The sequence below is a fragment of the Salmo trutta genome, chromosome 4, assembly GCF_901001165.1.
Source record: "Salmo trutta chromosome 4, fSalTru1.1, whole genome shotgun sequence".
Taxonomy (NCBI): domain Eukaryota; kingdom Metazoa; phylum Chordata; class Actinopteri; order Salmoniformes; family Salmonidae; genus Salmo; species Salmo trutta.
In genome coordinates this window covers 66,685,374-66,757,462 of record NC_042960.1, presented here as the reverse complement: position 1 = coordinate 66,757,462, position 72,089 = coordinate 66,685,374, and the positions used below count along the sequence as shown (strand labels likewise).

The window sequence follows — 72,089 nt, the reverse complement described above, 5'->3', positions numbered from 1 at the left end:
ATCACAGTGCCTTTAGGAATGTTACCTGTCCTTTAGGAGATCACAGACAGAGGAGTCTGGCTTGCATGGCTTCTGTGTGGGTTCAGGGAGAGGAGAGTGGTGGGGATTCCAGGTGGCACATGGCAGTCAGGCTGGTAGAGGTCCTTGGCTGGCCAGTAGTCTGCCATCACAGCACAGTTCTCCACCAGCTGACCTCCAGGCAACATGCAGTCATCAGCCTGGTTGTTGCTACATGTTCCTGAAAGAGATGCATACAGTTCAGGTTCAAGTCGTTTATTTTGCCATTTGCAGCTATTAAAAGTAATACATACATTTGAAATCTTTGTTGGAGCTTTCTCACATTTAGTACAGCACATACAGTAAAAATATCAGACACAGACATCAGACAGGAAAGCCCAAACCATTGTTTGCTAGCCTGGTCCCTGATCAGTTGTGTTGTCTTGCCAAACCCTATGGTTCGATATCTGACAACAACCATAGGATTTTGGTAAAAAAAAGAACCCAAACAGATCTGGGACCAGGCTAGTTGTTCACCTCCAACCTTGGATAAATGATTCCATCAATTCAAAGACCGCTGCATTACGCTTTCTCACACCATGCTCAGAATACCAGTGACCGTTCTCTGTTTAAGTTAAGTGATTCACAATAATTTCTCAGCTCTTATAGCTGTTTGTTTAAATGCACACGATACATAGTTTGAGGACAACAAATGAATGAAACTAAGTCCTTACCACAATGACCCTGTGTATTGTTTGCCGAAGTGTTGCCAAGGGAAGGTTGACGCTGAAGCCAGTGACACCAAAGGTAACTACCACCTGGAGTTGTGCTATCTCCAAGACAATGTTGATACCAGAGTTCATCACCTTCACACCGTGCCGTGTGAAGGGTAGTCTCAGGGAAACTCCACCAATAAGAGCCTGAAGGACAGATGGCAGGGAGGAGAGGGATGAAAGAGAGACGGACGGATGGGGGATAGAAAGGATAGGAAAAAGGGATGGAAGAGAGTAGAGAGATCAATCCATCTTCAGGATCTCTTAAAGAAAGACAAGGTGACTTACTAATATCATGACACTACAGGTTGAATTAAGTTGATGGAGAACATCAAACTCTTATTTTGTATCAATGAAAGCTACGGATGTTGAGAACTAATGCACAATTCAGTTCAGAGAATGAAATAATGGAAAATAATTGTCTTTCATTTTCAAATTTTCTAAGAAATCATTTTTCAGTCCTTCAGGCCCCAAATCCAGCCATTCAACGTATTTATGGTTTTAATTGCTTATATTGATTTCTGAGCCAGTTTATCCACTGACGTTACCTCCAACTGAGCAGCTCCAATGAGGTGTGATTCTTCAGTGTTATAACTGTTGAGCGGTTAGGACACGATGATGCTCGAGGACAAGACACATCCTCGGTGGGATCACAGTTGACGTTGTCGATGTAGATCTTAAAGTGGTGACGTGGCCACATCTCCTCCATCAGCACATAGGTACAGTTCCCTTGGAAGCTGTAGAAGAGCCCGTCGAAGGTGATATAATGGGGGTCTCCCCAACCCTCACAGACGCCTGTCATGAAAATATACACTTTTATATAGCAGACAGACATTACGATCCTCTGTCAAAAAAAATGTATGAAGTAATATTTATATTGAGTATTATTCCAAATGTTAGTGATAAGGACGTGTATGTTATTAGTTACAGAACTGGACATGGCCATCTACCTTCCTGACCAGGTCAGAGGAGAAGAAGAAGAAGCTTTCACAACTCACAGTCACACACGTAGTGTTGGCAGCAGTAGAACTCATCCCACTGTAGCACTGGTGTCTTGCCATTGGTACATGTGATTGGCTCAGGCTCTGGGCATTCATATGGAATGATCTCAATGGTGTTGTTTTCAATACATCTGGCCAAAGTGCAGTTGCAGAGCCAGAAAGTCTCATTTTGCTGATGTTTCGAGAGAAAGAAAATTACAAGTCATCAGAGTTCTTTCACAATACACACAGGAATCAATTGCTAAGTCTCTGAAAGGACTTTTCCACCTCATTGACTTCAAATGTTGGCTATGTGTAATCGAAGTTAAGGGAGCCCAGTTGATTATGTGATGGTTATATTGAGGTACTTACCACTTTGTCCCACTCAGGACAAGTGATTGGTGGTGGGTTGGTGTCCCAGTTGTGGTTGGTATTGAACTGACTACACCTCCTACTGTCGGACCAGTTATTGTAGGACCAGTGACAACTGATTCATGGGTTGTTGGTGATATGGATGTCATTGGAGTTGTGGATTCTGTTGTAGTTGGTGGTTTAGGTGTTGTTGTAGGAGCTTTAGTGGTTGTGGTGTCTATAGAGGTGGTTGTGGTTGGTTTTTCAGTAGTCCTGGGGGTTGTGGTTGATTCTTCTGTTGTCGTTGGGGTTGTTGTGGTTGGTTTTTCAGTTGTCCTGGGGGTTGTGGTTGATTCTTCTGTTGTCCTGGGGGTTGTGGTTGATTCTTCTGTTGTCGTTGGGGTTGTGGTTAGAGTTATGGCTTCCGTTGTAGTTGGTGGTTTAGGTGTGGTTGTTGTTGGTGGTATTGGTGTTGTTGTTGTTGGTGTTGTTGTTGTGTGGTTGTTGTTGTTGGTGTTGTTGTTGTTAGTGGTATTGGTGTGGTAGTTGTTGGTGGTATTGGTGTTGTGTTGTTGGTTTTGTTGTTGTGGGTGGTGTTGGTGGTGGTGTTGTTGTTGGTGGTATTGGTGTTGTTGTTGGTGGTGGTGGTGGTGTTGGTGTTGTTGTGGTATTGGTGTTGTTGTTGGTGTTGTTATTGGTGTTGTTGTTGTCGGTGGTATTGGTGTTGTTGTTGGTGTTGTTGTTGGTGGTGGTGGTGTTGGTGTTGTTTGTTGGTATTGGTGTTGTTGTTGGTGTTGTTATTGGTGTTTGATGTTGGTGGAATTGTTGTTGTTGTTGTTGTTGTTGGTGGTGGTGTTGGTGGTGTTGTTGGTGGTATTGGTGTTGGTGTTGTTGTTGTTGGTGGAACTGGTGTGGTTGTTGTTTTGTTGGTGGTGTTGGTGTTGTTGGTGTTGGTGTATTGGTGTGGTTGTTGTTGGCATTGTGTGGTTGTTGTGGTTGTTGCTGGGTTGTGTTGTTGGTGTATTGGTGTGGTAGTTGTTGGTGGTGTTGTTGTTGTTGGTGGTGGTATTGGTGTTGTTGTTGTTGGTGTGTGTTGTGGTTGGTGGTGGTATTGGTGTTGGTGTTGGTGGTGTTGGTGTTGTTGTTGTCGGTTTTGGTGTGGTTGTTGTTGTTGGCATTGGTGTGGTTGTTGTTGTTGTTGGTGGTGTTGGTGTTGTTGTTGTTGTTGGTGGAATTGGTGGTGTTGTTGTTGGTGGTATTGGTGTGGTTGTTGATGGTGGTGTTGGTGTGGTTGTTGTTGTCATTGGTGTTGTTGTTGTTGGTGGTGGTGGTGTTGTTGTTGTTGGTGTTGGTGGTATTTGTGTGGTTGTTGTGGCATTTGTGTGGTTGTTGTGGTTGTTGCTGGGGTTGTTGTTGGTGGTATTGGTGTGGTAGTTGTTGGTGGTGTTGTTGTTGTTGGTGGTGGTATTGGTGTTGTTGTTGTTGGTGGTGTTGTTGTTGGTGTGGTATTGGTGTTGTTGTTGGTGGTGTTGGTGTGGTTGTTGGTGGTGTTGGTGTGGTTGTTGTTGGCATTGGTGTGGTTGTTGTTGTTGTTGGTGGTGTTGGTGGTATTGATGTTGTTGTTGTTGGTGGAATTGGTGTGGTTGTTGTTGGTGGTATTGGTGTGGTTGTTGATGGTGGTGTTGGTGTGGTTGTTGTTGTCATTGGTGTTGTTGTTGTTGGTGGTGGTGGTATTGGTGTGGTTGTTGTTGGTGGTAGTGGTGTTGTAGTTGTTGGTGGTGTTGGTGTTGTAGTTGTTGGTTGTGTTGGTGGTGGTAATTGGTGTGGTTGTGTGTGGTATTGGTGTGGTATCTGTTGGTGGTGTTGGTGTTGTTGTTGTTGTTATTGGTGTGGGTTGTTGTTGGTGTATTGGGTGTTGTTGTTGTTGTTGGTGGTATTGGTGTTGTAGTTGTTGGTGGTAATGGTGTTGTTGTTGTTGGTTGGTATTGGTGTTGTAGTTGTTGTTGGTATTGGTGTTGTGTTGTTGTTGTTATTGGTGTGGTTGTTGTTGGTGTATTGGTGTGCTTGTTGGTGGTGGTATTCGGTGTGGTTGTTGTTGGTGGTATTGTGTGGTTGTTGTTGTTGTGTGGTGGTTGGTGGTTGTTGTTGGTGGTGGTGTGGTGTGGTTGTTGTTGGTATTGGTGTGGTTGTTGTTGGTGGTATTGGTGTTGTTGTTGTTGTTGGTGGTATTGGTGTTGTTGTTGTTGGTGGTATTGGTGTTGTAGTTGTTGTTGGTATTGGTGTTGTTGTTGTTGTTGGTGGTATTGTTGTGGTTGTTGTTGGTGGTATTGGTGTGGGTGTTGTTGGTGGTATTGGTGTCGTTGTTGTTGGTGGTATTGGTGTTGTAGTTGTTGGTGGTGTTGGTGTTGTAGTTGTTGGTGTTGTTGTTGTTGTGTATGTTGTTGTTGGTGTTATTGGTGTTGTAGTTGTTGGTGTTGTTGTTGTTGTGTATGTTGTTGTTGGCAGTGGTGTGGTTGTTGTTGGTGGTATTGGTGTTGTAGTTGTTGGTGGTATTGTTGTTGTTGTTGTTGGTATTGGTGTGGTTGTTGTTGGTATTGGTGTTGTTGTTGTTGGTATTGGTGTGGTTGTTGTTGTTGTTGTTGTTGGTATTGGTGTGGTTGTTGTTGGTGGTATTAGTGTTGTTGTTGTTGGAGGTATTGGTGTGGTTGTTGTTGGTATTGGTGTAGTTGTTGTTGTTGGTGGTATTGGTGTGGTTGTTGTTGTTGTTATTGGTGTGGTTGTTGGTGGTATTGGTGTGGTTGTTGTTGTTGGTGGTGGTGTTGCTGCTGTTGTTGGTTTTGGTGATGTTGTTGATAAACATTCAACGCAACAGAGGACTCTAATCTTATAGTTCTTGCACTTAAATGGTCTCTGAGTCTGTTTATTTTCTTCACATATTAAACCGAAGTCAACATCGCACTCCACAACTTGTCCTGTCGAAGCTACATAGTCCTCTAAGCTCGTATCAGGGTAGTCTGTAGCTACACATTCAATATCCTGTGGATCTTCACACACTTCTTTCCACTCTGTGTGATATTCCAATACGTTTCCCAGTCACTCTTGTCTTTATCATCATCTTCATCATACCATTCTGACCACTCACAGGTAGGAATACAAGGAGTAGTTGTTGGCTCTGTTGTCTGGGGGGTAGTTGTTGGTGGTATTGGTTGTTGTAGTTGTTGGTGGTATTGGTGTTGTTGGTTGTTGGTGCTGTTTTGGTTGTTGTTATTGGTGTGGTTGTTGTTGGTGGTGTTGGTGTTGTTGTGGTGGGGTATTGGTGTTGTTGTTGGTGGTGGGTTGGTGTGTAGTTGTTGGTGGTATTGGTGTTGTAGTTGTTGGTGGTATTGGTGTTGTAGTTGTTGGTGTTGTTGTTGTTGTTGGTATTGGTGTGGTTGTTGTTGGCATTGTGTTGTTGTTGTTGATGGTGGTGGTGGTTTTGGTGTTGTTGTTGGTGGTGTTGGTGTGGTTGTTGTTGGTGGTGTTGTTGTTGTTGGTGTTGGTGTGGTGGTGTTGTTGTTGTTGTTGGTGGTATTGGTGTGGTGTTGTTGGTTGTGTTGTTGTTGTTGTTGTTGTTGTTGTTGGTGTTGTTGTTGTTGTTGTTGGTGGTGGTGTTGGTGTGGTTGATGTTGGCATTGGTGTGGTGGTTGTTGTTGTTGGGTGGTGTTGGTGGTGTGGTGGTTGTTGTTGGTGGTATTGGTGTGGTTGATGTTGGCATTGGTGTGGTGGTTGTTGTTGTTGGGGGTGTTGGTGTTGGTGTTGTTGTTGGTGGTGGTATTGGTGTTGTTGTTGTTGGTATTGGTGTGGTTGTTGTTGGTGGTGTTGGTGTGGTTGTTGTTGGCATTGGTGTGGTTGTTGTTGTTGGTGGTGTTGGTGGTATTGGTGTGGTTGTTGTTGGTGGTATTGGTGTTGTAGTTGTTGGTGGTTGTTGGTGTTGTTGTTGTTGGTGGGTGTTGGTGTTGTTGTTGTTGGTATTGGTGTTGTAGTTGTTTGTGTTGTTGTTGTTGTAGTTGTTGGTGGTATTGGTGTTGTTGTTGTGGTATTGGTGTGGGTGTTGTTGGTACTGGTGTTGTTGTTGTTGATGTTGGTATTAGTGTTGTTGTTGTTGGTGGTATTGGTGTTGTTGTTGTTGTTATTGGTGTGGTTGTTGTGGTGGTATTAGTGTTGTTGTTGTTGGAGGTATGGTGTGGTTGTTGTTGGTGTTGGTGTTGTAGTTGTTGGTGTTGTTGTTGTTGTAGTTGTTGGTGGTGTTGGTGTTGTTGTCGTTGGTATTGGTGTGGTAGTTGTTGGTGTTGTTGTTGTTGTAGTTGTTGGTGGTGTTGGTGTTGTTGTCGTTGGTATTGGTGTGGTTGTTGTTGGTATTGGTGTTGTTGTTGGTGGTATTGGTGTGGTTGTTGTTGTTGTTGGTATTGGTGTTGTGGTTGTTGTTGTTGTTATTGGTGTGGTTGTTGTTGTTGGTATTGGTGTTGTTGTTGTTGGAGGTATTGGTGTGGTTGTTGTTGGTATTGGTGTGGTTGTTGTTGTTGGTATTGGTGTGGTTGTTGTTGTTGGTATTGGTGTGGTTGTTGTTGGTGGTATTGGTGTGGTTGTTGTTGTTGTTGTTGGTGGTAATTGTGTTGTTGTTGGTGGTGGTGTTGCTGTTGTTGTTGGTTTTGGTGATGTTGTTGATAAACATTCAACGCAACAGAGGACTCTAATCTTATAGTTCTTGCACTTAAATGGTCTCTGAGTCTGTTTATTTTCTTCACATATTAAACCGAAGTCAACATCGCACTCCACAACTTGTCCTGTCGAAGCTACAAAGTCCTCTAAGCTCATATCAGGGTAGTCTGTAGCTACACATTCAATATCCTGTGGATCTTCACACACTTCTTTCCACTCTGTGTGATATTCCAATACGTTTCCCAGTCACTCTTGTCTTTATCATCATCTTCATCATACCATTCTGACCACTCACAGGTAGGAATACAAGGAGTAGTTGTTGGCTCTGTTGTCTGGGGGGTAGTTGTTGGTGGTATTGGTGTTGTAGTTGTTGGTGGTATTGGTGTTGTTGTTGTTGGTGTTGTTGTTGTTGTTGGTATTGTGTTGTAGTTGTTGGTGGTATTGGTGTTGTTGTTGTTGGTGGTATTGGTGTTGTAGTTGTTGTTGGTATTGGTGTTGTTGTTGTTGTTGTTGTTGTTGTTGGTTGGTATTGGTGTTGGGTGTTGTTGTGTTGTTGTTGTTGGCATTGTGTTGTGTGTTGGTGGTATTGGTGTTGTTGTTGGTATTTTGGGTTGTTGTTGTTGGTGTTGGTGTGGTTGTTGTTGGTGTCGGTGTGGTTGTGTTGGTGGTGGTATTGGTTGTGGTGGTTGTTGTTGGTGGTATTGGTGTTGTGTTGTTGTGTTGTTATTGGTGTGGTTGTTGTTGGTGGTATTGGTGTTGTTTGTTGTTGGTGGTATTGGTGGTGATGTGTGGTTGTTTGTTGTGGCATGTTGTGGTGGTTGTTGTTGGTATTGGTGTTGTTGGTGGTGGTGGTATTGTGTGGTTGTTGGAGGTTCTGTGTCAATGTGGGTAGTTGTTGGTGTCCACGGTGTTGTGGTTGGTGTTGGTGTGGTTGTCTGGGGGGTTTGTTGTTGTGGTGTTGGGTGGTTGTCTGGGGGGTTGTGTTGGTGGTGGTGTTGTTGTTTTATTACATGTCTCAACACACTCCCGGTCTCTTCATCAAATATAGGCGTTTCTGGAGGGCATTGTGGGTAACAACCTATAAAGAAGACAGTGTGATTTAGTTGTTTTGATTTAGTTATTACATTAATAAAGTTGAGGTCAAAAAACATATCAATACTTTGTTTAAGAAGGGCATGTGCATATGGAACAACATACAGGTGGTGCCAATCAAATCAATAGTATGCTGCCTCACCTTCCAGATTTGGAAGAGGGTTGTTACAGGTCCCATTTGGATTCAGACAGGTCTTGTAGCAAGGTGTGTGGCAAGGGCTGTAATGCCATTCACATTCACCTGGATCGTTGTAGTAGTCACAGAACACAGCTACAAGAGGGAAACGTACAGGTTCATACACTGAATACACATTGCCTGCCCTCAGCAAATGGCACCCTATCCATTTGAAAGTGCATTACTTTTTATCAGAACCCTAGGTACCCTGGTCAAAAGTGATCCACTATAACGTTACACATTAAGATATCTGTTTAAACCAACAAGCTAAAATATACTTTAGATCCACATCCTCACATTGTCTCCAAGTTTGGGTTCTTTCAACAACTTATTCATTTACTTAGCATTGTAATTCTAATCAGTGAAATTACATCAGACATGTCAACTCATTTCAATGCCAAGCCTGACAGTCAAACAGTGGAAGTGTGTGACCTTTGGAACACAAGCATAATGAACCCCAAAAATATTTGTTGTACTACGACAAATTTCTGGTGTTCTCCATGCAACACAGACTCCAGCTTCAGTGCAGGCCTGGGCGTAGGCTGCTACAGCTGTACAGAAACACTCACAGTCTCCACCAGTATCACAGGCACAGGAGTCTTTCACACAGTTCTCAAGAACAGAGTAGGATCTACCTGTAAAACACATACAGAGAGAACACACAAGATGCACTAATATTGTATTTTTTAGTTTTGTTTGTTTCTTAGAGCATTTTTTCAAAACACATATATCAACAGACATGTTCATGATAAAAACCTCATTGAGGATGACAAGAAAGTCAATGTTTTAAACGATTTGGTGTATTTTTTGGTTCAGAAGTTTGACTGTCCACCAGTCTTTCAGTGTTCTGTCTGATACTTTCACTAGGTTTATAATTGTATGGTATATTCATAGCAATCCGCTTGCAGCATTGTACCTTCTTGTGGACCGGTTGGAAAGTCTGTCCTGTGATGATGCTGCACTGCATCTTAGCCAGTGTGACGGTTGGGTCTGGCTCCACATGGGTCGACGTTGCTTTCCTTCGCGTCGGGGCAAGTGCTTGAACTTTCCAGCTGTTAGCAAAATCCACAGGGCTGCTGACTATCAGCTGACCCTTGCGTGGTGAAGTCATCTCTGCCGTCTCCATTATAGTTCCCCACAGCCGCACACTGCTCCCTATAGACACATAGAAACGATAAGGCATACACAGTGGAACTGTATCAAATCAATCACTGTTAGCAATACACAATAATGTCTGATGTCTTGTTCATCTATTTCAGTCTGTTTCATCACAGGTTCTGCTCTCTATGAGTTAACTCTTCAACACTAAACGTACACTATGCTGTGGCTCCAGGATGATGCGGACAGTAGTTTTGCGGTCCCACAGCACTGCGATCCCGATGTCTGACTCAACAATCAGGTACAGACCGACGGTCCCTCACTCGGTACTGGATCTGAGAGCCCACTCCTAGGTCCACCACTTCATAGATTCCCGTTGATAGTTTCAGCTCTGTTCTCGTAAGGATAAGGATTTAGCACTTCCTGTTCACAGACAATCAGGGTTGAAAAAATTCTGGTATAACTTTCCCCAAAATCCCAGGTTTTCCAGTAAGGATTTCAAGGAATTCCTCTTATTCCTTCGTAATTTCAGAAAAATTGCAATTATGATTTGTGGAAAAACAGGGAATTTGGGGAAAGTTACCGGAATTTTGCAAAACTATGACAGACATACACTTTCTAAAGCTTTTTATGAAGAAAAAAAATGCTTGAATTTCGTACTGATTTGCAGTTAGTGGCTATTTGGAAAGAAAGTTTTACTTGCACTGATTGTGATGGTGATTTTACCTACTTTAGTTGAATTCACTAATTTGTCCTGTCACTCTGAATAAGTCGCTCTGAATAAGAGCATTTTGCTAAATAATGCAAAATTATGTATTTTTTGTGTGTTTGAATGTCAAATGATCTCTCATTATGATTCAACCGGTATAGAAGGAGATGGCTCATTATAAAGCCTAGAGTGGAGTAAATGGAATGGTATCAAACACAACAAAACCAGTCATAGCATTTGATGCCCTTCCATTCCTTCTGTTCCAGCCATTACTATGAGCCCATCCTTCCCATTGAAGTGCCACCAGCCGCATGTTCGATGTGTGTTTTTTGTCCAGTCTTACCCCCCAGTTGAACCCTGACCGACTTGGAGCAAGTGGTGCCTGTGGTTCCACACGGTATGTTCTCTGGTGATCACCATGAACTTTTCCTGGCCAGGCTGGTTCCCACATTTGTTCTTAAAGAGAGACATAGGGAGAGAGGTACTTTAGAAACAAATTATACTTTTGCAATTTAAATGATTAGTTGGTAATATAGAATACAACAGCAAGTACTATTATACAACATTTTTGTATAAAAACTACATCACCACTTAATTGAAATAAATTGCAATGTATTGAGATGTCCTGATAAGCATTGATTACCTGGACAGCCACATAGCCACTTTTCCTTGAAGCCATACGTGCGCTCATCAAAGTTTTGTAATGGCCACTGCCGTAAATGGTACAGGTTCCTGGGCCTTCTTATCTGTTGCAGTCCCATTTCCACTCTTAACATGTTGCTACATGTGTACAGTATGAGAGACACTAAGTCAAATTCCTCTTCAAAAAACAATCATGATCACATTAGCTAGAAAGGATGATGGAAGCCCTCATTTTGTGTCATGAAATCTCAATTCCATTTTATTTTTAGTCTAGAATTTCTATTATTTATGGTGCCGTATAATATAACGTCATATCATTACCGCATTAAACCTTGCACAGGTATCGTTTTGATCAGATAATAACATATAACCATAAAACCTCAATAACTCAACCAAGTGTTTACATCCGTTTGGGATCTGTTTTCCTGGGGCGTAGAGGAATCCATCATGGCTGCATGGGCATTCATGTTTTTTTCACACACATACCTTTCCCATCCTCCCACAGACTCATGGGACACTTGCACCCAGACTCACACTCTGCGGAGAACTGTGGTCAAGGAGAGAGACGGAATTAAATAAAGATCACAGCCCTTAGGTCAGGTTACTAATGGAAGTCAGCAAGTCAACTCACACAGTCCATGAAATCCGGGTTCCTACAGCTCCGTGAACACTGTACTCCCAGGTCATTGGAGCAGTTCAAGAATACCTTCGGCGACTGGCAGGCTGTAACAGAAGAAGTTTAATTATTATTACACAACAAGTTGTCAAATTAGATCTGGGTTCAAATACTATCTTTCAAATACTTCTAGTGGCCGGTTTAAAACAGATTAAGCCAAGTCCTGGACTCAAGTAATTGAAATTATCTCTCATATAGTATTTGAGGCCAAGTCTAGGTCAATCCTGTATACATCAAAGGGATAATGGATATGAATAGCAAATGGGACACAGAAAGGCTACTTACTACTCTCTGAACGCATTTTCCAGCGAACGGCAGTGAAGCTTCCCATTGTTGCAGACACTAGAAGAACACACATGATATTAAGAGCTATTTTAATATTGGAATAACATTGCAGGATTGTGTAATTTTTTATACTAGCAGGTAATAGGACATATTTGCTGCTTTGGTAGGTAGGTAAGTTAGGTAAATAAGTAGGTGGGCGGTGGGCGGGGTAGGTAGGTAGGTCGGTAAGTAGTGTCATGACGTTGGCCTGTGGGTAAGGTTTATGACCCCCCCCCATAAATACCTTTCTCCCTTTCCCCTCTCATTCTGACCCTACTGAAGGACTGTTGAATAGCCTTTGTTAAATATAGAGAGTCTGGAAACATCAAACAAATGGGGAAAAGGAACCACATTTCAGTAATAGAACCAATTGGAAATATGGGTTGGAACTTAATGAGTATGGATGTCAGTTCGGTTGTCATCTGAGACATTATGACTGATGACAGGATGACATAAACTGTACCTGGGAAAGTCCACACATTCTAGTTATCAAATTCACATGGAATTGTTGTGCCATTTAAATGTTTGATATTGAGATTGTTTGTTAGGAGATCAAATGTAATTTTAGCTTCCAAATGAGAGAATTGGGTTTTCATAAGGAAAGTGCCCTGCTTAATCAGTGGCCCGCCCCTGTGAAGAGACAGGGGTTATAAACGATGAAACACACCCTTCTCCCCTCGCCACTATATAAGACAATGACACAATGTACCAGGGTTCCACTATGGAGGTCTGCAGCCTCTGCTTTAAAAGGACACACATGTCAAGTACAGAACTAAGCCAACCTCCGGCGTGAGCTTTGGTGGCAAATGGTATGAACTTTGAGCTTATTCACTACAGAGATTGATACTTCCTAGCCGTTGAGTTAGCAGCGGCCGCTGTAGACGTGGGCTAGGAAAGGACGGACGACAGAGTCCAGTCTAACACACGACGAAGATACCACAATGTATCCAATTTACCACCAGAGACATTCTTCCGAGGACAGGAAGATCTCTGTTGGCCAACACGCCAGCATCTACGACCAACCCTACTGAAGCGCAGCTCAGAGTAAATATTTATTGCATTTTCCTTTTCCAAATGGGCGGTAATTTAGACTGCATACGATAATGTATTTACGATAGCATAGCTGCTGTTTCTTTGTTCCTCAGTCTCCCGCTCTTTCATTCAAGCCCAACCCCCTTTCTTTGTGTAACAAGCCGCCATGTCGGCTCCGTCCACCAGGGCCATTTCTGTATGACATAATTTGCATTCTGTGTACATGTAATTCTGTGTGATTCGTTTAGGTATTTGGTATATAAATAATTAAACCCATTTTTGATTGCTGATTCAACTTGTTAGCCAGGGTTCGTGAAGATAACCCAGAATTTACAACTTTCATTATGAGACTGAAAATAAAATGAGCATTAATATTGATGGCTATCGATGTGAAAAATTACTACGTTTTTAAGAGTTTATTCGGAAGATAACGGCTCTATAAACACTCTTCCGTGGTGTCCCGACTTTCTAGTTAATTGCATTTACATGATTAGCTAATCAGGTGATATTAATTACAGAGAAAGGATTTTATAGGATAGCATGTCATATCACTTAATCCGGCATAGCCAAAGACACAACAGTAGTCAGTTAAATAGGTTAGCTAGATACTTTATTAGATGGAAACAGTCTCTTACCAGTGTTCCTCCTGAATGTTGATGGACTTCCCAGGCTTGATGTGGACCCCGTTGTGGAAGCAGGGGCATTTGTCCATGGGTACACAGGTGCCCCTGTCATCCATGTAGAGTCCGTCCGGGGCAGGAGCAAACCATCCACGGGGAGGAAGTCGTTGGTACAACCCTGCCGTTTGCTGGCCAGGGAGCTACAGGTCAGCTGACATCTCTGGAGCTGGTCAGAGTAGGTCTGAGACGCTGGGCAGTTACCAGTGTATTTGTCTGGTTGCAGGGAATATGGAAGTGTTGGATAAAGTTAAGATTGGCAGTGTTGGAAAACTTTACTAAAGGCTCTATTTTACTCCAGGAAGGAAGAGGATTAAGTAAGTAAGTGTTGTTAAAGTTGACAAGACACGGTACTTTATTTTTTAGCTCTGGTCAAGGTATTCATTTATTCCCCAAGAGGAAATGAAAAATGTGTTTGTCATACAAACAAGATGCCACAATAAAACTTTTAGAAACATCCACAGACGGTCAACTGGTTAACGCAATTTCCCCTGAGTAGGGGAATTTGTCAGGGTTACCCCTGTCTCCTCTACTTTTTGCAATGACAGTTGAATCTGCCATGGTTGTCCCCTGTCTCCCCTACTTTTTGCAATGGCAGTGAAATTTGCCAGGGTTGTCCCCTGTCTCATACTTTTAGCGATGGCAGTAGAACCATTTGCAGAATGCGTATATTCTAATCAGAATATTAGTGAACCTTTCATTGGTAGCGCAGGAGAGGCCTACACTGTCATCTCCTTTCACTAATATACGACAAGACATAAATATGAGAATGTAAATCACTTACCACACACGTTCTCTCTCCAGCCCGACAGGACCACTCCCTTGGTAGCACAGTCTCGCACATAGGATGAGAAGACTGCACACAGGCAGTCCTTCACTCTTCTCACAGTTGCAGCTAGCGTACGTGCATCGCTGCAGAAAATATCAAGTTTAAGTAAATGTTCCATATGTATAAATATATAACAAATCTCATTGCCAGAGCTTTGCATGACAAACAGTATTACAAACAGCATTAAAAAACAGTAAGAAAGTTCAGGACAAATATGTACAAGTGTACATATACCACAAACCAGCCAAGATATAATTGTGAGCATTCCAAACAAGATGTAACTCAATGTAATGTTACAGTTCCAGTTATACAAAAAATGTATTACCTTGTAGTAAAGCTCGGGGTCCACCATGGCATGGCACTTGGCAAAAGTGCTGTCAGAACTTCTTAGCATGGAGCACCAATGTTTAGCATAGTTCTCTGAGTAAACAGGTGGTAAGAGTTCAAATACGTCTGATACTGTATAAACTGCTGCTTGCTGCATCGCTTTGGATCCAATGACATGATACTGCGGTTGTTGACATAAACATTTATGAAATGCTTGTGTTCTGCTTTTTATTGTGTTATGTAAGGGTTATCCTTCAATTAATAAAGAGTTAGTGAAGAGGGCTTACCATTCTCCACACTGAGGGAGCAGGGGTCGTCCAGCCTCTCCTCTCTGTCTTTGCAGGTAGGATTAGCCTTCCAGGAGTTCCCAAATGAAGAGGCTGTTCCCTCCACCATACCCTGAGGGTCTTCATGTCATCAGACAGAACCTTGTTGAAGTTCCCACACAGACCTAGAAGAAATAGAAACAAAAATCAACCCATATAAACCTACACCAAACAGAAATCAACACCATATGAACCTACACCATACAGAAATCAACACCATATAAACCCCATTTGCATAAAGTAGAATTTAAACTCCATATATAACTGATATCTGTTCACCTTCAGAGGTATATGCCTACAACTTGGGAGTTAACTTACCTTGTGTCTTGGTCTTGTAGCTCTCATCCAGGGTGACATAGACCTGCATGATAGGGACCAGCTGGATCTGAACCTGCAGCCCAAAGCTTGTCTGGAGCATTATGTGGAACGATGACGGCTTGAACACACTGATGCCAGCTATGGGAAGAAAAACAATAGACTAATGTCAGCTGGGAACAAGACTGAAAGAGCTCCTGCTGAGACTGAGGTAGTCCTAATATAGACACCATACACTAATGTCAACTGGGAACAAGACTGAAAGAGCTCCTGCTGAGACTGAGGTTGTCCTAATATGGACACCGTACACTATGTCAGCTGGGAACAGAAAGGACGGGTGGGGGGAGTGGGGTGGGGGATTACCAAAATTAATATTATTCATTTTTTATTTAAAAAATGTCTATTTAATAACACTAAACATTACTGTACTTAATGCTGTGTAAATAGCTTTGGAAGTATAGTGTAATAATACATAGAATTAGGTAGTTGATATTTATACAGGCGAATGTTTCATTCTATGTTTCATTATATGTTACTGGTTGCACTTTCAGAACATAGAAGGGTGTGCATAATCTTTATTATAAACTGGGGTGGTTCGAGCCCTCAATGCTGATTGGCTGACAGATGTGTTATATCAGACCGTATGACAAAACGTTTTATTTTTACTGCTCTAATTACGTTGGTAACCAGTTTATAATAGCAATAAAGCACATTGGGGGATTGTAGTATGTGACCAATGTACCATTGGTAAGAGATGTTGCGTCGTGCCCAAGAACAGCCTTTAGCCATGGTATATTGGCCATATATCACACCCTCTCGGGCATTATTGCTTAATAACTTCTGTGGGATCAGTGTCCCTTGGGACGTTGAGTTAACATAGGCTAATGCGACTAGCATTAGGTTATAAGTATCAAGAACATTTACCAGGACATAAGACATATCTGATATTGGCAAAAAGCTTAAATTCTTGTTAATCTAACTGCATTGTCCAATTTACAGTAGCTATTACAGTGAAAGAATACCATGCTATTGTTTGAGGAGAGTGCACAATTTTGAACATGAAAAGTTATTAATAAAGAAATTTGGCACATTTGGGCAGTCTTGATAAACATTTTCAACAGAAATGCAATGGTTCATTGGATCAGTCTAAAACTTTGAACATACACTGCTGCCATCTAGTGGCCAAAATCTAAATTGCACCTGAGGGCTGGAATAATACATTATGGCCTTTCTCTTGCATTTCAAAGATGATGGAACAAACAAATACAATAGGACAGTTGTTTTTTTCTTTGTATTATCTTTAACCAGATCTATTGTGTTATATTCTCCGACATTCCTTTCACATTTCCACAAACTTCAAAGTGTTTCCTTTCAAATGGCACCAAGAATAGGCATATCCTTGCTTCAGGGCCTGAGCTACAGGCAGTTAGATTTGGGTATGTCATTTTAGGCGTAACCACCTTAAGAGGTTAATTATTCAATTTCCCACCTGTATTGTAAGGCAGAGTGATCTGTGCATTGTGGCTGACTTTCCCATCGGCGGTAATCACCAATGCCTGGAAAAGAAAACAATAGCCATGATCAACTAATCCTATTCAACACAAGACTAGATGTGCAGTATATACATTTTACATACATATACGTACTTATACAGTCAGATCCAAAATGATTGGCACCCCTGTTTCATTATTTTTCAATACCTCACCCTGCGAGGATAACAATACTGAGCCTTTCTCTAGAAGATTTTAGGAGAATGGAGAACACATTGGGAAGGATCTTAGAACCATTCCTCAATACAGACCAGTGGAAGCATAACAGCCCCATAACATCAAAGATCCACCACCATTTTATACAGCAGGTATCAGGCTCTGTTTTGCATTATGATTCTTCTTTTTGACACCAAACCCACCACTGGTGTGCGTGGCCAAAGATCTTCATTTAATAGTATTTTTTGCTCATCTTTATCAAGGATGCCTTTTAATTAGGACCTGACTGTACATACATAGAGATGGTGTATAATATACATGTGTATATGCTTAAGTGTATATGTCAAATGTAATACTCACGTTGTTTCTATCATTGTTTAGCAAAACCACAACACTCTTGAGGCAAGTGTCAAACTTCTGTCTTATACAGGGAACCAGCTGGACCAGCACAGTGAACTTTGGACTGGCTTCATCCTGAAACAGAGAAGGGAAACAAAAAAAACCAAAAAAATGATGAGAAAACGTTGTGACATATAAAATGCCATCCACTTATCATCTAGATTGTCTCTTCATAAAAGTATAGTGTAATTGTCAGTTACCTTGCTTTCCACTTGGCTAAGGGGTAGTAGCAGTCCCCATGGAAGGTGTATGCTTTTCCATCGAAGGTCGTCACGTGTGAAACCCTCCTCAACTGCACATGTAGCAGGGCTGGGAAGACTTTTACAGGACCACTGACCATGGTGACAGACACTGAATCACAGACACAGAACAATTGATGAAGTCATTTACAGGACCACTGACCCATGGGTGACAGACACTTAATCACAGACACAGAACAATGATGAAGTCATTTACAGGACCACTGACCATGGTGACAGACACTGATCACAGACATCAGAATAAATTATGAAGTCATTTACAGGACCACTGACCATGGTGACAGACACTGAATCAACAGACACAGAATAAATTATGAAGTCACTTTACAGGACCACTGACCATGGTGACAGACACTGAATCACGACCACAGTAAAAAATGATGAAGTCATTTACAGGACCACTGACCATGGTGACAGACACTGAATCACAGACACAGAATAAATTATGAAGTCATTTACAGGACCACTGACCATGGTGGACAGACACTGAATCACAGACACAGAATAAATGATGAAGTCATTTACAGGATAAACCGATACATGAACCCTCTGCTACGACTTCGTCTGAACTTAACTTGTTATTTTAACTGTACAGTGCTTTACATTGAGCACTTCAAGTCTAAACATTTTGACTCCACCATTCCTCACGGTCCGTCTGAAATACTTCTCCAGAGTTGTAAACTTTGTCATGTTTTGCACTGACACTGTCCTGAGTGATACACCCCCGCTTTGAGATGTCATCAAACACAGGTCCCTACAGAGGTGGTGAAAACATACGTCATGAACGTCACAGAATGAGATACAGTGAGTTAGTCTAATGCTATTGTGTGGTATAATGGAAATAACTGTAACATAGAGAAATCTGTACAAATACACTTTATAAATTATATTTATTATTACTAAATGTAAACCAATTGGTATTATGACTAATATATAACATCATCACTGTTATAACTGATACATGAGTTGTGTTCTGGTAAAGGCTGACCGTGAGGGCAAAAGCAGCCGCCATCAGGTGTTTCTTCACACAGTGAGCTGGTGTCTGAGTGGGTACAGGTATCATGCGAGGGAGAGCCACTCTCCAGGATACACATGTTGAACGGACACTGCTTGTCTAAGAAAACAAAGAAAAATAAATTATTGTGCATTTTATTATTATATGTAAATATATATATATATTTTTTTTTAGACATTTGTGTGATCTGAAGCTGACTATGGACAATAAATAGTTATTTTCTTGCATGTGACTTTTTTGATCTACAACTCTACTGTAATCCAATAAATGTTTTCCCTGAACACCCAGACAGTAATTGAGATGTCCATTACACAGAAGGCTGTTGTTCTCCAGTGGGGTGGCTGTCCCCCAGCATGGGAGCACTGTCTGGAGTACTCTGCCAGGGTGCTGCAGACACAGAAGCTATCAGAAGTGTTTGCTGCAGCCACACAGGTCCTGAATACAGGCCTGGATGTAGGGCTCAGGGTTCACAACCGCACCACAGGAGCTCCACAACGGTGAGCGCAGGAGCTGGTCACACTGGGGCATGCTGAGGAGGAGGAGCAGACGAAGAGAGGACGAGGAAGAGGATAAAGAGGAGAGGGGGAAGAGAAGGAGGAGGAGGTTGTTAGTTGCAATACGAATAATATTATACCATATTTGAACTTAATTCATTCATATGGTCAGTCAAATAAATCAATAGAATGAAGTGAAGTACATGGAAATACTGTAGTCTATTTGTCAGGCTGAACAGACCGAGGTAGAACTTACAAACTCCTTGGCATGTGTCCTCTTTAGGCTGAACGTCTGCAGGTTCATCTTCCTCTTCCTCTTCATAGGGGTCTTCACAATCCTCGTTGGGCCTGTGGACCTTCTGCCTGTTTCCAAACTCAATGGGGCTCACCTTTTCGACCTGCACGGAAATAAAATGATGTCATCCTTCATCAATAAGTGATTAGAAACGCTTATAAATGTGTATAAATGTATATGAATGAACTTACAACCTGTGTGAAATTACAATGATGTTACTTGATGTAAGAATATATAACAGTCACTTAGAATATATTAATAAATAGCATGTTAATGATAACAACTAAATAAGTCATTATAAATATTTAGATAAATGCTTATAAATTTGTTATAAGTGCCGATACATATTATAAACGATAATATTAGCGACTTGGAATATATTGATTACACTTAACACCCTAAAACTTTACAGGAATAAGTCATTATAAATACTTGTACATATTTATATACATGATTATAAGTGTGTTATAATGACTATACATGTTTTAATGCTTGTGATTCGTAATGATAATAATTCTTATAAATGCTCACCATTATGAATAAACTCATTGTGAACTGGAAGGCCATTAAAGTCTCCACAGAGACCACAGGTACGGTTGGTATACTCCGTGTCCAGCTCCACCTAAGGCAAACAGTGATGGGTCAACTATTTTTCAAGGTAGACTCAGAGAAATGCTGTTGCCACGAGCAGCAGAGCAGATATTGAGATGAGACCCAAGACTTTGCTGTCACACAGTCACACACGGTATCTGTGCATGTGCCACGGGTTCGTTTTAACGCTGTTCACTGTTTAATGACAGCAGTCAATTTCAGTGAACGCATTGATTCTTACAAAGCAAATAAATAAATATACTTCTGTATGCATTCTTCTAAGTAATGTCTTGATTCTTATAAAAGCTTACCATGACGGCATCTTCTCCATTCCCAATGACAACCAGGCCAACCTTTGGAGTAGAGTTTGGTGTAAACTGCAATTCCTCTCCAGTTGGACTCCTCCATGGTAGTACGGCAGAGTTACACTGGGAATAAGATGAAGAACATTATTAATAATAGAGATTACATAGAAATGTCCAATGTGTCAATTAAACAACAAAGAGACACAAAATACAGTTAAAATCCTTTGAATTCAAAATGGAATCCCTGGAAATATGTCAGAGTACTTTTCTGAGATGGGAATAGGTAAACAGCATATATAATCCATTACTTTTTGCAGAGAGGAAATGTTTTATAGATAGATAGATAGTAGATAGATAGATAGATAGATAGATAGATAGATAGATAGATAGATAGATAGATAGAAGATAGATAGATAGATAGATAGATAGATAGATTTTTCCATGGCTCGCTTGAAAAAGGATGTCAATCTCAGTGTGACTTCCCTGATGAATTAGAGGACACATTACATAAAACATTAGTGGAAAACTTACATTTCTCCGTTGACCGCGACCTGAGTCTTGGTCAGGTGGAGGACCAGGTCGTTGATAGTGACCACTACGTGTTTGACCGTAGGGTTCCCCTCAGCCTCAGTAGCCCCGTTCCTCTTCAGGTGCACAGAGAACTCCTGGTAGGACTCAGAGTGGCAGTCGGAGGCCAGGTTGTATTCACACGTCCCTGGGAACTGGTACACGTCTCCATCGAAGGTCTTGAAGTGCTCTCTGCCCCAGGTGCTGCAGATGCTGTTCACATGGTTGGACTGGCGCGCTGAGGAGACGAAAACAGAAAAAGTTACCCACTTTAAATGTATGGAATCAGAAAGAGACACAAATAATAACTTTGCTGTAAATTGTAAATAATGCAGCATGTATTTCAAAATATCAAATTCTAGTGGATTGTGAATCAAGATATTATAGAATATGACACTCCTAGACAGACTTCACTCAGATTTGCTCCAACCAAACATTTTCATAATAACAAAATGTGTCTGTTTCTTGACTGATGGTTGACTCGAAATAGATAGAAACTTAATCTAACGCCATCTCAATATAGTATCTATTGTAAATATACATTTGTTCTTAACTGACTTGCCTAGTTAAAATAAGGTTAAATAAAATAAAAATCTAACTCCATCTCAATAGATGTTTAACTGTTTGTCTTTGTCTGCATAGATCAAAATAAATCACTGCTATTTCCAAAATGATCCTGTATCGTCTTACCTTTCTTGGCTTTCACCTGGATGGCGCTCGTTAGTGGCAGAGCGAGAACACACAACCACAGAGCTGTCCACCCCATAGTTAGTGTCCTGGTGAAGTGGGCTTCAGGTAAAAGTGTAGAGTGCTGCTTGACAGCCTCCTTATAATGGCATTGTTTAATCTGTGTCTGTCAGTTCACACCCATCAGAAGGAGGATGTCAGACATCTTTATTGAGACATGGTAAACATGTCTATTGACAGGGCCAGATTACCGACCCTTGGCAATCAGATAACATAAGAACACGGCATAAGTCATTGCAAAATTTGAAGAATTGCAGGAAATTAGCAACATTTTCTCTTCGTTGCCAGAGGAGTGGTTCTCTAAAATGTTATTGTACAGTGCCCCAGATTTGTGTTTATTCCAGCCCTGTCTAAGGAAATCCAACCACTTTCAGAAGTCCCATTTACTATCTATTATTTCCTTTATCCTGAAAGTAAATGTTAAAAAATGAAAAAAGCTATGTTTTTAACTTTGGATTTACAATAAATACTATACATTCATAATGGGGACAGTGTCGTGCCTCCTTCAATGATGCATCATTGATTATTTAAGGTATAGCACCTCTTACAAAACATGGTTATGTCCATAACCTAAAGGGTTGTTCGGCGGTCACCATAGGAGATCCCTTTGAAGAACCATTTTTTGTTCCAGGTAGAAGAACCATTTTAGGTTCCACAGAGTGTTCTACATGGAACCCAAAAGGGTTCTACCAGAAACCAAAAAGGGTTCTACATGGAACCAAATAGGGATCTCCTATGGGGACAGCTAAAGGCCCCATAGGACTTTCTAGCGAAAGGGGGATACCTAGTCATTCAACTGAAATGTGTCTGAATCAGAAAGGTACGGGGGGCTGCCATAACCGACATCCACATCTTCGAGGAACTGTGGGTTAACCGCCTTGCTCAGGGTCAGAACGACAGATTTTTACCTTGTCAGCTCGGTGATTCGTTGCTGGCCCAACGCTCTAACCTCTAGACTACCTCTACTCCAGTTGTTTGAGCATGAAACGATATTGAAAAGCAACGATATTGTGTGAATATGGACATTATTTGGAGTAAATTGCCTAATACACACTATAAGGTTGACCCTTTTTACATTGTCCTATTCAACAACTATACTGGATGTGTAACCATGCCGTTCCTGTACAGCTCAGGTTCACTTGACTCATTTGGGCCCTACAGTAAGAATTGTTTTATCAACCACCAATAAACAAGCTAAGCGTCAGTATAGAGACAAAGTGGAGTTGCAATTCAACAGCTCATCTCAGCTTCACTTGACTCATTTGGACCCTACAGTTTGAATCCCACTTAAGAATTGTTTTAGCAACCACCAAAAACACTTCCTACTGGGTTTTCTTATATATACTCCTGATTGAAACTCTATCAAGTATATCTCAGCATCAGTATCACTATTTACATGATCAATATGGATTAATACCTCAGATTAGAGTCATGATCACTTTATTACATCCTCATAATCGTAAACGTCTCGTACTTCCTGTAATCTAAGGTGAATATGTCAACATTACACAGGTTAAGAGCACTTCAGTCATTCAGTTTAAACTGTGTAGTGATGCATGTACCAGTATGCTTGAGGCCTGGATGACGCCAGTGAAAGAACCTGTCTGTCTCCTGAATGACACCCTATTCCCTATTTAGTACACTACTTTTGACCATGCCCCATAGGCCTCTAGTTAAAAGTAGTGTACTATATAGGTAATAGGGATCCATTTGGGATGTAGCCAGTGTCTGTCCCCCAGCAGCAGCAGCAGCAGCTCAGTAGAAGGGTTCTATCAGGGATATATAAGAGTCATCTATACATGGTTCAGGGTTGTGTCACCTTCTATCTACCATCTGTCTCTCTTGAAGGAGGAACAACCGAGGTCATTAAACAGTGATACATCCTGGTTCTGCCCATGTTCTGAAGACTTTCAGACCCTTTACAGCCTGGGTGTCAGTCGGTTTCTGCTATCTTGTCAACTCCTTGTCGTTCATTGGCACGCCAAACATGACAATTTCATAAGACGCAATATTTACAGTGCATTCGGGGAGGTATTCAGACCCCTTGACTTTTTTCACATTTTGTTACGTTACAGCCAAATTCTGAAATGTATTACATTTTTTCGCCTTTCAATCTGCACACAATACCCCATAATGACAAAGAAAAACAGGTTTTAGAAATGTTTGCAAATTCAGTGTTGTGAAGAATGGTCTGCAATGTAGGTATGGTGGTTTGATAAAGAATGACTACACCCCTGATCAAGCGTAAACAGAGTTCCCTCTCATGACATCCACGTTGTATTCCTTCTCATCCCTTTGCTTGTGGACTTCAATGGACCACACATCAGCTGTATATGAACAGGCGAACAAAAACTTTCCAACCCAAACCGATACACACAGCCTACATCATTGTCACCATATTAGCTAAAGTAATGTAATAGTCAGCATAGCTAATATAACTAATGTGATAGTAAACCCGCTACAATCATGCAGTAACGTTAGTGTACAGTCATTAAGCAGTTACACCGGCGGGCCTGGTGGCAATAATTTAGTAATCCCAAAAGCTTTAGTTTTATCTAAACGGGATAACTTCTTAAATGTTTTACAGTTTATGTTTTTATGAAATTCACTGAGGAGGATGGTCCTGCCCTTCCTCCTCTGAGGAGCCCTCCACTGAGTCAATGGCAGGTATGGATGCTGTACAGTTAACATGGAGGGTAAGGTCAATGGCAGGTATGGATGCTGTACAGTTGACATAGAGTGTAAGGTCAATGGCAGGTATGGATGCTGTACAGTTAACATGGAGGGTAAGGTCAATGGAAGGTATAGATGCTGTACAGGCTAACATTTGGGACGTTTCAATTTTAAAAATACTCTTTGTCACATGACTATAGAAATTGAAACATTATGCTTATAGAGACAAAAAGTAACACTAGCCTATAAATAATGGGTTAGGTTATACTGGGCTCACACCATCATTATTATCATTATTCATTGAATATCTGAATATCAGTAGACAATGAATATCCCTTTGAACATGGTGAAGCTATTAATTACACTTGGATGGTGCATCAATACACCCAGTCACTCCAAAGTGACAGCCGTCCTTCCTCACTCAGTTCCGGAGATGAAGGAAACCACTCAGGGATTTCCACCATGAGACCGATCGTGAATTTAAACAGTTACAGTTTAATGGCTGTGATAGGATAAAGCTCAGGATGGATCAACACATTGTAGTTATTCCACAATGATAACCTAATTGACAGAGTGAAAAAAAAAGGAAGCCTGTGGAGAATACAAATATTCCAAAACATCCTGTAATACTGCAAAAAATGTGGCAAAGCAATTCACTTTTGTCCTGAATACAAAGTGTTGTGTTCGGGGTAAATCCAATAATCAAATCAAATCAACATTTATTGGTCACATACACGTGATTAGCAGATGTTATTGCAGGTGTATCGAAATGCTTGTGCTTCTAGCTCCGACAGTGCAGTAATATCTAACAAGTAATATCTAACAAATTACACAACACGTTCCCAACACACTGTAACGATTGTCATACGGAGTAGACCAAGGCGCAGAGGGTTGAGTGCTCATCTTAACTTTTATTGAACACTTAACAAAACAAGAAAACAAACGAACGCACAGAATTGCAGATTACACACACACACACAGCTATGCAAAAACAACTTCCCACAAATGACAGGTGTAAAAGGGCTACCTAAGTATGACTCCCAATCAGCAACAACGATGTACAGCTGTTCCTGATTGAGAGCCATACCCGGCCAAGACAAAGAAATATACAACATAAAAAAACCATAGAAATACAAAACATAGAACAAGACCCAAAAACCCCGACAACACAAAACAAACACACCCTGCCACGTCCTGACCAAACTACAATGACAAATAACCCCTTATACTGGTCAGGACATGACACACACACAAATCTAAGTAGGAATTAATTAACCTGTTATGGATAGGGACAGTATTTTCATGGCCGGATAAAAAACGTACCCGATTTAATCTGATTATTACTCCTGCCCAGAAACTAGAATATGCATATAATTATTAGCTTTGGATAGAAAACACTCCAAAGTTTCTAAAAACTGTTTGAATGGTGTCTGTGAGTATAACAGAACTCATTTGGCAGGCCAAAACCTGAGAAGATTCTGTACAGGAAGTACCCTGTCTGACCATTTCTTGGCCTTCTTGATTATCTCTATCCAAAACAGGGGATCTGTGCTGTTACGTGACACTTCCTACGGCTCCCATGGGCTCTCAGAAGGCGGCAAAAAGCTGAATCGTGGCTTTGCAGGCCCTGGCTGAAAAACATTAGCGCGTTTGGATAGTGGCCGGTCAGAGTACTATGAGACTGAGGCTCGTGCACGAGTCGACTCCATGTTTACTTTCTCTCTCTTTGAACGAAAACAACCACTCCCGGTCGGAATATTATCGCTTTTTTACGAGAAAAATGGCATAAAAATAGATTTTAAACAGCGGTTGACATGCTTCGAAGTACGGTAATGGAATATTTAGAACATTTTTGTCACGAAACGCGTCGGGCGCGTAACCCTTCGTCACCCTTGGATAGTGTCTTGAACGCACGAACAAAACGCCGCTATTTGGATATAACTATGGATTATTTTGAACCAAACCAACATTTGTTATTGAAGTAGCAGTCCTGGGAGTGCATTCTGATGAAGAACACCAAAGGTAATCAAACTTTTCTAATAGTAAATTGGAGTTTGGTGAGGGTCAAACTTGGTGGGTGTCAAAATAGCTAGCCGTGATGGCTGGGCTATCTACTCAGAATATTGCAAAATGTGCTTTCACCGAAAAGCTATTTAAAATCGGACACCTCGATTGCACAAAGGAGTTCTGTATCTATAATTCTTAAAATAATTGATATGTTTTTTGTGAACGTTTATCATGAGTAATTTAGTAAATTCACCGGAAGTGTTCGGTGGGAATGCTAGTTCTGAACGTCACATGCTAATGTAAAAAGCTGGTTTTTGATATGAATATGAACTTGATTGAACAAAACATGCATGTATTGTATAACATAATGTCCTAGGCGTGTCATCTGATGAAGATCATCAAAGGTTAGTGCTGCATTTAGCTGTGGTTTTGTTTTTTGTGACATTATATGCTAGCTTGAAAAATGGGTGTCTGATTATTTCTGGCTGGGGACTCTGCTGACATAAGCCTTTTTGAAATCGGACAGTGTGGTTAGATAAAGGAGAGTCTTGTCTTTAAAATGCTGTAAAATAGTCATATGTTTGAAAAATTGAAGTTTTTGTATTTTTGAGGAATTTGTAATTCGCGCCACGCCTATCATTGGATATTGGAGCAGGTGTTCCGCTAGCGGAACGTCTAGATGTAAGAGGTTTTAAGACTGTATACATATGGACGAGCAATGTCAGAGCGGAACGGACTAAGATACTGTAGAATGTTATAGAAAAAAACAGTATATACATATGGGATGAGTAATGCCAGATATGTAAACATTATTAAGTGAATGAGATACCGTAGAATAGTATAGAATACAGTATATACATATGAGATGAGTAATGCAAGATATGTAAGCATCATTAACCTCTACGGGCTAGGGGGCAGCATTGAGAATTTTGGAAAAAATATGTGCCCATTTTTAACTGCCTCCTACACCAACTCAGAAGCTAGAATATGCATATTATTGTTCAGGTTTGGATAGAAAACAACCTAAAGTTTCTAAAACTGTTTGAATGGTGTCTGTGAGTATAACAGAACTCCTATGGCAGGCAAAACCTGAGAAGGTTTCATGCAGGAAGTACCCTGTCTGACAAGGTGTTGTTGTTCTTGCTTCTGTTTATTGAAGAGTCAGGATCTTAGCTGTAACGTGACAATTCCTAGGGCTCCAATAGGCTCTCAGAACCCGGGAAAAACCTGAACGATGACGAGGCAGCCTCAGGCTGAAACACATTATCTCCTTTTCCAAGTGTCCCATCCGGGGACAATAGAATTAGGCGCGTGCGTGATTCGCCCCCGTGGAGTATTTTCATTCGGCTGTTTAGCTAATTGCAGATTCCCGGTCGGATTATTATCGCTTTTCTACGAGATAAATTGCATAAAAATTGATTTTAAACAGCGGTTGACATGCTTTGAAGTACGGTAATGGAATATTTAGAACATTTTTGTCACGTTCTGCGCCATGCGCACGACCGTGATTTAGCATTCTGATAGTGTCTAGAACGCACGAACAAAACGCCGCTGTTTGGATATAACGATGGATTATTTGGGACCAAACCTACATTTGTTATTGAATTAGAAGTCCTGGGAGTGCATTCTGACGAAGAACAGGAAAGGTAAGACCATTTTTCTTATAGGAAATGTGATTTTGGTGAAGGCTGAATTGGGTGGGTGTCTAAATAGCTAGCCCGTGATGGCTGGGCTATGTACTTAGAATATTGCAAAATGTGCTTCATCCGAAAAGCTATTTTAAAATCGGACATATCGAGTGCATAATGTCCTAGGTGTGTCATCTGATGAAGATCATAAAAGGTTAGTGCTGCATTTAGCTGTGGTTTGGGTTTTTGTGACATTATATGCTAGCTTGAAAAATGGGTGTCTGATTATTTCTGGCTGGGCACTCTCCTGACATAATCTAATGTTTTGCTTTCGTTGTAAAGCCTTTTTGAAATCGGACAGTGTGGTTAGATAAAGGAGAGTCTTGTCTTTAAATAGCTGTAAAATAGTCATATGTTTGAGAAATTGAAGTAATAGTATTTCAAACGTTTTAAAAATCGCACCACTGGATTCAACTGGCTGTTACGTAGGTGGGACGAATTCGTCCCGCCGGTCCCATAGAGGTTAAGTGACTAAGATACCGTAGAATAGTATAGAATACAGTATAAACATATGAGATGAGTAATTTTTTTTATTTTTTTATTTATTCACCTTTATTTAACCAGGTAGGCAAGTTGAGAACAAGTTCTCATTTACAATTGCGACCTGGCCAAGATAAAGCAAAGCAGTTCGACAACATACAACAACACAGAGTTACACATGGAGTAAAACAAACATACAGTCAATAATACAGTAGAAAAAATAAGACTATATACAATGTGAGCAAATGATGTGAGATAAGGGAGGTAAAGGCAAAAAAAATGCCATGGTGGCAAAGTAAATAAAGTATGGCAAGAAAAACACTGGAATGGTAGATTTGTAGTTTGAGGAAAGTTAAAAGTTAAAATATAAATAATATGGTGCAAAGGAGCAAAATAAATAAATTAAATAAATACAGTAGGGGAAGAGGTAGTAGTTTGGGCTAAATTAAGGATGGGCTATGTACAGGTGCAGAGATCTGTGAGCTGCTCTGACAGCTGGTGCTTAAAGCTAGTGAGGGAGATAAGTGTTTCCAATTTTAGAGATTTTTGTAGTTCGTTCCAGTCATTGGCAGCTGAGAAATGGAAGGAGAGACGACCAAAGGAGGAGTTGGCTTTAGGGGTGACCAGAGAGATATACCTGCTGGAGCGCGTGCTACAGGTGGGTGCTGCTATGGTGACCAGTGAGCGGAGATAAGGGGGGACTTTACCTAGCAGGGTCTTGTAGATGACCTGGAGCCAATGTGTTTGGCGACGATTATGAAGTGAAGGCCAGCCAACGAGAGCATACAGGTCGCAGTGGTGGGTTGTATATGGGGCTTTGGTGACAAAACGGATGGCACTGTGATAGACTGCATCCAGCTTGTTGAGTAGGGTATTGGAGGCTATTTTGTAAATGACATCGCCGAAGTCGAGGATTGGTAGGATGGTCAGTTTTACGAGGGTATGTTTGGCAGCATGAGTGAAGGATGCTTTGTTGCGAAATAGGAAGCCAATTCTAGATTTCACTTTGGATTGGAGATGATTGATGTGAGTCTGGAAGGAGAGTTTACAGTCTAACCAGACACCTAGGTATTTGTAGTTGTCCACAAATTCTAAGTTAGAACCGTCCAGAGAAGTTATGTTGGATGGGCGGGCAGGTGCAGGCAGCGATCGGTTGAAGAGCATGCATTTAGTTTTACTTGTGTTTAGGAGCAGTTGGAGACCACGGAAGGAGAGTTGAATGGCATTGAAGCTCGTCTGGAGGGTGGTTAACACAGTGTCCAAAGAAGGGCCAGAAGTATACAGAATGGTGTCGTCTGCGTAGAGGTGGATCAGAGATTCACCAGCAGCAAGAGCGACATCATTTATGTATACAGAGAAAAGAGTTGGCCCAAGAATTGAACCCTGTGGTACCCCCATAGAGACTGCCAGAGGTCCAGACAGTAGGCCCTCCGATTTGACACAGTAATGCAGGATATGTAAAAATTAGTAAAGTGACTAGTGTTCCATTCCTTAAAGTGGCCAGTGATTCCTAGTCTATGCCTATAAGCAGCAGCCTCTAATGTGCTAGTGATGGCTGTTTAACCTCTTACATCTAGGGGGCAGTATTTTCACGGCTGGATAAAAAACGTACCCGATTTAATCTGATTATTAGTCCTGCCCAGAAACTAGAATATGCATATAATTATTAGCTTTGGAGAGAAAACACTCCAAAGTTTCTAAAACTGTTTGAATGGTGTCTGTGAGTATAACAGAACTCCTATGGCAGGCAAAAACCTGAGATGCTTCTGTTCAGGAAGTACCCTGTCTGAACATTTCTTGCCCTTCTTGATTATCTCTATCGTTTACAAAGGATCTCTGCTCTTACGTGACACTTCGCACGTCAACAATGGAGTCTCAGGGCCCGGGAAAAAGAGGAATGACGTAATTCAAAGCCCTGGCTGAAGCACAGGAAGGCAAGAGCTGAGTGGTCACTCAATGGACTAAGCCTTAGGCGCGTGACCCGCCCCGCCCCCGGCTTTCGGTTTTTTCCTCAGTTTACAGACAGGCAGATTCCCGGTCGGAATATTATCGCTTCTCTACGAGATAAATTGCATAAAAATTGGTTTTAAACAGCGGTTGACATGCTTCGAAGTACGGTAATGGAATATTAGAAATTTTTTGTCATATTTTGCGTCAAGCTCGTGGCCGAGATTTAGCGTTGGGATAGTGTCTAGAACGCACGAACAAAACGTCTTGATGGAACATAACGATGGATTATTTGGGACCAAACCTACATTTGTTATTGAAGTAGAAGTCCTGGCAGTGTATTCTGACGAAGAACAAGCAAGGTAAGAACATTTTCTTATAGGAAATGTGATTTTGGTGAAGGCTAAACTTGCAGGGTGTCTAAATAGCTAGCCCTGTAATGCCGGGCTATGTACTTAGATTATTGCAAAATGTGCTTCATCCGAAAAGCTATTTTAAAATCGGACATATCGAGTGCATAGAGGAGTTCTGTATCTATAATTCTTAAAATAATTGTTATGCTTTTTGTGAACGTTTATCGTGAGTAATTTAGTAAAATCACCGGAAGTGTTCGGTGGGAATGCTAGTTCTGAACGTCACATGCTAATGTAAAAAGCTGGTTTTTGATATAAATATGAACTTGATTGAACAGACATGCATGTATTGTATAACATAATGTCCTAGGTGTGTCATCTGATGAAGATCATAAAAGGTTAGTGCTGCATTTAGCTATGGTTTGGGTTTATGTGACATGATATGCTAGCTTGAAAAATGGGTGTCTGAATATTTCTGGCTGGGTACTCTGCTGACATATTCTAATGTTTTGCTTTCGCTGTAAAGCCTTTTTGAAATCGGACAGTTTGGTTAGATAAAGGAGAGTCTTGTCTTTAAATAGCTGTAAAATAGTCATATGTTTGAAAAGTGTAAGTTTTCGGATTTAGAGGAGTTTGAATTTCGCGCCCCACCCATCATTGGATATTGGAGCAATCGTTCCGCTAGCGGAACGTGTAGATGTAAGATTAACCTCTATGGGACCGGCGGGACGAATTCGTCCCACCTACGTAACAGCTAGTGTAATCCTGTGGCGCGATTTTTAAAACGTTTGAAATGCTATTACTTCAATTTCTCAAACATATGACTATTTTACAGCTATTTAAAGACAAGACTCTCGTTAATCTAACCACACTGTCCGATTTCAAAAAGGCTTTACAACGAAAGCAAAACATTAGATTATGTCAGCAGAGTACCCAGCCAGAAATAATCAGACACCCATTTTTCAAGCTAGCATATAATGTCACAAAAACCTAAACCACAGCTAAATGCAGCACTAACCTTTTATGATCTTCATCAGATGACACACCTAGGACATTATGTTATACAATACATACATGTCTGTTCAATCAAGTTCATATTTATATCAAAAACCAGCTTTTTACATTAGCATGTGACGTTCAGAAAAAGCATACCCCCCGCAAACTTCCGGGGAATTTACTAACAATTTTCTAAATTACTCACGATAAACGTTCACAAAAAGCATAACAATTATTTTAAGAATTATGGATACATTACTCCTCTATGCACTCGATATGTCCGATTTTAAAATAGCTTTTCGGATGAAGCACATTTTGCAATATTCTAAGTACATAGCCCAGCCATCACGGGCTAGCTATTTAGACACCCGGCAAGTTTAGCCTTCATCAAAATCATATTTCCTATAAGAAAAATGGTCTTACCTTTCCTGTTCTTCGTCAGAATGCACTCCCAGGACTTCTACTTCAATAACAAATGTAGGTTTGGTCCCAAATAATCCATCGTTATATCCAAACAGCGGCGTTTTGTTCGTGCGTTCTAGACACTATCAGAATGCTAAATTACGGTCGTGCGCATGGCGCAGAATGTGACAAAAAATTTCTAAATATTCCATTACCGTACTTTGAAGCATGTCAACCGCTGTTTAAAATCAATTTTTATGCAATTTATCTCGTAGAAAAGCGATAATATTCCGACCGGGAATCTGCAATTAGCTAAACAGCCGAATGAAAATACTCCACGGGGGCGAATCGCGCACGCGCCTAATTCAATTGTCCACTGATGGGACACTTGGAAAAGGAGATAATGTGTTTCAGCCTGAGGCTGCCTCGTCATCGTTCAGGTTTTTCCCGGGTTCTGAGAGCCTATTGGAGCCCTAGGAATTGTCACGTTACAGCTAAGATCCTGACTCTTCAATAAACAGAAGCAAGAACAACAACACCTTGTCAGACAGGGTACTTCCTGCATGAAACCTTCTCAGGTTTTTGCCTGCCATAGGAGTTCTGTTATACTCACAGACACCATTCAAACAGTTTTAGAAACTTTAGGGTGTTTTCTATCCAAACCTGAACAATAATATGCATATTCTAGCTTCTGAGTTGGTGTAGGAGGCAGTTAAAAATGGGCACATATTTTTTCCAAAATTCTCAATGCTGCCCCCTAGCCCGTAGAGGTTAACAGTTTGATGGCCTTGAGATAGAAGCTGTTTTTCAGTCTCTCGGTCCCAGCTTTAATGCACCTGTACTGACCTCGCCTTCTTTATGATAGCAGGGTGAACAAGCAGTGGCTCGGGTGGTTGATGTCCTTGATTATCTTTTTGGCCTTCCTGTGACTGTAGGTACTGTAGGTGTCCTGGAGGGCGGATAGTTTGCCCACGGTGATGCGTTGGGCAGACCGCACCACCCTCTGGAGAGCCTTGCGGTTGCCGGTGGTGCAGTTTCCATACCAGGCGGTGATACATCCCGACAGGATGCTTTCAATTGTGCATCTGTAAAAAGTTGTATGGGCTTTAGGTGACAAGCTAAATTTATTTAGCCTCCTGAGGTTGAAGAGACTCTGTTGCACCTTCTTCACCACACTGTCTGTGTGGGTGGTCCATTTCAGTTTATCAGTGATGTGTACACCAAGGAACTTGAAGCTTTCCACCTTCTCCAATGCAGTCCCGTCGATGTAGATATGGGGGTGCACTCGCTGCTGTTTCCTGAAGTCCACGATCATCTCCTTTGTTTTGTTGACGTTGAGCGAGAGGTTGTTTTCCAGGCACCACACTCCCAGAGCCCTCACTTCCTCCCTGTAGGCCGTCTTGTCATCGTTGGTAATCAAGCATACTACTGTTGTGTCGTCTGCAAACTTGATGATCGAGTTGGAGGCGTGCTTGGCCACGCAGTCATGGGTGAACAGAGAGTACAGGAGGGGGCTGAGCATGCAGCCTTGCGGGGTCCCAGTATTGAAGATCAGCAGAGTGGAGGTGATGTTTCCTACCTTCACCACCTGGGGGTGGCCCGTCAAGAAGTCCAGGACACAGTTGCATAGGGTGGGGTTCAGACCCAGGGACTCAAGCATAATGATGAGCTTGGAGGGTACTATGGTGTTGAATGCTGAGCTATAGTCAACAAACAGCATTCTTACATAGGTATTCCTCTTGTCCAGATGGGATAAGGCAGTGTGCAGTGTGATGGCGATTGCATCGTCTGTGGACCTATTAGGGCGGTAAAACAAATTGAAGTGGTTCTAGGGTGGCAGGTAAGGTAGAGGTGATATGATCCTTGACTAGTCTCTCAAAGCACTTCATGATGACATAGGTGAGTGCTACAGGGCGATAGTCATTAAGTTCAGTTACCTTTGCCTTCTTGGGTACAGGAACAATGGTGGCCACTTTAAAACATGTGGGTACAGCAGACTGGGATAGGGAGAGATTGAATACGTCCATAAACACACCATCCAGCTGGTCTGCGCATGCTCTGGGGACGCGGCTAGGGATGCCGTCTGGACCGGCAGCCTTGCGAGGGTTAACACGTTTAAATGTTTTACTCACGTCGGTCCCGGAGAAGGAGAGCCCACAGTCCTTGGTAGCGGCCGTGTCGGTGGCACTGTGTTATCCTCAAAGCGTGCGAAGAATGTGTTTAGCCTGTCCGGAAGCAAGACTTCGGTCTCAGCGACGTGGCTGGTTTTCCTTTTGTAGTCCGTGATTGTCTGTTGTCCCTGCCACATATGTCTTGTGTCTGAGCTATTGAATTGCGAGTCCACTTTATCGCTATATTGACGTTTAGCTTGTTTGATTCCCTCGTGGAGTGATTAACTACACTGTTTATATTCTGCCATATTACCAGTCGGCTTGCCATTGTTAAATGCGGTGGTTCACGCTTTCAGTTTCGTGCGAATGCTACCATCTATCCACGGTTTCTGGCTAGGGTAGGTTTTAATAGTCACAGTGGGTACTACAGAGTGCATCTCCTATACACTATACACTATATACGTGGATTCTGATGGTCAGACCAGCGTTGAATAGTACAAAGCACGGGCACTTCCTGTTTGAGGTTCTGCCTACAGGATGGGAGGAGCAAGATGGCATCGTGGTCAGATTTGCCGAAAGGAGGGCGGGGGAGGGCCTTGTAAGCATCCCAGAGGTTTGAATAGCAATGATTGAGAGTCTTAGTGGAGCGAGTCGGACAGTCAATATGTCGGTAGAATTTCGGCAGCCTAGTCCTCAGATTTGCTTTGCTAAAATCCCCAGCTACAATAAATGCAGCCTCAGGATCTGTGGTTTCCCATTTGCAAAAATACTGCAAAAAATGTGACAAAGCAATTAACTTGTGTCCTGAATACGAAGTGTTGTGTTTGGGGCAAATCCAATACACCACATTACTGAGTACCACTCTCCATATTTTCAAGCATACTGATTACTGCATCATGTTACGGTTATGCTTGTAATCATTAAGGACTGGGGAGTTTTCCAGGATAAAAAAATAAACAAAATGGAGCTAAGCACAGGCAAAATCCTGGTTTAGTCTGCTTTCCACCAGACGCTGGGAGATGAATTCACCTTTTAGCAGGACAATAAACTACACTGGAGTTGCTTACCAAGAAGACAGTGAATGTTCCTCAGTGGCCAAGTAAGAGTTTTGACTTAAATCTGCTTGAAAACCTATGGCAAGACCTGAAAATGGTTGTCTAGCAAAGATATTTGACAGAGCTTGAAGAATTTCTTTGAGAATAATGAGAAAATATTGCAATCCAGTTAAGAAAATCTCTTAGAGACTTACCCAGAAACTCACAGCTGTAATCACTGCCAAGGTGATCTAACATGTATTGACTCAGGGGGTTGAAAACTTATGCAGTCAATTTACAGTATATTAGTGTTTTATTTTCACATAGTTTTTTTTACAAATGTTAGAATTTTTTTCCACTTTCACATTACAGAGTATTTTTTGTAGATCGCTGACAAAAATTATAATTAAATCCATTTGAATCCCACTTCGTAACACAATGTGGGGAGTCAAGGGGTGTGTGTCACGTCCTGACCAGCAGAGGGAGTAATCGTATTAGTTTTGGTCAGGACGTGGCAGAGGGTTTGTGTTTTGTATGTATTTCTACGTTCTGTCTAGTTTAGTTTTTCTATGTTTAGGATTGGGTGTTGGACTCTCAATTGGAGGCAGGTGTTTCTAGTTGCCTCTGATTGAGAGTCCTATATATAGGTGTGTGTTTGGTTTGGTATTTTGTGGGTAGTTGTCTTTAGCACTGCTGTAGTAGTATAGCCTGTTAAACTGTCGGTCTGTCGTTCTTCGTTTTGTTGTTTTGGTGTTCACTTTATTTCAAATAAATATTCAAGATGAGCATCCACATTCCTGCTGCATTTTGGTCCTCTCTACCCGAAGACAGCCGTTACAGTGTGAATATTTTCTGAAGGGACTGTAGGCCTGGGCTACAATATTGTGCCCATATTAAGACATTTATTTAATACCATAATTTAACCAAATTCTGTAGGCTATATATATACAACATTCTGACAGTATGAACACATTTATTTTAGGCTATAATTTAACCAATTTCTGTAGGCCATACATACAATATTCTGCCTGTATGAACACATTTATTTTAGGCCATAATTTAACCAAATTCTGTAGGCTATACAGTGAGGGAAAAAAGTATTTGATCCCCTGCTGATTTTGTATGTTTGCCCATTGACAAAGAATTGATCAGTCTATAATTTTAATGGTAGGTTTATTTGAACAGTGAGAGACAGAATAACAACAAAAAAATCCAGAAAAATGCATGTCAAAAATGTTATAAATTGATTTGCATTTTAATGAGGGAAATAAGTATTTGACCCCCTCTCAATCAGAAAGATTTCTGGCTCCCAGGTGTCTTTTATACAGACAGCTGAGATTAGGAGCACACTCTTAACCTGTCTGGGCTAGGGGGCAGTATTTTCACGGCCGGATAAAAAACGTACCCGATATAAACTGGTTACTACTCTTGCCCAGAAATGAGAATATGCATAATATTAGTAGATTTGGAAAGAAAACCCTAAAGTTTCTAAAACTGTTTGAATGGTGTCTGTGAGTATAACAGTACTCAATTGGCAGGCCAAAGCCTGAGAAGATTCCAAACAGGAAACGCTCTCTCTGACTAATTCTTGGCCTTCTTGATCATCTCTAACCAAAACAGGGGATCTCTGGCATGACGTGACATTTTCTAACGCTCCCATAGGCTCTCAGAAGACGCCAGAAAGATGAATGGTGGCTTTGCAGGCCCTGGCTGAAAAACATTAGCGCATTTTGTAAGTGGTCGATCTGAGGACAATGAGACTGGAGGCGCGTGCATGAGCCGACACCATGTTTACTTTCTCTCTCTTTGAACGAAAACAACGACTCCCGGTCGGAATATTATCGCTTTTTTACGAGAAAAATAGCATAAAAATAGATTTTAAACAGCGTTTGACATGCTTCGAAGTACGGTAATGGAACATTTTGAATTTTTTTGTCACGAAACGCGTCGGGCGTGTCACCCTTGTTTACCCTTCGGATAGTGTCTTGAACGCACGAACAAAACGCCGCTATTTGGATATAACTATGGATTATTTTGAACCAAACCAATATTTGTTATTGAAGTAGAAGTCCTGGGAGTGCATTCTGACAAAGAACAGCAAAGGTAATCAAACTTTTCTAATAGTAAATCGGAGTTTGGTGAGTACCACACTTTGGTGGGTGTCAAAATAGCTAGCCGTGATGGCCGGGCTATCTACCTAGAATATTGCAAAATGTGCTTTCACCGAAAAGCTATTTTAAAATCGGACATAGCGAGTGCATAAAGGAGTTCTGTATCTATAATTTAATTCTTAAAATAATTGTTATGTTTTTTGTGAACGTTTATCGTGAGTAATTTAGTAAATTCACCGGAAGTGTTCGGTGGGAATGCTAGTCACATGCTAGTCACATGCTAATGTAAAAAGCTTGTTTTTGAAGATCATCAAAGGTTAGTGCTGCATTTAGCTGTGGTTTGGGTTTAAGTGACATTGTATGCTAGCTTGAAAAATGGGTGTCTGATTATTTCTGTCTGGATACTCTGCTGACATAATCTAATGTTTTGCTTTCGTTGTAAAGCCTTTTTGAAATCGGCCAGTGTGGTTAGATTAACGAGAGTCTTGTCTTTAAAATGGTGTAAAATAGTCATATGTTTGAGAAATTGAAGTAATAGCATTTCTAAGGTATTTGAATATCGCGCCACGGGATTACACTGGCTGTTGAGTAGGTCCCACTGGCCCAGAGCGGTTAAGTAGCAAGCTAAGGTGACAATAATGCCTGCCATGGACGTTTCCTAGTTGTTTAGAATGTTCAGAACCATAGTGGAAGAACACGTTTAAAGCCTCAAAGGACAAGATTATCCAATTTTCAAAACAAGTCGGTTTTTGCTAGCCACAGCAGTCAACTAGCTAGCTACGTAGCCACAGCATGTCAACTAGCTAGCTAGGTGGTTGTTTAGCTTTCTAGCATATTCACTCATTTGTTTGTAAACAATTAACAAGCTAGTTAGCTACCAAACGTTCTTGTTAAACTGTCATCAAAGAAGCTAGCAAGCAAAATGCCAAATAACAGTCTAAAAACCACCTGAGGTCAAATTGAGCAAGATTTGACCGTTCAGACACATGTCGCATGACCTACGAAGGTGGTTTGAAATGTGGCTGGAAATGTCTGCTTCCATGTGCTTTTTGGCTGTTCAAACTGTTGGAAAATATACAGATTCTAATCGGATATGCAACATTTTTTGGAGGGGAATCACTTCAAACTGGGAGTATGAAGAAGGCTAAAGAGGTTACACAGCTTAATAAAACAAAGCTTTCCAAAACAAGGTGCATGCACTTCTACAATCAAACAAACAACAAACATAACTATTTGAAGGTTGCATTTTAATAAGATAAGTAAGCACAAGTTTCTACATTTCTATGTTTTAAATATCATTTAATCTACATTTTATATATAAACCAAGCGATTAGATAAATAACAGCCATGTGAAGCAGGGTAGCAGGGGGTTCCTTAGTAAGCAGCGAGTGGATTGGTGCTGGACTAGTCCCATCTGGATTAGTACGGATCCCATTTACACCAGCGTGTTGCTGCGTGTCTTGCGGGCAGGCACCCTAATGGCTCTGTGGCAGTCGCTGTGTCTGCAGCTACACTCCTCCACGTGTAGGTAGGTGTAGGGCACCACATCTCCATTCAGACACTGTAGGTTCACCGTACGGTTACTGGACCGGGACTCCTGGCAACAGGCACACGAGTGGTCCAGAGACGCAGCCATCGCAGAATACCTGGAGGACGGGAGTGAAAAAGAGAGGTGTTCACAGAGATTAAGAGATCATCTACTCCCCAAGAGACAAAGACACCTCAACAAATGACATGTTTCACAAAACACAAATACATATGGGGGTTTGTCCCAGATACAGATTAAACCTAGTCCTGGAATAAGAACCATGTTCAATGGAGATTCATTTAAAATGATTTTCAGTCCATCACTCTGCTTAAACTGGATACTGGAAACACCCCCATGGTGTTGTGGCTGTTATGAGGCTCCACTTGGTTGTGATATTAGCATTGTTTCCACACTCACTTGGTGAAGGTGTTGCAGGATCCCTCACAGTACGGCATCTCCACCTCCTCAATAGACTGGCAGCTCATGTGGTTGATGAAACTCTTCATGGATCCTATCTTACAGGCCTTGTCCTTCTCCACACCTGGTATTGGAGGGAGACACAACATTAAACATGATCTGTCTGGAAAGACCATGAAAAAGAGCTGCACCTGTTTGAGTTCACTGACTACAAGGTGGCTCTCCTTCTCAATCATTATCAATTATGAATATCAGTGGTTTTATGATGCATGAATCTGATCACATTCCAATCTTGATATGAAATTGTTAACAGCTTTGAATATTTCATTTTCATACTTACAAATTCTACAGCAGCCGTTTGCAGCGGTCTGAATTGAACCCTGTGGTGAAAAAAAGTTTCAATGTTATCTTTACATAATACATTTCATATTAGGATAAGTGAAGAAATGTTTCTGTCAAATGAAAACTGGTATAGTGTGTGTACTGTACTGTCGATCTGATGAAAATGATTGTGGATCGAAACATTGTCAATAAGGTTGGTAATCGAGAGCATTTGCAGTGAGCAGGCGTTTCTGTTCTGGTTATGTTGAGTACTGTACTGTACTCACAGGCTGACCTTTCTGTTCTTGTTATGTTGTGTACTGTACTCACAGGCTGGCCTTCCTGTTGTTGTTATGTTGTGTACTGTACTCACAGGCTGGCCTTTCTGTTCTTGTTATGTTGTGTACTGTCCTCACAGGCTGGCCTGTCTCTTCTTGCTATGTTGAGTACTGTACTCAGAGGCTGGCCTTTCTGTACTTGTTATGTTGTGTACTGTACTCACAGGCTGACCTTTCTGTTCTTGTTATGTTGTGTACTGTACTCACAGGCTGGCAGTTGGCCTCCTGGAAGGGTGGGCAATGGATGTTGGAGCTCTGGGTCAGATAACTATCACCATTTTTCACACAGCTGTACTGCCGGCACTTATCACCAGGAGCTGACCATGTATCTCCATGCTGGGCACACACACACACACACACACACACACACACACACACACACACACACACACACACACACACACACACACACACACACACACACACACACACACACACACACACGTTTGACATTAAATGTTTGTCATTTAGCAGACGCTCTTATCCAAAACGTTTTACATTAGTGCATTTGTCTTAAGATAGTGAGACAAGTGAGACAACAACATATAACATTCGTAGGGGGTGGGGCGGACTGGGATTTATTTAACAAGCTCTTTAAAGATGTAGGGTGTCAGAGGTTTTAGGAAGATGGGCAGGCACTCCGCTGTCCTCATATTATGGGGAAGCTTGTTCCACACACACACACCCACAAACAATATAAACATTTATCAGAGAACTACTTACTACTTCTTAGTTAATCTGTGATAGTTAAACTGACAGAAACGATACCTACCTTCAACAACTGCTTGGTCCCATTGATCTGGAGGACACAGTGGGTCTGAACACATTTACCACAGCAGTCATCTGAAGAATAGCCTGGCTCCTGGTACTCATATCCCTGCAGGAGAAGAGGAACACATGAGTGACTTGCTACAACACCTAAAAATAATGATAACGATAATAATAATACATGGTATTAAAGAGTGAATACAACCGATTGCCTTCCCAGTAGACTCAATAGAATAGAATAACTCAAGAACAGATGTCTCACCGCCCGGATGGCTCACCACCAATTGAGAATTATTTTTAAATCAAGGACTAGGCTTAATCTGTCGGCAGTTCTGAATCAGACAAGGTTTACTTACTTACTTAATCTGGGTCTAGGAAACCAGCCGATTAAAGTATAAAAACTTGTTGACTGAATAGATTTATGCTACTCAATGGTATTTCATCTTTTGGTAAATATTTGAAATTTGAGCAGACACGGCAGCTATACCAGTTCTTACCTTTTCACAATCTTCGTCACATTGCATGAATCCACAGTCAATTTGGTAATGACCAGACTTGGGGTCCACTTTGTTGGTGCAGGTGCACTCCTGGCACTCTGATCCTGGTACTTTAGAATTAGGCTAGAAGAACAAGTAAGTCATCATATTTTACACGTTACTTCAGGGGAACCAGACAAGGATACCCACTGTCTCTAACACAGGGGGACCAGGATACCCACTGTCTCTAACACAGGGGAACCAGGATACCCACTGTCTCTAACACAGGGGAACCAGGATACCCACTGTCTCTAACACAGGGGAACCAGGATACCCACTGTCTCTGACACAGGGAAACCAGGATAACCACTGTCTCTAACACAGGGGAACCAGGATACCCACTGTCTCTAACACAGGGGAACCAGGATACCCACTGTCTCTAACACAGGGGAACCAGGATACCCACTGTCTCTGACACAGGGGAACCAGGATACCCACTTTCTCTAACACAGGGGAACCAGGATACCCACTGTCTCTGGCACAGGGGGAAAAGGATACCCACTTTCTCTAACACAGGGGAACAAAGATATCCACTGTCTGTAGCACATGGAAACCAGTATACCCACTCGTTCCGACAAAGGGGAACAAGGATACCCACTGTCTCTGACATAGGGGAACCAGGATACCCACTTTCTCTAACACAGGGGAACCAGGATACCCACTGTCTCTGGCACAGGGGGAAAAGGATACCCACTTTCTCTAACCATGATACCCACTGTCTCTGACACATTGGAACAAGGAAACCCACTCTCTCCGACACTATTTGACATGAACCCTTATAGAATATGAGATGTAATGTACATGTACTGCAATATATTAAAACAAGTATATCTAGAGTGTTTATTTATGTAATGAACATTTCAGATGAGAGAGCAGAATAGTTTGTCATTACCAGGTATTCAATGCCTTTGTGAAGACAAACTCTTTTAGGCTCTGGAAGAGACAAGAGACACAAACAACCAATTGAGAGAGAGACACAGACAACCAATCCATGGGGCTGTCTAAAAGAACTGGTATTACCTCAGCAATACAAACACAGCAATACAAGATAGTCTAGATATAGGTAAAGAGACCATGTCACATGTAGATAGTCTAGATATAGGTAAAGAGACCATACCACATGTAGATAGCCTAGATAGTCTAGATATAGGTAAAGAGACCATATCACATGTAGATAGTCTAGATAGTCTAGATATAGGTAAAGAGACCATACCACATGTAGATAGCCTAGATAGTCTAGATATAGGTAAAGAGACCATACCACATGTAGATAGCCTAGATAGTCTAGATATAGGTAAAGAGACCATACCACATGTAGATAGTCTAGATAGTCTAGATATAGGTAAAGAGACCATACCACATGTAGATAGTCTAGATAGTCTAGATATAGGTAAAGAGACCATACCACATGTAGATAGTCTAGATAGTCTAGATATAGGTAAAGAGACCATACCACATGTGTGCTCTGGACAGCATTTTCCCTCAGGGACTGACACCACTGGCACGAACCCAATAGGACAGTTCATGTTGGTAGGTGGGCAAGTGCTGCTGTCACAACCTAGGAGGGGAAACAATAACAGAGTATGGACATCATAATATGAGCTGATTCATGTCTTCACTATGTGGGTGTTTTCAACACGACTGAGCTGAGCCCAGCTGTACGGCGCTGGCCTTGTTACACATCCACCATAGTTCCTGGGACCGTGCTGGAAAGGACAATGTGAAAAGAACATATCCAAGCCAGCACAGTACGGTTCAGGTCGGCACAATACTGTTGAAATAGATCTGATTATAATATGTAAGGTAAAAAAGTGTTGGGAGATCCTTACGGCAGACGAGGCTGGAGCAGCATGGATCCGATGGATCGGTTTGGTTGACATATACAAAGCCTGGCCCAGTGCATATCTCTAATGGTGGTTTGGAGCAGACCTTGGGTTTACAGGTCACAGTCTTGGTGGACTCCAAACAAACGCAATCCTGGCACTTGTACTCAAACCTCTCGTTGAACTGTGATGAGATACAACAAGAAGGGAGTGTGATTCTATCAATGGGTTTGGTCAAATGTAGTGCACTAAATAGGGCATAGGGGGCTAAATATAGGGCATAGAGGGGGCCATTTTGGTTTCAGACAATGTGGATAATGCTGTGTGGACGCTGTAAGTAGGTCCTCATAGAAACCTCTGGCATCATCCATGACAGAGCCAATGGACTAGATAACAGGCTATATTAATTAGTATAATAAAATAACGATGAATCAAAACCAAAAGGCCTTACTTACCTCTCGCGGAACACCTTCAGGGTCAATGCATCCTTCAAAAACACAAACACGACAATTTAGTAGAACTTTCATAGACCTGAAACATCCTTGAAAAGGCTAAGTCCTATCGATCTTCTCTGTATCATCCACATGAAATGGACCAATGTCAGTAACTGGGAACACTCACCACACTTATCAACACAGATCCCTGAGTCCTTGTTAAAGAGTTTCATCCCATCAGGACAGAAGCAGCCTTCTGTGGTGAAGTTCATCCTAGACTCGTCTGGACTGTAGAACACAACATTACAGTGACAACTCCGATTTCCTATCTACAGCAACTCTATCTTTAACTGTAGGTAGGTATTTTCTCTCTGTCTTATTTGACAGTCATAACGTTGTCTACCTCAGTTAACATAAAACATGAAAGCAAGGATTATTTTGCACTACCACTCTCTAAATAGAAACCTACTTGTCATCACAGGTTGGCTGTTCGGCAGGACCGCAGGGCTTGTAGACTTTGTCAGCTGGGCAGTCGCTGGCTGTTGAAGAAAGATACAACTCAGTCTATAGTGACACCCGGACCCCCTGTCTCAGTCTCCAGTATATATACTGCAATAGTCTATGTTCCAGGGGGATAGGGTCAGTCTGTCCTATCTGGTATAACTATCCTGTCTCCTCTGGTGTCCTGTGTTATCTTAAGTGTGCTACTAATTCTTCTCTCTCTCTCTCTCTCTCTCTCTCTCTCTCTCTCTCTCTCTCTCTCTCTCTCTCTCTCTCTCTCTCTCTCTCTCTCTCTCTCTCTCTCTCTCTCTCTCTCTACCTTCACAGAGGACCTGAGCCCAAGGACCATGCCTCAGGACTATCTGGCCTGACGACTCCCGGCTGTGCCTGTCCCCAGTCAACCTGGTCGTAATGCTGATCCAATTTCTGCTGTTGTGACTGCAGCTATGGAACCCTGTCCTGTTCACCGGATGTGCTTGTCCCGGACCTGCTGTTGTGACTGCGGCTATGGAACCCTGTCCTGTTCAAAGGATGTGCTTGTCCCGGAACTGCTGTTTCGACCTTCTCTCTCTCTCTCTCTCTCTCTCTCTCTCTCTCTCTCTCTCTCTCTCTCTCTCTCTCTCTCTCTCTCTCTCTCTCTCTACCGAACCTGCTGTTGAACAATCTGGCCTTAATGGCCATGTACTCTTATAATCTCCACCCAGCACAACCAGAAGAGGACTGGCCACCCCTCAGATTCTGGTTCCTCTCTAGGTTTCTTCCTAGGTTCCTGCCTTTCTAGGGAGTTTTCCCAAGCCACTGTGCTTCTACATCTGAATCGTTTGCTGTTTGGGGTTTTAGGCTGGGTTTCTGTATTAGCACTTTGTGACAACTGCTGATGTAAAAAGTGTTATCACCATTGAAAAATGTTCTGACTAATTATTTACAATCACTTGATTGTTGGACTGAAGCCCCATACTATATTACACATTACAAAGGGGAACCAGACAAGGACGTCCACTCTCTCCATAATTTATCACCTCAAATACAAAAATGCACTAATCCAATATTTACAAATAGAATCCCCCTCCTCTATTGTGTTATCATCTATAACACATACTAAGTTGTGTTAGTATAGTATTGTTCCTGGTCTCATCAACACAGTTCCTGGTTCCTGGTCATCTACACAGTATTTCTTATCTCTTCAATGGTGGACTTATTTATCTATCCTTATTAGGTGAGTCCTATTTAACATGGTGAGTCTGGATTTTTACAATGAGTACAGTAACCCTACCACATAGGGCGGTGTGGTTTCTCCAGTAGATGCATACTCCAAACTGGGCACAGGCAGCAGCGTAAGTCTGCAGACTGGTGCACTCCACCGCTGGGTTGGACACGTGGCAGCTGTCATAGACACAGCCCTTGTAGAAGTTGTCAGGTGAGACAAATGGATGACAGGCTGCAAAAATGCTGTGGATTGAAAACCAGAGATGAAGGTATATGAGAAACAGACCTTCCTAATACACTGTAAGAATCACATATGTTTCTGTCATACACAAAACACACTTCTGTGTATAGTTTAGGGGTAAAGAGCTATATTTGTGCATGTGAGATTTTAGTCTGTGATAAGTTAGATTGTTGATTGTTACAACAGGACTTCTAACTTTACTCAAACTCCTGACAGACTGTTCAATGGAGTAGCTGGCCACTCCTGACAGACTGTTCAATGGAGTAGCTGGCCACTTCTGACAGACTGTTCAATTAAGTAGCTGGCCACTCCTGACAGACTGTTCAATGAAGTAGCTGGCCACTCCTGACAGACTGTTTAATGGAGTAGATGATTACATTCCCACACATTCCAGGCATTTGGGTAATTTACATGTGATCACCCTAAGCAGGACATTTTATTAGAGAACTTGTACAGTGCCTTTAGGAAGGTTGACCTTTCCTTCAGGAGATCACAGTTCTTTAGGAAGGTTTACCTGTCCTTCAGGAGATCACAGTGCCTTTAGGAATGTTTACCTGTCCTTTAGGAGATCACAGACAGAGGAGTCTGGCTTGCATGGCTTCTGTGTGGGTTCAGGGAGAGGAGAGTTGGTGGGGATTCCAGGTGGCACATGGCAGTCAGGCTGGTAGAGGTCCTTGGCTGGCCAGTAGTCTGCCATCACAGCACAGTTCTCCACCAGCTGACCTCCAGGCAACATGCAGTCATCAGCCTGGTTGTTGCTACATGTTCCTGAAAGAGATGCATACAGTTCAGGTTCAAGTCGTTTATTTTGCCATTTGCAGCTATTAAAAGTAATACATACATTTGAAATCTTTGTTGGAGCTTTCTCACATTTAGTACAGCACATACAGTAAAAATATCAGACACAGACATCAGACAGGAAAGCCCAAACCATTGTTTGCTAGCCTGGTCCCTGATCAGTTTGTGTTGTCTTGCCAAACCCTATGGTTCGATATCTGACAACAACCATAGGATTTTGGTAAAAAAAAGAACCCAAACAGATCTGGGACCAGGCTAGTTGTTCACCTCCAACCTTGGATAAATGATTTCCATCAATTCAAAGACCGCTGCATTACGCTTTCTCACACCATGCTCAGAATACCAAGTGACCGTTCTCTGTTTAAGTTAAGTGATTCACAATAATTTCTCAGCTCTTATAGCTGTTTGTTTAAATGCACACGATACATAGTTTGAGGACAACAAATGAATGAAACTAAGTCCTTACCACAATGACCCTGTGTATTGTTGCCGAAGTGTTGCCAAGGAAGGTTGACGCTGAAGCCAGTGACACCAAAGGTAACTACCACCTGGAGTTGTGCTATCTCCAAGACCATGTTGATACCAGAGTTCATCACCTTCACACCGTGCCGTGTGAAGGGTAGTCTCAGGGAAACTCCACCAATAAGAGCCTGAAGGACAGATGGCAGGGAGAGAGGGATGAAAGAGAGACGGACGGATGGGGGATAGAAAAGGATAGGAAAAAGGGATGGAAGAGAGAGAGAGATCAATCCATCTTCAGGATCTCTTAAAGAAAGACAAGGTGACTTACTAATATCATGACACTACAGGTTGAATTAAGTTGATGGAGAACATCAAACTCTTATTTTGTATCAATGAAAGCTACGGATGTTGAGAACTAATGCACAATTCAGTTCAGAGAATGAAATAATGGAAAATAATTGTCTTTCATTTTCAAATTTTCTAAGAAATCATTTTTCAGTCCTTCAGGCCCCAAATCCAGCCATTCAACGTATTTATGGTTTTAATTGCTTATATTGATTTCTGAGCCAGTTTATCCACTGAAGTTACCTCCAACTGAGCAGCTCCAATGAGGTTGTGATTCTTCAGTGTTATAACTGTTGAGCGGTAGGACACGATGATGGCTCGAGGACAAGACACATCCTCGGTGGGATCACAGTTGACGTTGTCGATGTAGATCTTAAAGTGGTGACGTGGCCACATCTCCTCCATCAGCACATAGGTACAGTTCCCTTGGAAGCTGTAGAAGAGCCCGTCGAAGGTGATATAATGGGGGTCTCCCCAACCCTCACAGACGCCTGTCATGAAAATATACACTTTTATATAGCAGACAGACATTACGATCCTCTGTCAAAAAAAATGTATGAAGTAATATTTATATTGAGTATTATTCCAAATGTTAGTGATAAGGACGTGTATGTTATTAGTTACAGAAACTGGACATGGCCATCTACCTTCCTGACCAGGTCAGAGGAGAAGAAGAAGAAGCTTTCACAACTCACAGTCACACACGTAGTGTTGGCAGCAGTAGAACTCATCCCACTGTAGCACTGGTGTCTTGCCATTGGTACATGTGATTGGCTCAGGCTCTGGGCATTCATATGGAATGATCTCAATGGTGTTGTTTTCAATACATCTGGCCAAAGTGCAGTTGCAGAGCCAGAAAGTCTCATTTTGCTGATGTTTCGAGAGAAAGAAAATTACAAGTCATCAGAGTTCTTTCACAATACACACAGGAATCAATTGCTAAGTCTCTGAAAGGACTTTTCCACCTCATTGACTTCAAATGTTGGCTATGTGTAATCGAAGTTAAGGGAGCCCAGTTGATTATGTGATGGTTATATTGAGGTACTTACCACTTTGTCCCACTCAGGACAAGTGATTGGTGGTGGGGTTGGTGTCCCAGTTGTGGTTGGTATTGAACTGACTACACCTCCTACTGTCGGACCAGTTATTGTAGGACCAGTGACAACTGATTCATGGGTTGTTGGTGATATGGATGTCATTGGAGTTGTGGATTCTGTTGTAGTTGGTGGTTTAGGTGTTGTTGTAGGAGCTTTAGTGGTTGTGGTGTCTATAGAGGTGGTTGTGGTTGGTTTTTCAGTAGTCCTGGGGGTTGTGGTTGATTCTTCTGTTGTCGTTGGGGTTGTGGTTGGTTTTTCAGTTGTCCTGGGGGTTGTGGTTGATTCTTCTGTTGTCCTGGGGGTTGTGGTTGATTCTTCTGTTGTCGTTGGGGTTGTGGTTAGAGTTATGGCTTCCGTTGTAGTTGGTGGTTTAGGTGTGGTTGTTGTTGGTGGTATTGGTGTTGTTGTTGTTGGTTTTGTTGTTGTTGGTGGAATTGGTGTTGTTGTTGGTGTTGTTGTTGTTAGTGGTATTGGTGTGGTAGTTGTTGGTGGTATTGGTGTTGTTGTTGTTGGTTTTGTTGTTGTTGGTGGTATTGGTGTGGTTGTTGTTGTTGGTGGTACTGGTGTTGTTGTTGGTGGTGGTGGTGGTGTTGGTGTTGTTGTTGGTATTGGTGTTGTTGTTGGTGTTGTTATTGGTGTTGTTGTTGTCGGTGGTATTGGTGTTGTTGTTGGTGTTGTTGTTGGTGGTGGTGGTGTTGGTGTTGTTGTTGGTATTGGTGTTGTTGTTGGTGTTGTTATTGGTGTTGTTGATGTTGGTGGAATTGTTGTTGTTGTTGTTGTTGTTGGTGGTGGTGTTGGTGGTGTTGTTGGTGGTATTGGTGTTGGTGTTGTTGTTGTTGGTGGAACTGGTGTGGTTGTTGTTTTTGTTGGTGGCATAGGTGTTGTTGTTGTTGGTGTTGGTGGTATTTGTGTGGTTGTTGTTGGCATTTGTGTGGTTGTTGTGGTTGTTGCTGGTGTTGTTGTTGGTGGTATTGGTGTGGTAGTTGTTGGTGGTGTTGTTGTTGTTGGTGGTGGTATTGGTGTTGTTGTTGTTGGTGGTGTTGTTGTTGGTGGTGGTATTGGTGTTGTTGTTGGTGGTGTTGGTGTTGTTGTTGTCGGTTTTGGTGTGGTTGTTGTTGGCATTGGTGTGGTTGTTGTTGTTGTTGGTGGTGTTGGTGGTATTGATGTTGTTGTTGTTGGTGGAATTGGTGGTGTTGTTGTTGGTGGTATTGGTGTGGTTGTTGATGGTGGTGTTGGTGTGGTTGTTGTTGTCATTGGTGTTGTTGTTGTTGGTGGTGGTGGTGTTGTTGTTGTTGGTGTTGGTGGTATTTGTGTGGTTGTTGTTGGCATTTGTGTGGTTGTTGTGGTTGTTGCTGGTGTTGTTGTTGGTGGTATTGGTGTGGTAGTTGTTGGTGGTGTTGTTGTTGTTGGTGGTGGTATTGGTGTTGTTGTTGTTGGTGGTGTTGTTGTTGGTGGTGGTATTGGTGTTGTTGTTGGTGGTGTTGGTGTTGTTGTTGTCGGTTTTGGTGTGGTTGTTGTTGGCATTGGTGTGGTTGTTGTTGTTGTTGGTGGTGTTGGTGGTATTGATGTTGTTGTTGTTGGTGGAATTGGTGGTGTTGTTGTTGGTGGTATTGGTGTGGTTGTTGATGGTGGTGTTGGTGTGGTTGTTGTTGTCATTGGTGTTGTTGTTGTTGGTGGTGGTGGTATTGGTGTGGTTGTTGTTGGTGGTATTGGTGTTGTAGTTGTTGGTGGTGTTGGTGTTGTAGTTGTTGGTTGTGTTGGTGGTGGTATTGGTGTGGTTGTTGTTGGTATTGGTGTGGTATCTGTTGGTGGTGTTGGTGTTGTTGTTGTTGTTATTGGTGTGGTTGTTGTTGGTGGTATTGGTGTTGTTGTTGTTGTTGGTGGTATTGGTGTTGTAGTTGTTGGTGGTAATGGTGTTGTTGTTGTTGGTGGTATTGGTGTTGTAGTTGTTGTTGGTATTGGTGTTGTTGTTGTTGTTGTTATTGGTGTGGTTGTTGTTGGTGGTATTGGTGTGCTTGTTGGTGGTGGTATTGGTGTGGTTGTTGTTGGTGGTATTGGTGTGGTTGTTGTTGTTGTTGGTGGTGTTGGTGTTGTTGTTGGTGGTGGTGTTGGTGTGGTTGTTGTTGGTATTGGTGTGGTTGTTGTTGGTGGTATTGGTGTTGTTGTTGTTGTTGGTGGTATTGGTGTTGTTGTTGTTGGTGGTATTGGTGTTGTAGTTGTTGTTGGTATTGGTGTTGTTGTTGTTGTTGTTATTGTTGTGGTTGTTGTTGGTGGTATTGGTGTGGTTGTTGTTGGTGGTATTGGTGTCGTTGTTGTTGGTGGTATTGGTGTTGTAGTTGTTGGTGGTGTTGGTGTTGTAGTTGTTGGTGTTGTTGTTGTTGTGTATGTTGTTGTTGGTGGTATTGGTGTTGTAGTTGTTGGTGTTGTTGTTGTTGTGTATGTTGTTGTTGGCATTGGTGTGGTTGTTGTTGGTGGTATTGGTGTTGTAGTTGTTGGTGGTATTGGTGTTGTTGTTGTTGGAGGTATTGGTGTGGTTGTTGTTGGTATTGGTGTAGTTGTTGTTGGTATTGGTGTGGTTGTTGTTGTTGTTGTTGTTGGTATTGGTGTGGTTGTTGTTGGTGGTATTAGTGTTGTTGTTGTTGGAGGTATTGGTGTGGTTGTTGTTGGTATTGGTGTAGTTGTTGTTGTTGGTGGTATTGGTGTGGTTGTTGTTGTTGTTATTGGTGTGGTTGTTGGTGGTATTGGTGTGGTTGTTGTTGGTGGTTTTGGGCTGGTAGATGTTGGTGGTGGTGTTGCTGCTGTTGTTGGTTTTGGTGATGTTGTTGATAAACATTCAACGCAACAGAGGACTCTAATCTTATAGTTCTTGCACTTAAATGGTCTCTGAGTCTGTTTATTTTCTTCACATATTAAACCGAAGTCAACATCGCACTCCACAACTTGTCCTGTCGAAGCTACATAGTCCTCTAAGCTCGTATCAGGGTAGTCTGTAGCTACACATTCAATATCCTGTGGATCTTCACACACTTCTTTTCCACTCTGTGTGATATTCCAATACGTTTCCCAGTCACTCTTGTCTTTATCATCATCTTCATCATACCATTCTGACCACTCACAGGTAGGAATACAAGGAGTAGTTGTTGGCTCTGTTGTCTGGGGGGTAGTTGTTGGTGGTATTGGTGTTGTAGTTGTTGGTGGTATTGGTGTTGTTGGTGTTGGTGCTGTTTTTGTTGTTGTTGTTATTGGTGTGGTTGTTGTTGGTGGTGTTGGTGTTGTTGTTGGTGGTGGTATTGGTGTTGTTGTTGGTGGTGGTGTTGGTGTTGTAGTTGTTGGTGGTATTGGTGTTGTAGTTGTTGGTGGTATTGGTGTTGTAGTTGTTGGTGTTGTTGTTGTTGTTGGTATTGGTGTGGTTGTTGTTGGCATTGGTGTTGTTGTTGTTGATGGTGGTGGTGGTTTTGGTGTTGTTGTTGGTGGTGTTGGTGTGGTTGTTGTTGGTGGTGTTGTTGTTGTTGGTGTTGGTGTGGTGGTTGTTGTTGTTGTTGGTGGTATTGGTGTGGTTGTTGTTGGTTGTGTTGTTGTTGTTGTTGTTGTTGTTGTTGGTGTTGTTGTTGTTGTTGTTGGTGGTGGTGTTGGTGTGGTTGATGTTGGCATTGGTGTGGTGGTTGTTGTTGTTGGTGGTGTTGGTGGTGTTGGTGTGGTTGTTGTTGGTGGTATTGGTGTGGTTGATGTTGGCATTGGTGTGGTGGTTGTTGTTGTTGGGGGTGTTGGTGTTGGTGTTGTTGTTGGTGGTGGTATTGGTGTTGTTGTTGTTGGTATTGGTGTGGTTGTTGTTGGTGGTGTTGGTGTGGTTGTTGTTGGCATTGGTGTGGTTGTTGTTGTTGGTGGTTGTGTTGGCTTTGGTGTTGTTGTTGTTGGTGGTATTGGTGTGGTTGTTGTTGGTGGTATTGGTGTTGTAGTTGTTGGTGTTGTTGGTGTTGTAGTTGTTGGTGGTGTTGGTGTTGTTGTTGTTGGTATTGGTGTTGTAGTTGTTGGTGTTGTTGTTGTTGTAGTTGTTGGTGGTGTTAGTGTTGTTGTCGTTGGTATTGGTGTGGTTGTTGTTGGTACTGGTGTTGTTGTTGTTGATGTTGGTATTAGTGTTGTTGTTGTTGGTGGTATTGGTGTTGTTGTTGTTGTTATTGGTGTGGTTGTTGTTGGTGGTATTAGTGTTGTTGTTGTTGGAGGTATTGGTGTGGTTGTTGTTGGTGTTGGTGTTGTAGTTGTTGGTGTTGTTGTTGTTGTAGTTGTTGGTGGTGTTGGTGTTGTTGTCGTTGGTATTGGTGTGGTAGTTGTTGGTGTTGTTGTTGTTGTAGTTGTTGGTGGTGTTGGTGTTGTTGTCGTTGGTATTGGTGTGGTTGTTGTTGGTATTGGTGTTGTTGTTGGTGGTATTGGTGTAGTTGTTGTTGTTGTTGGTATTGGTGTGGTTGTTGTTGTTGTTATTGGTGTGGTTGTTGTTGTTGGTATTGGTGTTGTTGTTGTTGGAGGTATTGGTGTGGTTGTTGTTGGTATTGGTGTGGTTGTTGTTGTTGGTATTGGTGTGGTTGTTGTTGTTGGTATTGGTGTGGTTGTTGTTGGTGGTATTGGTGTGGTTGTTGTTGGTGGTTTTGGGGTGGTAGATGTTGGTGGTAATTGTGTTGTTGTTGGTGGTGGTGTTGCTGTTGTTGTTGGTTTTGGTGATGTTGTTGATAAACATTCAACGCAACAGAGGACTCTAATCTTATAGTTCTTGCACTTAAATGGTCTCTGAGTCTGTTTATTTTCTTCACATATTAAACCGAAGTCAACATCGCACTCCACAACTTGTCCTGTCGAAGCTACAAAGTCCTCTAAGCTCATATCAGGGTAGTCTGTAGCTACACATTCAATATCCTGTGGATCTTCACACACTTCTTTTCCACTCTGTGTGATATTCCAATACGTTTCCCAGTCACTCTTGTCTTTATCATCATCTTCATCATACCATTCTGACCACTCACAGGTAGGAATACAAGGAGTAGTTGTTGGCTCTGTTGTCTGGGGGGTAGTTGTTGGTGGTATTGGTGTTGTAGTTGTTGGTGGTATTGGTGTTGTTGTTGTTGGTGTTGCTGTTGTTGTTGGTATTGGTGTTGTAGTTGTTGGTGGTATTGGTGTTGTTGTTGTTGGTGGTATTGGTGTTGTAGTTGTTGTTGGTATTGGTGTTGTTGTTGTTGTTGTTGTTGTTGTTGTTGGTATTGGTGTTGTTGTTGTTGTTGTTGTTGTTGTTGGCATTGGTGTTGTTGTTGGTGGTATTGGTGTTGTTGTTGGTATTTTTGTTGTTGTTGTTGGTGTTGGTGTGGTTGTTGTTGGTGTCGGTGTGGTTGTTGTTGGTGGTGGTATTGGTGTGGTGGTTGTTGTTGGTGGTATTGGTGTTGTTGTTGTTGTTGTTGTTATTGGTGTGGTTGTTGTTGGTGGTATTGGTGTTGTTGTTGTTGTTGGTGGTATTGGTGGTGATGGTGTGGTTGTTGTTGGCATTGTTGTGGTGGTTGTTGTTGGTATTGGTGTTGTTGTTGGTGGTGGTATTGGTGTTGTTGTTGGAGGTTCTGTTGTCAATGTGGTAGTTGTTGGTGTCCACGGTGTTGTTGGTGGTGTTGGTGTGGTTGTCTGGGGGGTTGTTGTTGGTGGTGTTGGTGTGGTTGTCTGGGGGGTTGTTGTTGGTGGTGGTGTTGTTGTTTTATTACATGTCTCAACACACTCCCCGGTCTCTTCATCAAATATAGGCGTTTCTGGAGGGCATTGTGGGTAACAACCTATAAAGAAGACAGTGTGATTTAGTTGTTTTGATTTAGTTATTACATTTAATAAAGTTGAGGTCAAAAAACATATCAATACTTTGTTTAAGAAGGGCATGTGCATATGGAACAAACATACAGGCTGGTGCCAATCAAATCAAATAGTATGCTGCCTCACCTTCCAGATTTGGAAGAGGGTTGTTACAGGTCCCATTTGGATTCAGACAGGTCTTGTAGCAAGGTGTGTGGCAAGGGCTGTAATGCCATTCACATTCACCTGGATCGTTGTAGTAGTCACAGAACACAGCTACAAGAGGGAAAACGTACAGGTTCATACACTGAATACACATTGCATGCCCTCAGCAAATGGCACCCTATTCCATTTGAAGTGCATTACTTTTTATCAGAACCCTAGGTACCCTGGTCAAAAGTGATCCACTATAACGTTACACATTAAGATATCTGTTTAAACCAACAAGCTAAAATATACTTTAGATCCACATCCTCACATTGTCTCCAAGTTTGGGTTCTTTCAACAACTTATTCATTTACTTAGCATTGTAAATTCTAATCAGTGAAATTACATCAGACATGTCAAATCATTTCAATGCCAAGCCTGACAGTCAAACAGTGGAAGTGTGTGACCTTTGGAACACAAGCATAATGAACCCCAAAAATATTTGTTGTACTTACGACAAATTTCTGGTGTTCTCCATGCAACACAGACTCCAGCTTCAGTGCAGGCCTGGGCGTAGGCTGCTACAGCTGTACAGAAACACTCACAGTCTCCACCAGTATCACAGGCACAGGAGTCTTTCACACAGTTCTCAAAGAACAGAGTAGGATCTACCTGTAAAACACATACAGAGAGAACACACAAGATGCACTAATATTGTATTTTTTAGTTTTGTTTGTTTCTTAGAGCATTTTTCAAAACACATATATCAACAGACATGTTCATGAATAAAATCATTGAGGATGACAAGAAAGTCAATGTTTTAAACGATTTGGGTGTATTTTTTGGTTCAGAAGTTTGACTGTCCACCAGTCTTTCAGTGTTCTGTCTGATACTTTCACTAGGTTTATAATTGTATGGTATATTCATAGCAATCCGCTGCAGCATTGTACCTTCTTGTGGCACGGTTGGAAAGTCTGTCCTGTGATGATGCTGCACTGCATCTTAGCCCAGTTGTGACGGTTGGGTCTGGCTCCACATGGGTCGACGTTGCTTTCTGCGTCGGGGCAAGTGCTTGACACTTTCCAGCTGTTAGCAAAATCCACAGGGCTGCTGACTATCAGCTGACCTTGCGTGGTGAAGTCATCTCTGCCGTCTCCATTATAGTTCCCACACAGGCCGCACACTGCTCCCTATAGACACATAGAAACGATAAGGCATACACAGTGGAACTGTATCAAATCAATCACTGTTAGCAATACACAATAATGTCTGATGTCTTGTTCATCTATTTCAAGTCTGTTTCATCACAGGTTCTGCTCTCTATGAGTTAACTCTTCAACACTAAACGTACACTATGCTGTGGCTCCAGGATGATGCGGACAGTAGTTTTGCGGTCCCACAGCACTGCGATCCCGATGTCTGACTCAACAATCAGGTACAGACCGACGGTCCTCACTCGGTACTGGATCTGAGAGCCCACTCCTAGGTCCACCACTTCATAGATTCCCTTTGATAGTTTCAGCTCTGTTCTCTGTAAGGATAAGGATTTAGCACTTCCTGTTCACAGACAATCAGGGTTGAAAAATTCTGGTAACTTTCCCCAAAATCCCAGGTTTTCCAGAAAGGATTTCAAGGAATTCCTCCTTATTCCTTCGTAATTTCAGAAAAATTGCAATTATGATTTGTGGAAAAACAGGGAATTTGGGGAAAGTTACCGGAATTTTGCAAAACTATGACAGACAATACACTTTCTAAAGCTTTTTATGAAGAAAAAAAAATGCTTGAATTTCGTACTGATTTTTGCAGTTAGTGGCTATTTGGAAGAAAGTTTTACTTGCAATGATTGTGATGGTGATTTTACCTACTTTAGTTGAATTCACTAATTGTACTGTCACTCTGAATAAGTCGCTCTGAATAAGAGCATTTGCTAAATAATGCAAAATTATGTATTTTTTGTGTGTTTGAATGTCAAATGATCTCTCATTATGATTCAACCGGTATAGAAAGGAGAATGGCTCATTATAAAGCCTAGAGTGGAGTAAATGGAATGGTATCAAACACAACAAAACCAGTCATGCATTTGATGCCCTTCCATTCATTCTGTTCCAGCCATTACTATGAGCCCATCCTTCCCATTGAAGGTGCCACCAGCCGCATGTTCGAGTGTGTTTTTTGTCCAGTCTTACCCCCAGTTGAACCCTGACAGACTTGGAGCAAGTGGTGCCTGTGGTTCCACACGGTATGTTCTCTGTGATCACCATGAACTTGTCCTGGCCAGGCTGGTTCCCACATTTGTTCTTAAAGAGAGACATAGGGAGAGAGTACTTTAGAAACCAAATTATACTTTTGCAATTTAAATGATTAGTTGGTAATATAGAATACAACAGCAGTACTATTATACAAACATTTTTGTATAAAAACACATCACCACTTAATTGAAATAAATTGCAATGTATTGAGATGTCCTGATAAGCATTGATTACCTGGACAGCCACATAGCCACATTTTCCTTGGAAGCCATACGTGCGCTCATCAAAGGTTTTGTAATGGCCACTGCCGTAAATGGTACAGGTTCCTGGGCACTTCTTATCTGTGCAGTCCCATTTCCCACTCTTACAGGTGCTACATGTGTACAGTATGAGAGACACTAAGTCAAATATCCTCTTCAAAAACAATCATGATCACATTAGCTAGAAAGGATGATGGAAGCCCTCATTTTGTGTCATGAAATCTCATTCCATTTTATTTTAGTCTAGAATTTCTATTATTTATGGTGCCGTATAATATAACGTCATATCATACCGCATAACCTTGCACAGTATCGTTTTTGATCAGATAATAACATATAACCATAAAACCTCAATAACTCACCAAGTGTTACATCCGTTTGGGATCTGTTTTCCTGGGGCGTAGAGGAATCCATCATGGCTGCATGGGCATTCATGTTTTTTCACACACATACCTTTCCCATCCTCCCACAGACTCATGGGACACTTGCACCCAGACTCACACTCTGCGGAGAACTGTGGTCAAGGAGAGAGACGGAATTAAATAAAGATCACAGCCCTTAGGTCAGGTACTAATGGAAGTCAGCAAGTCAACTCACACAGTCCATGAAATCCGGGTTCCTACAGCTCCGTGAACACTGTACTCCCAGGTCATTGGAGCAGTTCAAGAATACCTTCGGCGACTGGCAGGCTGTAACAGAAGAAGTTTAATTATTATTACACAACAAGTTGTCAAATTAGATCTGGGTTCAAATACTATCTTTCAAATACTTCTAGGGCCGGTTTAAAACAGATTAAGCCAAGTCCTGGACTCAAGTAATTGAAATTATCTCTCATATAGTATTTGAGGCCAAGTCTAGGTCAAATACTGTATACATCAAAGGGATAATGGGATATGAATAGCAAATGGACACAGAAAGGCTACTTACTACTCTCTGAACGCATTTTCCAGGAACGGCAGTGAAGCTTCCCATTGTTGCAGACACTAGAAGAACACACATGATATTAAGAGCTATTTTAATATTGGAATAACATTGCAGGATTGTGTAATTTTTATACTAGCAGGTAATAGGACATATTTGCTGCTTTGGTAGGTAGGTAAGTTAGGTAAATAAGTAGGTGGGCGGTGGGCGGGGTAGGTAGGTAGGTCGGTAAGTAGTGTCATGACGTTGGCCTGTGGGTAAGGTTTATGACCCCCCCCATAAATACCTTTCTCCCTTCCCCTCTCATTCTGACCCTACTGAAGGACTGTTGAATAGCCTTTGTTAAATATAGAGAGTCTGGAAACATCAAACAAATGGGGAAAAGGAACCACATTTCAGTAATAGAACCAATTGGAAATATGGGTTGGAACTTAATGAGTATGGATGTCAGTTCGGTTGTCATCTGAGACATTATGACTGATGACAGGATGACATAAACTGTACCTGGGAAAGTCCACACATTCTAGTTATCAAATTCACATGGAATTGTTGTGCCATTTAAATGTTTGATATTGAGATTGTTTGTTAGGAGATCAAATGTAATTTTAGCTTCCAAATGAGAGAATTGGGTTTTCATAAGGAAAGTGCCCTGCTTAATCAGTGGCCCGCCCCTGTGAAGAGACAGGGGTTATAAACGATGAAACACACCCTTCTCCCCTCGCCACTATATAAGACAATGACACAATGTAACCAGGGTTCCACTATGGAGGTCTGCAGCCTCTGCGTTAAAAGGACACACATGTCAAGTACAGAACTAAGCCAACCTCGGCGTGAGCTTTGGTGGCAAATGGTATGAACTTTGAGCTTATTCACTACAGAGATTGATACTTCCTAGCCGTTGAGTTAGCAGCGGCCGCTGTAGACGTGGGCTAGGAAAGGACGGACGACAGATCCAGTCTAACACACGACGAAGATACCACAATGTATCCAATTTACCACCAGAGACATTCTTCCGAGGACAGGAAGATCTCTGTTGGCCAACACGGCCAGCATCTACGACCAACCTACTGAAGCGCAGCTCAGAGTAAATATTTATTGCATTTTCCTTTTCCAAATGGGCGGTAATTTAGACTGCATACGATAATGTATTTACGATAGCATAGCTGCTGTTTCTTTTGTTCCTCAGTCTTCCCGCTCTTTCATTCAAGCCCAACCCCCTTTCTTTGTGTAACAAGCCGCCATGTCGGCTCCGTCCACCAGGGCCAATTTCTGTATGACATAATTTGCATTCTGTGTACATGTAATTCTGTGTGATTCGTTTAGGTATTTGGTATATAAATAATTAAACCCATTTTTGTATTGCTGATTCAACTTGTTAGCCAGGGTTCGTGAAGATAACCCAGAATTTACAACTTTCATTATGAGACTGAAAATAAAATGAGCATTAATATTGATGGCTATCGATGTGAAAAATTACTACGTTTTTAAGAGTTTATTCGGAAGATAACGGCTCTATAAACACTCTTCCGTGGTGTCCCGACTTTCTAGTTAATTGCATTTACATGATTAGCTAATCAGGTGATATTAATTACAGAGAAAGGATTTTATAGGATAGCATGTCATATCACTTAATCCGGCATAGCCAAAGACACAACAGTAGTCAGTTAAATAGGTTAGCTAGATACTTTATTAGATGGAAACAGTCTCTTACCAGTGTTCCTCCTGAATGTTGATGGACTTCCCAGGCTTGATGTGGACCCCGTTGTGGAAGCAGGGGCATTTGTCCATGGGTACACAGGTGCCCCTGTCATCCATGTAGAGTCCGTCCGGGCAGGAGCAACCATCCACGGGGAGGAAGTCGTTGGTACAACCCTGCCGTTTGCTGGCCAGGGAGCTACAGGTCAGCTGACATCTCTGGAGCTGGTCAGAGTAGGTCTGAGACGCTGGGCAGTTACCAGTGTATTTGTCTGGTTGCAGGGAAATATGGAAAGTGTTGGATAAAGTTAAGATTGGCAGTGTTGGAAAACTTTACTAAAGGCTCTATTTTACTCCAGGAAGGAAGAGGATTAAGTAAGTAAGTGTTGTTAAAGTTGACAAGACACGGTACTTTATTTTTTAGCTCTGGTCAAGGTATTCATTTATTCCCCAAGAGGAAATGAAAAATGTGTTTGTCATACAAACAAGATGCCACAATAAAAACTTTTAGAAACATCCACAGACGGTCAACTGGTTAACGCAATTTCCCCTGAGTAGGGGAATTTGTCAGGGTTACCCCCTGTCTCCTCTACTTTTTGCAATGACAGTTGAATCTGCCATGGTTGTCCCCTGTCTCCCCTACTTTTTGCAATGGCAGTGAAATTTGCCAGGGTTGTCCCCTGTCTCCATACTTTTAGCGATGGCAGTAGAACCATTTGCAGAATGCGTATATTCTAATCAGAATATTAGTGAACCTTTCATTGGTAGCCAGGAGAGGCCTACACTGTCATCTCCTTTCACTAATATACGACAAGACATAAATATGAGAAGTGTAAATCACTTACCACACACGTTCTCTCTCCAGCCCGACAGGACCACTCCCTTGGTAGCACAGTCTCGCACATAGGATGAGAAGACGGCACACAGGCAGTCTTCACTCTTCTCACAGTTGCAGCTAGCGTACGTGCATCGCTGCAGAAAATATCAAGTTTAAGTAAATGTTCCATATGTAATAAATATATAACAAATCTCATTGGCCAGAGCTTTTGCATGACAAACAGTATTACAAACAGCATTAAAAACAGTAAGAAAGTTCAGGACAAATATGTACAAGTGTACATATACCACAAACCAGCCAAGATATAATTGTGAGCATTCCAAACAAGATGTAACTCAATGTAATGTTACAGTTCCAGTTATACAAAAAATGTATTACCTTGTAGTAAAGCTCGGGGTCCACCATGGCATGGCACTTGGCAAAAGTGCTGTCAGAACTTCTTAGCATGGAGCACCAATGTTTAGCATAGTTCTCTGAGTAAACAGGTGGTAAGAGTTCAAATACGTCTGATACTGTATAAACTGCTGCTTGCTGCATCGCTTTGGATCCAATGACATGATACTGCGGTTGTTGACATAAACATTTATGAAATGCTTGTGTTCTGCTTTTTATTGTGTTATGTAAGGGTTATCCTTCAATTAATAAAGAGTTAGTGAAGAGGGCTTACCATTCTCCACACTGAGGGAGCAGGGGTCGTCCAGCCTCTCCTCTCTGTCTTTGCAGGTAGGATTAGCCTTCCAGGAGTTCCCAAATGAAGAGGCTGTTCCCTCCACCATACCCTGAGGGGTCTTCATGTCATCAGACAGAACCTTGTTGAAGTTCCCACACAGACCTAGAAGAAATAGAAACAAAAATCAACACCATATAAACCTACACCAAACAGAAATCAACACCATATGAACCTACACCATACAGAAATCAACACCATATAAACCCCATTTGCATAAAGTAGAATTTAAACTCCATATATAACTGATATCTGTTCACCTTCAGAGGTATATGCCTACAACTTGGGAGTTAACTTACCTTGTGTCTTGGTCTTGTAGCTCTCATCCAGGGTGACATAGACCTGCATGATAGGGACCAGCTGGATCTGAACCTGCAGCCCAAAGCTTGTCTGGAGCATTATGTGGAACGATGACGGCTTGAACACACTGATGCCAGCTATGGGAAGAAAAACAAATAGACTAATGTCAGCTGGGAACAAGACTGAAAGAGCTCCTGCTGAGACTGAGGTAGTCCTAATATAGACACCATACACTAATGTCAACTGGGAACAAGACTGAAAGAGCTCCTGCTGAGACTGAGGTTGTCCTAATATGGACACCGTACACTAATGTCAGCTGGGAACAGAAAGGACGGGTGGGGGAGTGGGGTGGGGGATTACCAAAATTAAATATTATTCATTTTTTATTTAAAAAATGTCTATTTAATAACACTAAACATTACTGTACTTAATGCTGTGTAAATAGCTTTGGAAGTATAGTGTAATAATACATAGAATTAGGTAGTTGATATTTATACAGGCGAATGTTTCATTCTATGTTTCATTATATGTTACTGGTTGCACTTTCAGAACATAGAAGGGTGTGCATAATCTTTATTATAAACTGGGTGGTTCGAGCCCTCAATGCTGATTGGCTGACAGATGTGTTATATCAGACCGTATGACAAAACGTTTTATTTTTACTGCTCTAATTACGTTGGTAACCAGTTTATAATAGCAATAAAGCACATTGGGGGATTGTAGTATGTGACCAATGTACCATTGGTAAGAGATGTTGCGTCGTGCCCAAGAACAGCCTTTAGCCATGGTATATTGGCCATATATCACACCCTCTCGGGCATTATTGCTTAATAACTTCTGTGGGATCAGTGTCCCTTGGGACGTTTGAGTTAACATAGGCTAATGCGACTAGCATTAGGTTATAAGTATCAAGAACATTTACCAGGACATAAGACATATCTGATATTGGCAAAAAGCTTAAATTCTTGTTAATCTAACTGCATTGTCCAATTTACAGTAGCTATTACAGTGAAAGAATACCATGCTATTGTTTGAGGAGAGTGCACAATTTTGAACATGAAAAGTTATTAATAAAGAAATTTGGCACATTTGGGCAGTCTTGATAAAACATTTTCAACAGAAATGCAATGGTTCATTGGATCAGTCTAAAACTTTGAACATACACTGCTGCCATCTAGTGGCCAAAATCTAAATTGCACCTGAGGGCTGGAATAATACATTATGGCCTTTCTCTTGCATTTCAAAGATGATGGAACAAACAAATACAATAGGACAGTTGTTTTTTTCTTTGTATTATCTTTAACCAGATCTATTGTGTTATATTCTCCGACATTCCTTTCACATTTCCACAAACTTCAAAGTGTTTCCTTTCAAATGGCACCAAGAATAGGCATATCCTTGCTTCAGGGCCTGAGCTACAGGCAGTTAGATTTGGGTATGTCATTTTAGGCGTAACCACCTTAAGATTTTAATTATTCAATTTCCCACCTGTATTGTAAGGCAGAGTGATCTGTGCATTGTGGCTGAGTTTCCCATCGGCGGTAATCACCAAAGCCTGGAAAAGAAAACAATAGCCATGACCAACTAATCCTATTCAACACAAGACTAGATGTGCAGTATATACATTTTACATACATATACGTACTTATACAGTCAGATCCAAAATGATTGGCACCCCTGTTTTCATTATTTTTCAATACCTCACCCTGCGAGGATAACAATACTGAGCCTTTCTCTAGAAGATTTTAGGAGATTGAAGAACACATTGGGAAGGATCTTAGACCATTCCTCAATACAGACCAGTGGAAGCATAACAGCCCCATAACATCAAAGATCCACCACCATTTTATACAGCAGGTATCAGGCTCTGTTTTGCATATGATTCTTCTTTTGATACCAAACCCACCACTGGTGTGCGTGGCCAAAGACCTTTATTTAATAGTATTTTTTGCTCATCTTTATCAAGGATGCCTTTTAATTTGGACCTGACCGAACATACATAGAGATGGTGTATAATATACATGTGTATATGCTTAAGTGTATATGTCAAATGTCCATCTTTTAATGAAGGTAATACTCACGTTGTTTCTATCATTGTTTAGCAAAACCACAACACTCTTGAGGCAAGTGTCAAACTTCTGTCTTATACAGGGAACCAGCTGGACCAGCACAGTGAACTTTGGACTGGCTTCATCCTGAAACAGAGAAGGGAAACAAAAAAAACAAAAAAATGATGAGAAAACGTTGTGACATATAAAATGCCATCCACTTATCATCTAGATTGTCTCTTCATAAAAGTATAGTGTAATTGTCAGTTACCTTGCTTTCCACCTTGGCTAAGGGGTAGTAGCAGTCCCCATGGAAGGTGTATGCTTTTCCATCGAAGGTCGTCACGTGTGAACCCTCCTCAACTGCACATGTAGCAGGGCTGGGAAGACTTTTACAGGACCACTGACCATGGTGACAGACACTGAATCACAGACACAGAACAAATGATGAAGTCATTTACAGGACCACTGACCATGGTGACAGACACTGAATCACAGACACAGAACAAATGATGAAGTCATTTACAGGACCACTGACCATGGTGACAGACACTGAATCACAGACACAGAACAAATGATGAAGTCATTTACAGGACCACTGACCATGGTGACAGACACTGAATCACAGACACAGAATAAATTATGAAGTCATTTACAGGACCACTGACCATGGTGACAGACACTGAATCACAGACACAGAACAAATGATGAAGTCATTTACAGGATAAACCAGATACATGAACCCTCTGCTACGACTTCTGTCTGAACTTAACTTGTTATTTTAAATGTACAGTGCTTTACATTGAGCACTTCAAGTCTAAACATTTGACTCACCATTCCTCACGGTCCTGTCTGAATACTTCTCCAGAGTTGTAAACTTTGTCATGTTTGCACTGACACTGGTCCTGAGTGATACACCCCCGCTTTGAGATGTCATCAAACACAGTCCCTACAGAGTGGTGAAAACATACAACATGTCATCATGAACGTCACCACAGTCCCTACAGAGTGGTGAAAACATACAACATGTCATGAACGTCACCACAGTCCCTACAGAGTGGTGAAAACATACAACATGTCATCATGAACGTCACCACTGTCCCTACAGAGTGGTGAAAACATACAGCATGTCATGAACGTCACCACAGTCCCTAGAGAGTGGTGAAAACATACAACATGTCATCATGAACGTCACCACTGTCCCTACAGAGTGGTGAAAACATACAACATGTCATCATGAACGTCACCACAGTCCCTACAGAGTGGTGAAAACATACAACATGTCATCATGAACGTCACCACAGTCCCTACAGAGTGGTGAAAACATACAACATGTCATGAACGTCACCACAGTCCCTACAGAGTGGTGAAAACATACGTCATGTCATCATGAACGTCACCACAGTCCCTACAGAGTGGTGAAAACATACAACATGTCATCATGAACGTCACCACAGTCCCTACAGAGTGGTGAAAACATACAACATGTCTAGAACGTCACCACAGTCCCTACAGAGTGGTGAAAACATACGTCATGTCAGGAACGTCACCACAGTCCCTACAGAGTGGTGAAAACATACGTCATGAAAGTCACAGAATGAGAAACAGTGAGTTAGTCTAATGCTATTTGTGGTATAATGGAAATAACTGTAAAATAAAGAAATCTGTACAAATACATTTTATAAATTATATTTATTATTACTAAATGTAAACCAAATGTGTATTATGACTAAATATATAACATCATCACTGTTATACTGATACATTGAGGTGTGTTCTGGTTAAAGGCTGACCGTGAGGGCAAAAGCAGCCGTCCATCAGGTGTTCTTCACACAGTGAGCTGGTGTCTGAGTGGGTACAGGTATCCATGCAGGGAGAGCCACTCTCCAGATACACCATGTTGAACGGACACTGCTTGTCTAAGAAAACAAAGAAAGTTAATTATAGTGCATTTTATTATTATATGTAAATATGTATATATATATTTATTTATTTTTTAAAACATTTGTGTGATCTGAAGCTGACTATGGACAATAAAGAGTTATTTCTTGCATGTGACTTTTTGATCTACAACTCTACTGTAATCCAAGAAATGTTTTCCTGAACACCCAGACAGTTATTGAGATGTCCCATTACCACAGAAGGCTGTTGTTCTCCAGTGGGGTGGCTGTCCCCCAGCATGGGAGCACTGTCTGGAGTACTCTGCCAGGGTGCTGCAGACACAGAAGCTATCAGAAGTGTTGCTGCAGCCACACAGGTCCTGAATACAGGCCTGGATGTAGGGCTCAGGGTTCACAACCGCACCACAGGAGCTCCACAACGGCGAGCGCAGGAGCTGGTCACACTGGGCATGCTGAGGAGGAGGAGGAGGAAGAGGTGAATGAGGAGAAGGTATAGGTGAATGAGGAGGGAGAGGAGGAGGACGTGTAGGAGGGAGAAGAGGAGGAGGTGGAAGAGGAGGGAGAGGAGGAGGAGATGGTAGAGGGAGAAGAGGAGGAAGTGGAGGAAGAGAAGGAGGAGGAGAGGAGGAGGAGGAGTGGGAGAGGAGGAAGAGAAAGAGAAGGATTTAGAGGTGGAGGTGGAGGAGTGGGAGAGGAGGAGGAGGAGGGGGAGGAGGTGGTGGTGTGAGAAAAGGAGGAGGTGGAGGGAGAGAAGGAGTGGGAGAGGAGGGGGAGGAGGAGGAGGTAGAGGTGGAAAGGAGGTGGAGGGAGAAGAGGAGTGAGAGAGAAGGAGTGGGAGAGGAGGAGGCAGAGGAGGAGGAGGACGAAGAGAGGACGAGGAAGAGGTTAAAGAGGAAGAGGGGGAAGAGAAGGAGGAGGAGGTTGTTAGTTGCAATACGAATAATATTATACCATATTTGAACTTAATTCATTCCATATGGCAGTCAAATAAATCAATAGAATGAAGTGAAGTACATGGAAATACTGTAGTCTATTTGTCAGGCTGAACAGACATGAGGTAGAACTTACAAACTCCTTGCATGTGTCCTCTTTAGGCTGAACGTCTGCAGGTTCATCTTCCTCTTCCTCTTCATAGGGGTCTTCACAATCCTCGTTGGGCCTGTGGACCTTCTGCCTGTTTCCAAACTCAATGGGGCTCACTTTTCGACCTGCACGGAAATAAAATGATGTCATCCTTCATCAATAAGTGATTAGAAACGCTTATAAATGTGTATAAATGTATAGTAATGAACTTACAACCTGTGTGAAATTACAATGATGTTACTTGATGTAAGAATATATAACAGTCACTTAGGATATATTAATAAATAGCATGTTAATAATAACAACTAAATAAGTCATTATAAATATTTAGATAAATGCTTAGAAATTCGTTATAAGTGCCGATACATATTATAAACGATAATATTAGCGACTTGGAATATATTGATTACACTTAACACCCTAAAACCTTACAGGAATAAGTCATTATAAATACTTGTACATATTTATATACATGATTATAAGTGTGTTATAAATGACTATACATGTTTTAATGCTTGTGATTCGTAATGCTAATAATTCTTATAAATGCTCACCATTATGAATAAACTCATTGTGAACTGGAAGGCCATTAAAGTCTCCACAGAGACCACAGGTACGGTTGGTATACTCCGTGTCCAGCTCCACCTAAGGCAAACAGTGATGGGTCAACTATTTTTCAAGGTAGACTCAGAGAAATGCTGTTGCCACGAGCAGCAGAGCAGATATTGAGATGAGACCCAAGGCTTTGCTGTCACACAGTCACACACGGTATCTGTGCATGTGCACGGGTTCGTTTTACGCTGTTCACTGTTTAATGACAGCAGTCAATTTCAGTGAACGCATTGATTCTTACAAAGCAAATAAATAAATACACTTCTGTATGCATTCTTCTAAGTAATGTCTTGATTCTTATAAAAGCTTACCATGACGGCATCTTCTCCATTCCACATGACAACCAGGCCAACCTTGGAGTAGAGTTTGGTGTAAACTGCATTCCTCTCCAGTTGGACTCCTCCATTGTAGTACGGCAGAGTTACACTGGGAATAAAGATGAAGAACATTATTAATAATAGAGATTACATAGAAATGTACCAATGTGTCAATTAACAACAAAGAGACACAACAGACAGTTAAATCCTTTGAATTCAAAATGGAATCCTTGGAAATATGTCAGAGTACTTTCTGAGATGGGAATAGGTAACAGCATAATATAAATCCATTACTTTTTGCAGAGAGGAAATGTTTTATAGATAGATAGATAGATAGATAGATAGATAGATAGATAGATAGATAGATAGATAGATAGATAGATAGATAGATAGATAGATAGATAGATGATAGATAGATAGATAGATAGATAGATAGATAGATAGATAGATAGATAGATAGATAGATAGATAGATAGATAGACAGATGATAGATAGATAGATAGATAGATAGATAGATAGATAGATAGATAGATAGATAGATAGATAGATAGATAGATAGATAGATAGATAGATAGATTTTTCCAGTGTGACTTCCCTGATGAATTAGAGGACACATAACATAAAACATTAGTGGAAAACTTACATTTCTCCGTTGACCGCGACCTGAGTCTTGGTCAGGTGGAAGACCAGGTCGTTGATAGTGACCACTACGTGTTTGACCGTAGGGTTCTCCTCAGCCTCAGTAGCCCCGTTCCTCTTCAGGTGCACAGAGAACTCCTGGTAGGACTCAGAGTGGCAGTCGGAGGCCAGGTTGTATTCACACGTCCCTGGGAACTGGTACACGTCTCCATCGAAGGTCTTGAAGTGCTCTCTGCCCCAGGTGCTGCAGATGCTGTTCACATGGTTGGACTGGCGCGCTGAGGAGACGAAAACAGAAAAAGTCACAAACAGTCAAACACAAATGTATGGAATCAGAAAGAGACACAATTTATTACTTTGCTGTAAATTGTAAATAATGCAGCATGTATTTCAAAATATCAAATTCTAATGGATTGTGAATCAAGATATTATAGAATATGACACTCCTAGACAGACTTCACTCAGATTTGCTCCAACCAAAAATTTTCATAATGACAAAATGTGTCTGTTCTTGACTGATGGTTGACTCGAAATAGATAGAAACTTAATCTAACGCCATCTCAATATAGTATCTATTGTAAATCAAATTTTGTTCTTAACTGACTTGCCTAGTTAAAATAAGGTTAAATAAAATAAAAAATCTAACTCCATCTCAATACAGTATCTATTTCTATGTTTGACTGTTTGTCTTTGTCTGCATAGATCAAAATAAATCACTGCTATTTCCAAAATGATCCTGTATCGTCTTACCTTTCTTGGCTTTCACCTGGATGGCGCTCGTTAGTGGCAGAGCGAGAACACACAACCACAGAGCTGTCCACCCCATAGTTAGTGTCCTGGTGAAGTGGGCTTCAGGTAAAAGTGTAGAGTGTTGCTTGACAGCCTCCTTTATAATGGCATTGTTTAATCTGTGTCTGTCAGTTCACACCCATCAGAAGGAGGATGTCAGACATCTTTATTGAGACATGGTAAACATGTCTATTGACAGGGCCAGATTACCGACTGGGCAATCAGATAACATAAGAACACGGCATAAGTCATTGCAAAATTTGAAGAATTGCAGGAAATTAGCAACATTTTCTCTTCGTTGCCAAGAGGAGTGGTTCTCTAAAATGTTATTGTACAGTGCCCCAGATTTGTGTTTATTGCAGCCCTGTCTAAGGAAATCCAACCACTTTCAGAAGTCCCATTTACTATCTATTATTTCCTTTATCCTGAAAGTAAATGTTAAAAAATGAAAAAAGCTATGTTTTTAACTTTGGATTTACAATAAATACTATACATTCATAATGGAGACAGTGTCGTGCCTCCTTCAATGATTCATCATTTGATTATTTAAGGTATAGCACCTCTTAGAAAACAAGGTGATGTCCATAACCTAAAAGGGTTGTTTGGCGGTCACCATAGGAGATCCCTTTGAAGAACCATTTTTTGTTCCAGGTAGAATAACCATTTTAGGTTCCACAGAGGGTTCTACATGGAACCCAAAAGGTTTCTACATGAAACCAAAAAGGGTTCTACATAGAACCAAAAAGGGTTCTCCTATGGGGACAGCCATAGGACTTCAAGGGAATGGGGGATACCTAGTCATTCAAGTGAAATGTGTCTTCTGCATTTAACCCAACCCTTCTGAAACAGAGAGGTGCGGGGGGCTGCCATAACTGACATCCACATCTTTGGCGCCCGGGGAACTGTGGGTTAACCACCTTGTTCAGGGTCAGAATGACAGATTTTTACCTTGTCAGCTCGGGGTTTCGTTGCTGGCCCAACGCTCTAACTACTAGGCTACCTCTACTCCAGTTGTTAGAGCATGAAACAATATTGAAAAAGCAACGATATTGTGTGAATATGGACATTATTTGGAGTAAATTGCCTAATACCCATTATAAGGTTGGCCCTTTTTACATTGTCCTATTCAACAACTATACTGGATGTGTAACCAGGCCGACACTGTACAGCTCAGCTTCACTTGACTCATTTGGGCCCTACAGTAAGAGTTGTTTTAGCAACCACCAATCAAACAAGCTAAGCGTCAGTATAGAGACAAAGTAGAGTTGCAATTCAACGGCTCATCTCAGCTTTACTTGACTCACTGTCACGATGTGCGCAACTGATTGAAGGTAAGTCAGGTGCAAGAGAGGAGAGATGGGTGATAACAGAACCGCGCCTGAATCGACGAGTGCCTTATGCTGGGAAAAACTCAGGAAAGTTAACTTGCAATAACAGGTGGGCAACAGAGGGCCCTGGATGAGAATGGTGCAGGCTCACCTGGGGTGACGCTAGAGTGCCCTGCCTGCTGCCTCGAACCCCCAGAGGAACCAACCCAACACCGACCGGAAGTGTGCAGTAAGAGTCCTCCGGCCTCCCTGAACGCAGCACCTCCCAGCTCCATCGGCACCGGAGCGGTGGTGCTGGGAGATGGAACCGACAGAGCTGCATCTGAATGTCCCCAGGTGGTCAGCAGGTTATCCAGCCGGATGGACAGGTCCATCAGCTGATCAAACGTGATGGTGGTGTCCCTGCAGGCCAACTCCCGACGGACATCCTCGTGCAGGCTGCAACGATAGTGGTCGATCAAGGCCCTGTCGTTCCATCCCGCTCCGGCGGCCAGGGTCCGAAAGTCAAAGGCGAACTCTTGGGCGCTCCTTGTCCCCTGCCTCAGGTGGAAAAGACGAGGGCGGACACCCTCTCACGTCCCAAAGGAGCCGGGTAGACGGTCGCCAGATACAGTTCCAGCTGCAGCAGGAACCCCTGGCAGTGTGCTGCTGTCCCATCAAACTCCCCGGGAAGGGAAAGACCAATCCCACTGGGACCGGGTGCAGGAGAGGCGACTAGTGGAGACCCCTGTTGTGCTGGGGAGGGCGCTGGAGGGAGTCCCTGTCTCTCCCAGCGGTCCATTGTCTGGACGACGCGGGCCATAACGGCGCCGAGATGGTGGAGCATCGCCGTGTGCTCCCGGACGCGCTCCTCGACCCCTACAACAGGGGTACCTGCTCTTGCTGACTCCATAAGTGGTGTGGAATTCTGTCACGTTGTGCAAAACTGGTTGAAGGTAAGTCAGGTGCAGGAGAGCAGAGATGGGTGATAACAGGCGCACTTTATTCATGCCCAAGAAAAACAGCGATAATGCCCAAAGTACACAAAAGGTACAATAAACAAAATACTCGGGTCAAACACATACCCGGCACAAACCAGCCTGATGCGAACCACACGTACAGTAAAGGAAAAAAGTATTTGATCTCCTGTTGATTTTGTACTTTTGCCCACTGAAAAAGAAATGTTCAGTCTATAATTTTAATGGTAGGTTTATTTGAACAGTGAGAGACAGAATAACAACAACAAAAATCCAGAAAAACGCCTGTCAAAAATGTTATAAATTGATTTGCATTTTAATGAAGGAAATAAGTATTTGACCCCCTCTCAATCAGAAAGATTTCTGGCTCCCAGGTGTCTTTTATACAGGTAACGAGCTGAGATTAGGAGCACACTCTTAAAGGGAGTGCTCGTAATCTCAGTTTGTTACCTGTAAAAAAGACACCTGTCCACAGAAGCAATCAATCAACCAGATTCCAAACTCTCCACCAAAGAGCTCTCCAAGGATGTCAGGGACAAGATTGTAGACCTACACAAGGCTGGAATGGGCTACAAGACCATCGCCAAGCAGCTTGGTGAGAAAGTGACAACAGTTGGTGCGATTATTCGCAAATGGAAGAAACACAAAAGAACTGTCAATCTCCCTCGGCCTGCGGTTCCATGCAAGATCTCACCTCATGGAGTTGCAATGGTCATGAGAACGGTGAGGAATCAGCCCAGAACTACACGGGAGGATCTTGTCAATGATCTCAAGGCAGCTGGGACCATAGTCACCAAGAAAACAATTGGTAACACATTACGCCGTGAAGGACTGAAATCCTGCAGCGCCCGCAAGGTCCCCTTGCTCAAGAAAGCACATATACATGCCCGTCTGAAGTTTGCCAATGAACATCTGAATGATTCAGAGGACAACTGGGTGAAAGTGTTGTGGTCAGATGAGACCAAAATGGAGCTCTTTGGCATCAACTCAACTCGCCGTGTTTGGAGGAGGAGGAATGCTGCCTATGACCCCAAGAACACCATCCCTACCGTCAAACATGGAGGTGGAAACATTATGCTTTGGGGGTGTTTTTCTGCTAAGGGGACAGGACAACTTCACCGCAACAAAGGGATGATGGACGGGGCCAAGTACCGTCAAATCTTGGGTGAGAACCTCCTTCCCTCAGCCAGGGCATTGAAAATGGGTCGTGGATGGGTATTCCAGCATGACAATGACCCAAAACACATGGCCAAGGCAACAATGGAGTGGCTCAAGAAGAAGCACATTAAGGTCCTGGAGTGGCCTAGCCAGTCTCCAGATCTTAATCCCATAGAAAATCTGTGGAGGGAGCTGAAGGTTTGAGTTGCCAAACATCAGCCTCAATGACTTGGAGAAGATCTGCAAAGAGGAGTGGGACAAAATCCCTCCTGAGATGTGTGCAATCCTGG

General features: G+C 41.9%; 1 protein-coding gene, 1 long non-coding RNA gene and 1 pseudogene across 2 annotated transcripts; all 3 read right to left on the bottom strand.

Annotated features, from left to right (window-relative positions):
• LOC115193070 (mucin-2-like) overlaps positions 1-21,442 on the bottom strand; it is a 28,733-nt pseudogene extending 7,291 nt beyond the window's left edge.
• On the bottom strand, positions 10,922-11,502 carry LOC115192919 (uncharacterized). Its single transcript, XR_003878014.1, has 3 exons — positions 11,477-11,502; positions 11,147-11,238; positions 10,922-11,062 (listed from the first exon to the last, which is right to left on the bottom strand). It is a non-coding gene; the product is annotated as an uncharacterized LOC115192919 (long non-coding RNA).
• Positions 21,443-38,432: 16,990 nt separating the features above from the next.
• Positions 38,433-68,443, bottom strand: LOC115193069 (mucin-2). The gene is made up of 46 exons (XM_029752054.1): positions 68,319-68,443; positions 67,573-67,846; positions 66,924-67,038; positions 66,555-66,645; positions 65,986-66,125; positions 65,153-65,369; positions 64,810-64,935; positions 63,851-63,965; positions 63,288-63,438; positions 63,050-63,163; positions 62,457-62,523; positions 60,968-61,105; positions 60,609-60,773; positions 60,320-60,414; positions 59,949-60,075; positions 59,120-59,375; positions 57,415-57,470; positions 57,085-57,176; positions 56,850-57,001; positions 56,462-56,600; positions 56,165-56,275; positions 55,330-55,509; positions 54,929-55,168; positions 54,494-54,650; positions 53,979-54,107; positions 53,619-53,818; positions 51,962-53,162; positions 51,504-51,640; positions 47,970-48,500; positions 47,616-47,790; positions 47,164-47,411; positions 46,580-46,763; positions 45,870-46,083; positions 45,142-45,317; positions 43,837-43,906; positions 43,555-43,655; positions 43,389-43,420; positions 42,940-43,117; positions 42,564-42,668; positions 42,003-42,043; positions 41,072-41,194; positions 40,579-40,683; positions 40,014-40,142; positions 39,488-39,527; positions 39,148-39,271; positions 38,433-38,848 (listed from the first exon to the last, which is right to left on the bottom strand). The coding sequence occupies exons 1-46, from the start codon at positions 68,392-68,394 to the stop codon at positions 38,638-38,640; spliced, it is 7,848 nt and encodes a 2,615-aa protein (XP_029607914.1). The 5' UTR covers positions 68,395-68,443; the 3' UTR covers positions 38,433-38,637.
• Positions 68,444-72,089: the final 3,646 nt, after the last annotated feature.

What these genes read in the sequence shown, in the direction of transcription:
- LOC115193069 (XM_029752054.1), bottom strand. Translation starts at nt 68,394, where the DNA reads ATGGGGTGGACAGCTCTGTGGTTGTGTGTTCTCGCTCTGCCACTAACG. An exon ending in AGGACACATGCAAGGAGTTT is followed by an intron (nt 65,370 to 65,985) that starts GTAAGTTCTACC and finishes CCTCCTCCTCAG; the next exon opens with CATGCCCAGTGTGACCAGCT. An exon ending in GTGACGAAGATTGTGAAAAG is followed by an intron (nt 40,684 to 41,071) that starts GTAAGAACTGGT and finishes CTTCTCCTGCAG; the next exon opens with GGATATGAGTACCAGGAGCC.